Source organism: Mchenga conophoros, linkage group LG4 (assembly GCF_057382185.1).
Source record: "Mchenga conophoros isolate Kocher_MC1m ecotype Shallow Benthic linkage group LG4, M_conophoros_male_GT1.1, whole genome shotgun sequence".
Lineage (NCBI taxonomy): Eukaryota > Metazoa > Chordata > Actinopteri > Cichliformes > Cichlidae > Mchenga > Mchenga conophoros.
Genome location: NC_140529.1, coordinates 33656437 through 33728525, shown reverse-complemented (window position 1 = coordinate 33728525; position 72089 = coordinate 33656437). Strand labels below are relative to the sequence as shown.

Here is a 72089-nt window from a genome sequence, read left to right as displayed (position 1 = left end):
TCCAGTCACTCACAGTAAGACTTTTCTACAGTTATAAATACACTTTTTGCATTCTCTACAATTCTATTTCTTGTTTGGATATAGGCGGTATACTGAATTAAACAATGTGGTGGCTTACTTTATTGCAGGTCAAAATAACTCACAGTAAGTATGTGAAATGTGCTTATGCATGCTTTGAAAAAATGTAACCCATACTGATTAGAGATTTGTCATTCATTTGACATCAGGTCATTTCATTTTCTTAATCCAATATTTTACTTAGGAAGGCTCTTAGTATTATTTAAATATATTCTCTCTGTGGACTCCACTGGGCCAGTGCTACTCTGGAGTAGTCTCTCTTATCTATAAGTGAATCTACATTTAACATTTACAAATACATCCACATACACAAACTTGTCTGAATTTAAGCTCCAAAGTCACTGTTCTTTTGATGACCCTGACCCTTGACCCTTGCCCATAAAGCAATTAGGAGAAGAATGATCTCCCTCCATGTGTCAATAATGCCTTCATTAATGCACATAAAAGACATGACAGCTTTTTTGTGCTTTGTATGTGTTGGCTCTGCTGTTTAATTAAGCGCTGTTTTTATAGAAAACACTCCAAACTGTAAATCATGACAGCATGGCGCTCTGGGAGACATTTGTTCACATTTCTAAGCATTGATTAAACTGTCCCAAAATGTGCTTCTTTCAACTTTACTCTTCCTCCGTTTAACAGATGATAGAGCTGCAACAGATACAGAGCACAAATGAGGAACAGCAGTGTAACACATGTGTGTCTCTCTTTATTTCCATCTCTGTATACACATGTGTAGAAGTGTTTCCGGGTGTGTTTATGTGCAAATGAGACTTTTGTGTAATTTGCTTAGTCAGTACTATCATTGCTACCTCTGTCCAAATTCCATAAACACACGTGCTTTGCACAGGGATACCCACAGCGTTGATGAAATAAACATCCTACACACTAACCATCACCTTTGGTTTCCACTGCAAACACACACATAAAAGATGTTTGACACTGTTGATGTGATGCTTCAGCAACATATGCATGAGTGGGGGCCAGTTCAAGTGGTTCGTGGTACATTTGCTCTCATAGATGTGACAAAGTAAAGCATCATATCTCACACACAGAGAGAGAAGCATAAAAATGGACTTACAAACACGTAGAGCTCCACTGACAGCCATGCTTTACAGTCAGCTAGAGAAAAGAGGGGTATGTCATTCTGGATGGTGTCCAGGTGTGCCTCTCCCTTTTCTGTCATTACAAGCCAGGCCTGTGGGGAGGACGGTTTACTGGGCTCCACTGAGTGATCTGACCCCATGATGAAACTGCTTCAGATCACTGCAAACAGCACACTGCTATAACTCAAATGCAGCCAGATACACCAAAAGTAAAGAACGCATTCATTATTCACATTGTGTTTCAATATAAGGTGTTACACTATGTCCACGTAACAGTGATGACATGTTTATTTCGTTTGCCAGCTTTCTTACTTTGATTGATGAACTCGTTCCTGAACTCTACTTTCCAAAGAGCTGAAGGGACTGGAGCTTGGAGATTGGCTGCATTTTACCCAAGTACTGGTCAATTATAGCTAATAGTTATATAGTTATATGAACCATATGGACCATGCAGACACTTTGGGGAGAGTTTATAGCCTGGGATTACTTGTACATTGCCGGATCAGTCATGTTTTCAGGCGGTCCCTCCTGGGAGACATTTGGTTTTCTTTTTTGACAAATGATGAAACTTGATTTTAAAAAACAAACTAGAGAGAGATGTGACTATTGTAGCAGCTGAACAGCATTTCTGATAATTTATTGGAAGATTAATGCTCCTTAAATGAAATACACATGAACAGTATATCACTGGGAAGTCAACAATAACAATAGCTGAAGACTTCTGATTGAGTTTACTCGTATCCGTGACTCCTTGCCCTCACTTACATCCAGATAGCTTTGCATAGTGCTTTCTGGTCAGACTATTTATCTTTAAACACTACCAGCACTTCAATCAGCCACACCTCAATAAATCTACGCGAGTGAATCTTGCACAGTTGTGACACTATCATGTTGACTAAATCTATGCTGCCATTCCCACTGAAAATCGGCACCTCCTCTTTGGATCACTGCAGCTTATCGCATACTGTTTTGATTTTCCAGAATCAAGTTTCTTCAGTTCCCAACTACCCTTTCTGTAAATCAGTACAAAGATCCAGATGTAATTGTAGTAGTCCATGAAATTGTCAAGCTCAGTTTTCAAGCCCACATATTTGTGGGGTCCAAACAGCCTTTGAACATAAAAGAATTAAATTTCACAGCTGTATGATACTCACACTAAACCTACTGAAGAAGACAATATAATATAGTCATAGCTGTGATATAAGTGATCCCAGAATAAACCAAGTGGGAGCTTCTGGGGTGCTCTGGGCCACTTGGCACCAGCAAACAGCATCCAAAAAAACAAAAACGGCATCTTTAAATCTCTTTGTCTGCCCTTGTATTAAGGTTTGATTATGGTTTTGTCAAAAAGTAGGAGTCATAGTATTAGTATTTCTCTGGATATGCTCTGTCTGGCAGGTGATGGGTCAGAAAACCAAGCAAGGCTGAGAAACCATTAAGCAAGTTTAAGGCTGTAGGTGCCCCATCCCATGCCTATCAGACACGCTGGATGTATAATCCACTCTGATAGCCGGAGGTCCAGTCTAAATCGGTTTTCTCACTCCACCAGCAGATGGGTGAGGTTAGATTGCGTCTGGGTCCCAGGAAACAGTGTAATAACCCACAGACTGAGCAACAACGCCGCCCAGTAAACATAAACACTGCAGCAGGCTGGAGCTGGACATGTCGTCAGGCACTGCAATGAACTGTTGGGCTTTGACTGATAACCTATTGTGCAGTTTTAGAGATGAGTACAGTGTGTAAGCAACGCAACATGTGTCCAGCCTCATATCACTTGTAATTGATTTGCAATGGCTGTGTGAGCTTTCAAGCTTATTGACAGTGAAGGACTACTCCCCCCCCCCCACACACACACACACACACACTCACACACACAACATATGGTTTGTGAAGCCATGCGGCAATACATGCAACTTTTCCCATTTCTAATAAGTCTCTAGTAAGCGACGAGATGTTTCATATGAAGTGCCTCACTTGTTATGTCATTTAAGTCGTTCTCTATTAAATGAGTTTTCTTGCTCTGGTTCACTGTTGAGGGATCTGAAGTTGTGTAAACACACCACAGCCGCGTCTTCTGACATGGGAGAAATTGGAGGGAAGCAGACACGGCTTATGGTAATGTTGAATTCCTGCTTTGGTGACAGCTACATGCATGGTTACCCCTCATCACTCAGAGGGCTGTTCCTGGGTGTGTTTGACAAGATGGCTGCCTCCATTATTCGAAGACTAAACAACAAATGAATTATAAAAAAGTTTCAATTAAAGTTAAATCAAACGAAAGTGAAAATTGTATCTTCAAGCCTCTTTATGTAGGCATCTTTTTTAAATGTGACCACTTTTTTGACAGGAAAAGGCCCTTGAAGTTGCAGTTTAGCTGTATTTAAAGTGTAATTTTTAGGAGACGGGAATGGCTTACTGCATGGGTCATCTCAGAGTATGAAAAGTAACTAGTGTTGTTTTAGTAGAACATGATAGCTCTAAGGCCCTTGCTTAATTTCCTTGGGGGCAGCAATACTTCAAAGCTGCTTATTTGTGTATCTGTGGCTTCATGATAGTTAATGTTTGTAGCCATGATCTCTACCTTTGGGCCTACACATCACTTTTAGCCCCTCTTACTCATCATTTTTCATTATTATCATTACTTGCGTATTTTAGTAGGTGCCATGGGAATAATACCAGTGATTGGTTTATTTTAAAACTAGTCTTTCCATATACGTCTTAAGGCTATGCCATGATTAGAAACAAGCTTTAGTGATGTTGACATGTGGGAAGCATCAACTCTCCAAGTTTTCACTTCCTTCCTCTTTATTTTCTCTACCTTGATGAAGAACCACTGGCTATGTCTATTCTTCAACGTCCTCGCCCATTAAAAAGGTCACTAAGGTCATTACAGGGGCTGCTTGAGGGCCAGAGGCAGACACTGGACCAATGGTCACGTAACAGGATATGGCTTAGAAATGTAAAAAGGAGCTTTACCTGTATTTGTACTTCATCTCTACAAGGAAGCAAAGGCTCAGCGGTAATGGCTTGTTTACACTGTTTGTATAGCACTGATCCTTTGGGTCGTGTAATTGGCTTCCAACACAATCAATCAAGGAATCAATCAGAGCACTGTGGTTAAAGTAAACATATTAATTGTTAGAGATTTCTGCTGTTCTGATGCCCAAAGGGGAAAAAAATATCAGCTTTGAATGAAACAATATGATTTCTCTGGCTGAAGGTAACATTGCTGTCATTAAAGAAGAATTGATAAAGTTAATAAAACAAATAAACATCATTAAAGGCAATATTGCAATGCAGAGAACAATGATTGAGGTTTGTCCTTCATCCATGTAAGGAGGAAATTACAGAATATGATAACCTTGCTCCCAGGGGGACTTTCAGTAGTGAAGTATCTGTTTCAGTAAACTAGAAGGCCATTTCACATGCTCACGTCCTCATGTTTTGAATTTTTCGTCCAGAGATTGCCTCTGTTCTTGGAAAAAGTTTATAAAAGTAGACTAAAATTTAGCTCACATTCTTGGCGAACATTTTGGGAGTTGAAAAGCAGAAGTATTTATTGATTGTAAATGAGAAAACATTGAAAAAAGCTCTTCCCTTCTCTTTGACATGTTCAGTTTCCTGTAGACAGACAGGTCATAGGATACAAACCAACAAATGTAAAGCCAAAAGAAGGAAATAGCTAGAAACTGGATTTTTTTGCCATATTTGTTGCTCATCCTTTGAAAAGCAATGCCGATCTATGAGCGATCCACTAGCTCTCCCTGTAAATACATCCATTTTCATTTGTGGTTTAAAGTGGCAGATCTTTACAAATTGGAGATGAATTACTGTGACATTTAGGCAAATGTCACAGCAATTCACTACAAAGGCCTAAATAACAGTAAACAGAGCAGTGTAAAAAGTTCTTTCTTAATCATGCATTGTTCTGTAAGCTATGTAATGACAGAATGATTGTTTGTTTGCAGTGTTATAACCACCATCCTGTCTCCTTCTCTCCATCCACTGAGGTTTAACTCAGCCAACTCGAACTCCAGAGTGGCCACATAAAAATATTTGTATGCCTCAAATTGCAATCTGCCTCTCAATCCTTGTCACAGTTTTTTGTTTTTAAACGAGTGACAGCTGAGAGTTGAGACTGCAGCTGCCCTGGTGGTCTTTAATCCTCTAATTATACCTTACCTCGTCGTACTGTGCCATTCCTCCAATTGTTAGTGTATTTGCAGCCCAATCACTGTTGCCATAGATGATAACATGTTGTGCAGCAATAAAACAAGCACTTTTCATAATGGAGACACAAGCAGTTTGACCTTACAAGCTGAGCTGAATGTTGCATGGCAGCTCTGCTCAGTCAAAATGCTGTACTTTATAAGGGTTTTTTCTCTCAAGGGTTACACTTATCCCAGCTCCATTGGAGTTGAAAGGACACCTTATAAAGTCAGGCTAAAGATTAAGTAGCTCTTGCTTCATTACAGTGCAGAGACAGACCACTTCAGTCATTAGACAGAGTCCTGCACTACTGTAACCGCACACTGGCTCCGCTCACACACACCTCCTAATGGGTTTCCCAGAGTGGCCCCTGGCTGGCCCAAAATCTTGTAATAAGAGGTTTGGATTTTAAAATAAAACAGACATGCCATACCTGCAGGTGGGCGTATTGTTGTACAGTGCAGCAGAACAACAATACGAATCTCTTAGTAAAGATATAATGAAGTCCAGTGACACTGAACGTGCATGCATGGGAGTATCAGGATGTTTCTCAAATGTTGCCTGTGAGAACTTATTCCTGGTGTCTCTCCAGCAAACCTCTCCTGTTTTTTCACCCCCACATGCATTTTGTTTCACTCCCTTCTTCTTGGATTTCTATATCTCAAACATGTTCAGTTGCAAGGCTAAGAGTTCGATCTGATCTATCCTTTTTTTTTAAACCACAGGGGTAGTGACATGGACAACAGGCCTGTGCCACAGAGAGGGATTAAACCCTGTCATCGCCCTCTCCTCCCCCTTAGTTTAACATACTCTATCACATTGACAGCAGGTCCCAGTCTTCCCAAACTAAAGCCAAACACATGGCAAACTGCAGAGAGACAGACAGGTAACCCCTTTTTGAAATGCAGCACATGTTATTTTGGTTACAAGCTGCAGTGTTCAGCTGTCTGCATCCCTACCTAAATATATTGGATTTTTCTTTATTGGACTCTTTTCTGTGTCTGTGCATGGAAAGCATTGACCTCTCATCAAACTACCTCATAAATTAAAGTGTTCCCTTCAAGATCACAAGCAAACTTGAAGGCCATACCACTGTTCAACAAAGGAATTTATTAAAATCACTTCTATAAAAAAGGCTTAGTCAAAATGTACCACAACAATGCCAAAGGTCTTTTCATGTGACCCATGGCTGCAAACTTTTGAGTTCTGTCCTGAAACTTAGGGTGCCATACTTTCAGATCTCTCATGTGCCACAAGTTTTGTCTGTAATTCTTTCTTTTAATATGTTTTCATAAGGTTCAGTATTAGAGTACAGTAACTGCACCATGGCACCAAGACACTGACATTTACCATGTGTGCACATATATTGATGTGGATCAAAGAGATCTGACGGTACCAAAGAGCTGCATAGAGACTGACTTCCATCTAAAATAATTAAAAGCACAATGAATTTTAAAGGTTTAATTCTTTGGCAATAGATGTTAACATAGCTACAGCTCAGTCCACATCAAAGGTTTACTCTCAAAATAGTTCCTAGTGTTATTTTAGCTAACAAAAAGGATGTTTTTGGAAAGTGTTTTAGTGCTGGCGTCCATTATGGGAAGTTCTCTCTAACAGCTGATTTCTCAATCCCTCTCTTACTTCACCTCAACATTTGGATCGTAAAATTGTTCAGTGATGTTGACCTTGTCTCAGATACAAATTTTCCCAAACTAAATCCAAGAAATACTTGCATTCAAAGAGGCTAAATGACGAAAAAGATGCAGTCAAGTCAAAAAGCTTTGGATCTTAACTGTTGTAACTTTAAATCCTGAGGGAGTAAAGAAAGAAAGAAAGAAAGAAAGAAAGAAAGAAAGAAAGAAAGAAAGAAAGAAAGAAAGAATGGAAGGTTTATTTTGGATAGAGATCCAGCATTATAATGAGCGCAATGTGTTCAATCAGTATTTGAGGCATCATGTCAATAGTTTCAGGATGGAGGGGGGGGGGGGGGATGAGGGGGAGAACAGAGAGAAATATTAATGTGGGAAAGAGTAGAGAGGAAAATAAAAACCAGTGCTACTCATTCATGTCTCCAGCTCTCACCCTACTGTTTAAATGCCACATTGCCTTCAAAAAGCATCCACCCACCGCCTGAGCAAAGGCAATATCAGCTGTAGCCGAGCATAAATGATTATCATGAGAAACTTCTTGGATAAAACATTCCACTGCGAAGCGAGGCAACAACCCCATCCTGTGAAACAGTTTTTAATGAAAGCAAAAGGCCACAAATTTATTCCCCAACCCTTACAATCTGATTCTGCAGGCCAGCGAGCATCTCATACCACCTTTTAAACACTTTTCAGGGTCACAAGAAAAATCGGATCCTGAAGTGAAGGGTCTCCTCTGTGGGGGTGAAGGTATGAATTTGACATGAAGCAGGTTTGGTCCTTAGCTGAGGTTTAACACAGTTGTAACCACTGGCTGCATGTTGGTCTGTCTGCCACGTTTTATAAGGCAATTATATAAACTTAGCATTAAAAGGGAAAACAGTACGCTTTCTGCTCCATGTTGGCTGTCTGGAAATTTCTGTGGCTTTCATAAAGTGGCTAAATGCTGAAATATTTCTCAGAAGAGAGATGCTTCTGACATCATAAAATCCACTACAACATGCATTTTTCATTATTCATGTTGCAGAATAGTTTTTAATATATGTATAACATTTGGTAACACTTTCCCTGATGTATATTTTGTGCTTTGGGCTAAAAACATTTTACCAATCAGCTTTTCTTATCCTCTAATCACATTGCTGACTTTTCAATTATATGTAAATATTTACTCCTAAAAAATGCTTTATACTGTAAATATAGCATTTATAGCCCACCCACCCCCCAACTCCACCCATGAATGAATGAGATAAGCAGAAGAAAATGGACTAATTGATGCATTTTTATCATCTGCTTCTCATTCTCTTCGCTTTTCTATTTACTTCAAATTGTCTGAAAAAAGAATAAATGTTTTTTAAAAAAACAGATAAAAATCAATCATTGTAGTTTTACCAAAAAATGTCTAAACTTAACTTTCATCTTAACATAGAAAAAGCTACACCAAATATCAACATGGATGTCTCAACAAATGACAAAAAAGAAACAGACAGAGAAAACCTAATAGAATAAAAATACAAACATACTCACGATTAATTTATTAAGACAAACACATTTCAAAATAAAGTCATGCTTAATCCAGAAATTAAAAAACAAACTGTACCCCAACCTACAAGTTTCATAACTTTTAATGAGTATATCCAAGCTCTGAGAGAACAGCTTTACTGAATTAATTAGAATTGGTGTCTTTACCTAATTTTTACCAAAGTGCTTTTAACTCAGGACCTACAGTGTCAAATTTCTGTGCTTTTCCTGTCAGGTCTACCATGACCATGCCGTCCAACTTGTGTGGTATACCAACTACATATTTCCTTTGAAAAACAACCAGTGAATATATTCAGTATTACAGATCCAAAGCTGGGCAAAATGTCAAAACCAATTAGCGGTGCATAAATGCATCTGCTGAGAAATAATTGTGATTCAAACCATAAGTCGAAGTAAATGCAAGCTTTAATTGTCTCTATAAATAATACTGCAAAAATACAGCAAAGTGACTGAATATCAAGAGTGCGTGTACATTTTCTTTATGAGAAAGATCAAGCCTGTTAGGAGGCAACAGGTAGCATATATTGACTTTCCTCTCTGACTGCTCTCCTGCTATTGCTGAATTGTAACCGATTCTTGCTTGCTGATACTGACTCTGTTAGGGCAGCGTGCTCCGCTTCTCCTCCCTGCTGGAAGCACTCCTCCTATTGATCTCATTCTTTAAGTGTTACCATAAATTCCCTCCACATTAGTTTAAACTGGATAGCCTTTCGTCCACCCCATGATTCATCCAGACAGTTATCAACAAAGAAAGAAGCATCCTTTATATGCCATCTTCTGAAACTGCTGTTCATCCCTACACTCTTGTGTTCCCCCTCCTCTTACATTACCCTCCATCAGCCACCTCTACTCCTCTCACTTTCCTCTGCTTAAGTGTTATCTTTCCTGGATTCGTGCAATACAAAGAGCCTCTACAGACGATATTGAATTTACCCCTAATATGCTTTTGATCCATTTTATCTGCGTCACTTGCTTGTTAGATGTGTGGCCACTATCTATGTTGTTGATATCTGAGATGCATTCAGTGTACTTAAAATTTTTTTATAATTCTTCAAGAAAAACAGCAGATTTATAGAAAACAAGCTCTGACAGATAAGTTTCCCATGAAACCAAAGTACCCCTCTTGGACAGGCTGTTTAATGGACTACAGATGAGCTTCAGTAATGCACACACATACACAAGCTGGGTGACATTGCAGATACATTTTGCAGTTTACGACCCAGCTTGGATGCCGATGCCTCATATGTGTGGAACAAAAGTCAGTTAAGTTTTTTTTCCTGTTTATCAATTTGCCTTATTGGCCCAAAATCCATGCTATTTAAACAAATACAAAACATAGTTTTAAATTTCTGTTTGACCAACACGAAGAGAAGCAGAGTCAGCAACAAACACCAACGAAACAGAGCAATCCAAATGGTGTCAGATATCATTACTTGCTCCTATTACATATCCGACAATTACCTAGTCCTTTGCCAGTTCTACAGCTTCTCAGATGTCGTTGAATCACAGAGCCCTGGTTTTAATTCCCCAGATCTGCATTTCTGAAAATCTCCTTGAATTATTTGCCCTGAGTGTTCAGCGTTCCTGAAGTGTGAACCACTGGATTCACAAATCATTCCTGGGTGAAGCCATATGTGAGGGTTTAAATGTAAAGACGGCAATAATAATGCTGGTCTGGAGCCAGGTTCTGCAACAGAGGAGCTGTTAAAGGGATTTCTACACTAGGTACCTGAGTGAGGGTTTCAGTAAGTGTTATTCCCAGCAGGTATTTCAGTGCCAAACTCTTGGAAGAAAAATCCTTTTGGTCCACTTTATAAAAAAAATAAAATAATCCGAGGTAATTTTAAGGTCTTCATACAGATGTCATTCTGAGATAACATGCTAGCATGCATCTTATAGATATGTTTGTTATGCATGTGCACTAAAACGCTAAACTTCAGAGCACTAAATTGGATTTGAGAGATCAAAGTAGTAATTTAATCTTAGCTTTTCAAGCACGCTGCAATTTGTGCAGGAAGTTTTGATTAAAAAGCATGCACATCAGTGTGAGGAGTGTTGCCCACCTCCATGGCAGACAGTTAGCTGATTAATACCCCAGAGAAGCCAATAACATTGGCCAGCCCATTAGGCCTTCTGCACTGCTTTTGAAGAAGACAAGTAGTGAGTGGGTTAGAAAGAAAAAGGGGACAGTGTGCTACAATATATCAGCCCCATCCAACACACACATAACAATACAATTAACTCCAATGGTCTCTTGTACATGAATGGTAGTAATGGACTGAAACACTAGTGGGCCTTTTGTATTCTTTCACACCACATAAACCTCATCACCAGTTAAAAAAAGTAAAACAAATACATCTCCAATCCACTTGTATTATATTATATGGAATCTGTTTGCTTTTCGTTCTTTGCTTTGTTTTATGTTATTGGATTTTCAGCTGCTCCCTTTAGGGGTCGCCACTGCCAATCACCTGCCTCCTTCTCACCCTATCAATAACATCCTCTTCTGTCACACCAACGCTCTGCATGTCCCCCTTCACTATATCCATGAATCTTCTCTGTGGTCTTCCCCTTTTCCTCTTGCTTGGCAGCTCTATATTCAGTATCTTTTGTCAAGTATATTCACTATTTCTCCTCTGCACATGTCCAAAGCATCTCAGCCTCTTTAACTTTGTCTCCAAACCGCTTAACCTATTTTCATTATTTCAACTAACATCTTATATACAATAACAGAAATACCAGCAGTAAATCCTCACATTAAAGGTGCTAATATTTATCACTTGACCGGCTAAACTATTAATTTGCTTTTTAGCTTTTATTTTAGCTTGGTTTACGTCAGTCACTGCGATGGTAAATTCTTTTTTTTTTTATTTGAGCTTAAGGTTAAATGGCATTTAAGTTCATGATTATCATAATTTCACTTTTATTTTTAACTGAGTGCTTCCATTGCATTTTTTTAAACTACATTTTAAATACTTGCATTAAAACAGATCACTAAATTGGTAAGGATTACCTTTAAATGTATTAATGTGGGAAGTTTTAAGTAAAATGATATGTGTCTGGAGCTTAATGTTCATTTAAATGATGCTCATTAGAATTTTTGCAGTCTCAAAGATATCCAACAGAGACCTCAAAGACTTTGTTGGTTTTAAGCATTGGCACTGCAAACTAGCCCATTAAACCCCAGGAGGATTCAACCCTGTAATCTCCTAGTCTGGATCCCAAGCCTAGATGACTGGGGAGGGTTGGTTCAGTAAGGGCACAAAATCTTGGCTGAATCAAACAGATGTTTGAATGAGATTTCTACACTGGCTCAGTTGGGACCAGGGTCAACAATGAAAGCCTCCAGTGCAGTTGTCCAGCAGTGTGCCAGTGGAAATTTGTGGAAAGGGTGGGAGGAAGCAAGACAAAAGGAAAGGCAGGAGTTTGGTGGTAAGAGTACGGATTTTAAATATATCTATGGATACAACAAAAGGGATAGAGTTGGCTTATTTAATGGAGAGAAGTGTGATGTGTGCAGAAGACCAGTTGGATGGTTTGAGCATGTGCAGAAGAGGGACAGGGGCTGTATTGGACAAAGGGTTTTTAACATAGAGCTGCCAGGCCCCAGGAGAGAAGAGAAGGACCACAGAGAAGAGTCACTGATGTAGGGAAGGAGGACATGCAGAGGATTTATGTGACAGAGAGGATGCTAGAGGTAGGATGACACGGGGAGGAGATGAGCCACTGTGACGACTCCTGAAGGCAGCAGCCAAAAAAAGAAGACTGCAAACTAATCCATTTCATTAAACTGTTTTTTTTCCTGAAAACATATTTTTCTGGTAGCCTGAAAAATAGAACAAACTACCTCCAAATAAACATTTAACTGTTGGTTCCTGTTTAAAATACCAACATGACAATCATACAGTTTATTAACATGAAGTGTGTAAGAAAGGAGCGTGCCACATGCCAAATGACCTCATGTCTCAAAGCTCCAAGCAGCCACCAGCCCAGTGCTGCTGTGCGACATATCCACCTCATTTGCTACATTAATCCAGTCTTCTGCTGGTGCCTCTGCGTATATGCATCTTTTCCATTATCCGGATGATTTACTTTTCAGGATCAGTGTGCTCGAGATCCACTTGAATATCCTCTGAGGTGGAAGAAAGAGTTTGAGTCGCAATTCCCAAGTGTTGCATGTGAGGGTTTGACATCTACAGTACGGAGTATAAAGAGGAAGCAGATTGACTCATGCTGCACTAATCGAGGGTCACCAGCTTCCTATGATGTGATCCAGGAATTAAATGTCAATGAGTTTTTAATCTATTTGATTCTGCATTGAGGTGTTGCTGGTTAAGGTCGCACTGAGTGTAATGATGTGTTAAGTTCAGCGTAATGAGTTTTTCGTGTGCTGTTCTTGCACTGTTTGTCTTAGAACTGCATTTATTATTGGAAACATTATTTCTGTCTTTATTAATAACGCTGGAATAACTGCTTAATTTGTTAGCTGCCATTCTTGGCATCATGCAAGAGGTCAAGATATAATCACTTCACTTGTTCCATCGAGTAGACTAAACACGCCACCATTTTTATGAGCTTAATCAAGAATATGCGGCACAGAGCCACTCCAACCCCCGTTATGTCTCCGTCAAATGAATTCTTTATATTGACATGATAACACATCTAAGGAGAAGGTTTTTTATAGTATTTTATACACTTAGACTAAATCAAGTTCTTGGTCTTCGTCTGTAAATTGTAGGCTGTTTTATTGAGAAAGACAAGGTTGGTGGTCCATTTGAAACATAAAAGAAAGGTCTGACAGCTACCTCAATCCACCCTGCACGCACACACACACACACACACACACACACACACACACACACACACACACAAGCCCACTTAGAGTCCAGCGTCTGACCCCGTTCACCAGCATCTCCATTAACCAGAACAGTGTGATTTCATTACATGGGGTTTAATTGTGTTCCCTGCATCTCAACATGCTCCAGTAGAAACAGTGGCGTGAGGGCGGCTGGTGGAAACAGAAGAAGAGAATGGCTATAGGGATACAGGGCAGGGAGGATGTCAAAGCTTTTATTCACAAGCTTTTAAAAAGCTCTCTATTCCACACCGCTGCATTTCCCCCTCTGCAGGGCAGAGAGCACATCTGCACTGAGAAAATAACCTCCAGCCTCCGTGCCGCCTCGCAAACAAGCCACAATAACAAGATGCGGATGGGTTTCTGCACTGCAGCCCCAATGAGACACGCTGCATTTTCCAATTTTGTGACAAAGGAGAAAGAGGTGACTGTGTTCATCAACTCATGCCGCTTTGTGCTTTTTATTCTGATGGAGTGAAATTAAAGATAGCTCTATGAATGCGGAAACACTTACCAGGACCACACAAGTACAAGGTTTGAGAAACCGAACGAGTGAAAGTACTTCAAAATAAAGATAAGAAGAGCAAAGGTTCTACAAACTAATTTAAAAAAATAGCTATGGGCTTTATCAGCCTTTCACACAACTTCCTCTAAAACGCTTCATTGTGTCCTGTTTTCTCCTGACAGCTGGTGCCTATTTACAACTACCGTGTAATCACTTTTGGCAGTTTCAAAATAAAAGCAGTGGGAGCAAGACATGGGAGAGACCTCGCGTTTTGCTAGAGAAGGAACAGGCCCCACTGGGAATAAAATTAAGGGATTTCTGGGCTGGTTTGTGGTTGACACCTGACATGGTTCACTTTCTTTTTCCTCCAACTGGAGTTGAAACACCTGCTGTGGCTTTCTGCCGTTTCGTTCCCATGTCAATTCATCCAGACGCCTACCGCTGATTCAGCTATCACAACACAGCACACAGACGGTCAGGTTGTGTCTGCTAATTTAATGTCAAATAAGTTTCACAGGGCAAGACCTTACATCTGTGCGTGCTCACATCTTTGATACCACATATTTACCCAGTGTGGGACTGCTTGTGTGCAGCAGCATGTCTTAAAGCTGAAATACTTCGTCTTGAACTAGTTTTGTGTTTCAACCGCCTTTTTTTTTGACATACCAACATTACTAAGAATATGCACGTAGTATAGACCATGGCTAACTTAAACATTCAAACGGTACCTCGCTAACTTTACCATTTTGCTCCTAGTGGCCAACTGTCATGTTCTTTCTAACCTTTGCAAACATATATAAAAATTGTAGCATTGCTCCAGGTCCCTGTTAAACTCCCTACCTTTGGCACGCTAATTGGTGGCACCTGGAAGCCACTTTGAGACAATGCAGAACTACCACACAAGTTAAATGATCCACCCCTGTAGGAGGAAGAACAAGATGAGAAACAGGTGTGACCAATAAAAAAGCGAGAAGATTTTAAAACAACGGTGTAGGAGACAATATAGAAATAATCAAAGACTTCTTTGCGAAGTGGCAGCAAATAAAGATAATATCTGTATATCCTAACAGAATAACAGAAACTGTTCTTTCAATTAGGCTGCTACAGTAAATACTTCTCCATGCAGCTGTTTGTGGTATCACAAACTGTTCCCTGATCTGCGGTAACAGACGAATCTACCTCCAAACCAGTTGAAAGGCTTGTGGTTAGCCGATGGCTTTGAGTGCACCTAATGCCAACCTAATGTCGTAAATGTTTTCAACCAGATTTTATGATTCGGAAACTATTCCTGTGAAATTACATCCATGCAAGTTCAAAGTCTTTTACCTTTAAAGAGAGATGGCATGGGCTTTTATTGCGCCTAATATGGTGTTAAACTAAGGCAATAATGAAACCATTACAGATGACCATCTATTTTCACATTTCTTTTAAACATCTTATTGCTTGTAACCGTAGATGCATTAAAGACCTCCATGAGTGGAAGGAATCTATCAAACCTTTCCAAAAAATTAAGACATTTGTGGAGAGTTCAGTTTTTGTCAGATGAAAATTATATTTGGTTTTAAAGATAGACAGATCAAAGAGTTTGCTTTCACTTTGTTTCTACAGTAGAGATGTAGTTAAATGAGGAGTAAAGCCCAGTTGCAACATCACAGTGAGAAAAGCTTCTATTCATTTTTCACCTATCCATCTAACTTTTTTATTGAAAATAAAATGTTTCTACTAAAGATCGACACTATTTATGGAAACTGTATCACATCATCACCACTCATATAACAAAGCTGCTGCCCCATTATATAATTCTCACTGTTTAATTTACAAGTGGCTGTGACTTGATGAAAAGTGTCAGCGGATGGATGAAGGTGAAGACGAGCCTGCCAAAGGCTCCATGCAGAGGAGAGCATCTGCTGTCTGTAAGCTGCAAACTCCATCAGCCATAATGACAGCAGTGGACACAGAAACCTTTGAACCGACAATGCTGCACATGATCATAGCGACCACTACATGGAGAAAACTGGTCATAGCATAAATAACATACAACCAACGAGTGACAACAGCGACAGCCGAGATCCTTGACTATGTTTTAATTGAACTGTTTGTTCTGACGTTGGATTTAAATGGATTTAGACTTTGGTTTTAGACAGTTAAAATTTACTGCTTCAAATCCTCAGTGACCTTTTACTGTTTTAAATCGTATGCCTGAAGAATTCTAATTATAGGACCACAGTAATGCAAACAACTAAATGATGCCAAATAGAAAGTGCAGTTTATATAAGTAACATTCTTAACTTTGCTATCACCAAGCTCATTACAGACAGAAATAGAGAACTCTATGGTCTACAGAGGCTTTCATCCAAACCCATTAATGCACTGTTTGCATTTATATGTAATCTCACAACAGAGAAGGCGAGCTATCTAACATCGTGATCTATCTGACTGATGTCTTTAGGCCGGCGTTCATAATGAACATGTCCACTCTCCAGGATGGCCCTGCGGGCAGGAACTCAGGTCTTTGTTTTTGATCTTCCCCAGGCTGTCTGTTGCATTAACTTACTTCTTTCACCAGATGCACTCATAGATGAGTCGCATCATTTTTCATGTTGAGCAGTGGCTCTGTGAGGCTTATTGTCAAATCTGGCCCTCCAGCCCTTGCTGTCCAATGTAATTCTTTAGTACATTAAGCCACCCATCTCCACACAGACACATTTAAAGCCAGACAGTAACATATTGCTGTTATCATGATGTTGTGCATTAGTGGGGCATTATTTTGCCCTTAGCACATAATGTTGCTGTAGTTGGTGTTGAATATATATTAAGTTTAAATGGTTGGCAATATGAGGTGGACGGCTTTTTTAGGATGCTGTTGGAACAAACAAACCCCATGATTAAAATGCTCCTTGTTCCAGTAAGAGTGATCTTCCAGTTTCAAACCATGTCACAGTCTGCAAGTTGGAACTAATACGATCTATGTCAGGCTATATGTCACTGGTTTAATGCATGTCAGAATGTGTGAGCAGCCTTCAAATCAAATAACAGGCTCTGGCAGTAGTGGCACTTCTTTGTTTCTGTGTGCATAAATGCATAAAATGCAGTTGTATTGTGAGAATTTGATTTTTTACCTCTGCCATTTCAGCCTAAATTAAATGTGTTCATGAACGTGTTAACTTTTGCTTGACTTTAATACTATTCTTACCTACATACCATCCAGATTTTAAACTGAATACTCTGCTGATACTGATGTTTGTTGAACCTTACACAGAATTAGTTCATTGTCACCTTGATGACCTTCTTTGAAGTAAATTTCTGTGGCCCACAAAACCTATATTGTTGCAGGTTTGAGAATGTGTGCCAATACCACTAGTGCTATAAAGCTAACAAGTGCTCATTTAGTTACTCTCCTCGTAGCACTTAGTGCAATAATTCTGTTTTAATGACTCTCACTAAGCACAATTTACAGTTTTTCTCAAATGCTAAAACACATGTCACAAACGTTACCACCAGGTCCCCCAATGTCCAAACACAACACCCTTCTCTAAAGCTACATAAACACAACCACACCTTCCCACTGCAAAACTCAAACTCCCACACCAAGAGAGCAGCTCGAAGCTGTCAAAACTGTAAACACTATACACAGCATTACACACTACAGCAAAACAATTGAAAACACAATGCTCAATTTGTGAGAAGGTTCTTTGTTTCATAACTGCCAATGCATATTTTAGAAACTATACAGTAACGGATCGTCGTAGATCTCTGCAGAGGATTAGGCATTTAGATTTGTGAGTTTCATATGAGTAGTATAAATCTATAAAAACATCCTGCATGTACGTACACTACTGTAACACAACTCAATGCAAAAACAGAATCTATCGCACACAACAGTACTCTCGGAAACATGATCAGGGTGTGAAGTCTTTTTTATTGTCTACACGGTCATTTTACAGTATTACACACAGTCACTGTGCGGCATCATGTCGCCGAGCTGCATTGGGCCACATCACCTCATCTACATCACAGGCTATATTGTCCCTTGCTAGGCACCGCGGGAAAAACGCCCTGGAATGGCGAATCCATCCCTGGAAGGCCTCCACTGGGATGTCAGCACAGGCCAGCTCCATTGCCCGTACGAGGTTCTCTCTTGTGTATGGCTGTCTGTCATACACCTTCCATCTCCATGATGAGAAGAACTCCTCTATAGGGTTCAGGAAAGGGGAGTAGGGTGGCAGACAGACGTTTAAAAAGTGGTCACTGTTTGTGGTGAACCACTCTCTGATTTGGTGTGTCTTGTGGAAGCGGACGTTGTCCCAAATGATCACATACATGTGATGTGCTAGCCTAGGATGGTGTTGTTGACGGTCCAGGAGGATGTCTTTTAGCTCCTCTAGGAAGGTGAGGAGACGTTGGGTGTTGTAAGACCCAAGGACAGCATGCCGGTGGACAAGCCCCTCCGTACCCATAGCTGCACAAAGAGTAATATTACCCCCCCCCCCCCCGTTGGCCAGGAACCTCAGTGATGGCTCTCTGGCCAATGATGTTACGGCCTCTTCGCCTTCGTTTCTGGAGGTTGAAGCCAGCCTCATTCAGGAAGAGGTACTCATGGGGTCTGGCCATCGCGTCCAACTGCATTATCCTCTGTGAACATGGGAAAGCGTACAGGTGTTCAGAACGGTCAATCAGGTAGCACAGGTAGTCCAGAAGTAATGTAGGCCACTAAGCAACACAGTATGTCCACTAACTGTACTGTGGACATGGATGTATACGTACTTGCACATACTCGTAACGTTGTCCTATGTGTCGCGCAGAGTTGCGCTCAAAGGGAACCCTGTAGACCTGTTTCATCCTCATCTGTTGGCGCCGGAGAACTCTGTCTATTGTGGACACGCTGACAGCATCAATGTTCTCAAAGTTTACATTATCTGCAATGACTTTGTCTCTGATCTCTCGGAGTCTAATGCAGTTGTTCTCACGGACCATATCTGCAATGAGGGTTTCTTGTGCCGCTGTGAATATGGCAACCCTCCCACCTCTATGTGGCATTCTTTCAGCTCTAAAGAAAGAAACATGTGTTGTCAATTGACTGATTTATATGTAAAACTACATGTAAGGTAACAGACCACTTTCACAGGCCTGTAAAACTGTAGTGTGACAAAGAAAGCAATAGCGTACTATACCTGTTGTGTTGTCTAAATGCCTTGATAATGGTGGCCACGGTGGACCTACTCAGGTTTGGATGTACTCTTCGTCCCGCTTCAGCCATTGTCATGCTATGGACAATGACATGATCAATTACTGTTGCTCGCATATCATCTGTTATGATGGTGCGAGGTTGTCTTCTTCTCCCACCTGGACCTTCTCCTCTCTCTTGTTGGCCTCCTTGTCTTCCTCCTCTACTCCGAACTCCTCTTCTTCTTAGGCCTTCACCTCTTCCTCCTCTGATCTCAACCCCTCTTCCTCTTTGGCCTGCAGCTCTTCTCCTTCCGCACGCTCGAATGCCTTCATCCATTGTGATTGTTTGGCATCTTCACCAAACTATGCTTTCATAGGTGGGGTCACATCATTAGCAACAGGTGTCTTCAATTTTGAGTCGTTGTGTGTAGTGACTGACGCCAAGTGTGTTCCCTGTGTTCACAGATTGGTGACTGTGGCAAGCATTTTGCATCACATGAGCTTTCATTTGAGAATATGTGCAGAGTTGTTTTGCAACATGTGTTTTGGCAAGGAAAAATGTGTTTAGATTTATGAGTACAGAGGGTTGTGTTTTGTGAATTGTGTCTTCATGTGACATGTGTTTATGGTACTGGTATATGGTGGCTACATTTAGTAAATGTGTTTAGACTACTGGTCATTTGGGTTACAGGATTGGCTTTTGTGTTTTAACATTTGAGAAAAACTGTAACTGTACATCCCATGTACTGTGAACAGGACCTCTGGGTATTTTAGCGCTGCACAAGGTAGAGCATCCATTTTCTCCCCACAAAGCCTCAAAACCATTAGTTAGACACAGAAACTCAGTCAGTCCAATAGCTCTGCTTGCCTGCCATCGCTACAAGCATGTCCTGAAAAAGCTCACCAATGAAACAGTTGCTCTGCTCTGTTGTTCTGTATCTGACAGTTCACTATTTGACTAATGCTGCTTGGAGAGAATGTGGAGAGAAGCATGTGAGACCAGTGAAGTAGGCAGGGGAGCAACACTGAAGTCTAATTTAATAAAAATTTAGTAGGAGCATTTCCATAAAGAGAACAAGTGGATCCACGTGGGCTGGCTAATGACAAGCACAGTTGGATCTGCAAATGTACCCAGACCCTCAGCTCTATAGAAAATGATTGTCTGGCCATCTGTTAGTGCTGCTTAGGTTTGAGTTTGCTGGATACGCCTGGATTTGTGTTTTTCCTTTAAGATAGAAAAACACTGGGTCTATTTATAGTGAGTTTGAGGTGACATTTGGTATCAGCATATCTAAGTAATATATTCATCTAGGGCATGGTGTGAGGAATGGAACTGCCCAGGAAAACACATGTCAAACACATCTGTGTTTCTGATATCATTTACTGATAAGTTCACTGACACAAAAGTTTACCAGTTCAGCTCTAAAGTAGATCATGTGATGGCGTCATTCCATTTGGAAACCATTAGCTTTCCATCTGTTACATGGAGTGTATGTGTAAGAGGTCCCACAAAGAGCGACAAACTTTAACAGGGGATTTTAGCCTAACAGATGTTCACCAACTTTATTTATAGATCAACCTGTTCGTGCAAAGTCAGTTATGCTACAGTGGAATGCATTGCACCATGCCGCTTCTTCATTAGCTCTCGTACTGTAACAGCACAAGGCTTGTCTGATCAGACCAGTTAGGGGGTCAGTGACTCTCTGCAGGTTAATATTAGGCAGCGGTTAGTCAGAGGTCTTTAGTTTCACACAGTTTTTCTCAAAAGTGCCCGGAGGGAAACTGAGAATGAGCGGAGCTGTTTGGGGATCTAGTGACGCTTTAGGAAAACATGGTGTAAAAATGAATGGGAGCGCTAACTTCTCCAGACAGATGTGTTGATAAGACCTCGAAAGGAAAGCCCATGACAGGAAAGAGACATCAACAGGGGAAAGAGCAGATGAGACACGTGGTATAATGCTAGGGGAAAAAAACAGTTATTAAAAATATTCTTTATTCTAACTTCTGCTAAGTTGTAGTTGCAGCTCAGTCATATTCTTTTTCAGACTATGCCTTCATCCATCCCTTTAAACTAGCAGCTGTCAGCCCCCCTTGCACTACAGCTCTGATTGATGAACTCTTTTGGGAGTTAACGTGACACACTTTGTGTCAGCTTTCCAGACTGCAGCACTCACACTCTTTATTGTCCTTTTTACCCAATACCTTGAACCATTTTTAACCTTTTTGCCAAATACTGCTTATTGTTACCTGATCTGCCAAAGCCTCGACCTTCTGCCACACAGCAGGTGGTGAGCAGATAAAGATACTTAATTCTTTTGGCCAACGGGTTATAAATATCGCCAATTGTAGAGAAGAAATTCTTTCCATGTCTTGGCAGGCTTGGTAAAGGAGGGGCTGGGACTGTGAGTCCCATTGCCTCTCAACACACCCACATCCTTATGGTGTTGATGAAACTGCAGAGCTCTGATTGATGACTGCACCTTTACTTTAGTGGTCTGGGGTTCATTTACAGTATGTGGGTGTCCTCTCAGTGGAACCTCCAAAGACAAAAGTGTGGGTTTTTTATATGGTGATTTTTTTTCCACCCGGACATTTTTTTTTTTATCTCATCTTTATTTTTTCCCCAGTAATGGATCATGTAGCCTCCCTTTGTTTTAATCACCACTTTACCTCTCACTAAGAAGAGTCAGCAATCAGCGGTTGGGTGGCAGAGGATTTTTGTGGGAAGCTAAAGCTTTTCTTTATGGCATTATGTGGACATGCGGAGTGAGTTGTGAAATCCAGCATTGTGCCAGTATGGCTTTTCGGAACAATAAAAGCCACTGTGGTTTTTGTGTGGATTTTTTTTCTTTTACAGGAGAAGCAGAAGAGGATGGATGGATGGATGGATGGATGGATGGATGGATGGATGGATGGATGGATGGATGGATGAAACTATGACAGTTAGCACTTTGGCCTACATAAGTGACAAAGTAACAAACTTACTATTAACTGATTTTCAGAGCAATTAAGTATACACACCACTGGCTCATGCCCTACAGAATTTGATATATTTGTATTGCGTATATACTTCATTTGATCTACTTTAATAAAAATAACTATATTTTGAAAGCTCAAGCTATTGTGATTTTTATTTCCATTTGTGCGTTTGATGTATTGCATTCTGCAATCATTTAATGTTTACTGCTGTATTAAACGTTCTGTCATACATTCTTGGTAAGCAGCAGGAGGGGCTGTTTTATTCACCAGCTAATCAAAAAGCCACAAATATTGGTAACATGCAGTTTAATTCTTCACATGTGGAGTTGGTCACATGTCATTTATAGCCAACAGAACTGTGTAAATTTTACAACAATTTCAGAAAAAAAAAAAAGAAAATTCATTACATAAATCTGTGAGACCAAAGAAGCAGATGTTTAAAACTGTGACTGAAAAACATGGGAAAGAAAGGGCATTAGTGATCAGTCACTTTAATGAGCACACTTGTTATGAAAGCTGTGCAAACAGTGAGATTTATATTGGGTTTTATTCTGAAAAATATGTATGTTGCTTTAGATTTGATTCAAAGTCAGAGAAAGTGGTCAGAGAGGGGCCACGTACGCAAAAGCTAATCAATCAATATAGACAAACGATTTTACGTGATTAAAGTTAATAGGAAAAACTTTACTGATACGTAAGAATTCGTTTAAGCTTTCTATGCAAATCAGAAAACATCTCTTCTGTGGATCGTTATCTTGTCATGATAAAGGCGTGGCCCATTGTCCTGTGCGATTCACCACAGGTCTCACAAAGCAAGCAGATCCAGGGTGAGGGGTCAGACTATGAGCAAATTAGAATTCCCTGATGATGATGATGATGATGATGATGATGATGATGATGATGATGATGATGATGATGAACAAAGGATCAAGTTACTCTACCAGAAACCTAAAATACCAGGCACTCTGATTTAGTGTGATTTAAAGTGTGATATACGGATCCCTGAGTCCCTGAGCGACTGTGCTGTTGTTCACAGTGAAGGGGTCACTGAGGTCAACTAAGTTCTCTATTATTGCCAACAGTGGGACAAACTGAATAAAAAAAAACACTGCTCTGATGTAAACTGAATGTATGACATATATCCAAACTAACGCCAATGTCAGGGCAGCACAGCGATCAGTGTATTTATGTTGGATAGCTAGTTAGGTAGCACCGTTAGCACCAATGACTGTAGAAAACAGTCATTGGTTAGCACTGTTACCGTTACCTAAATTAGAAGTGGCTACTCCTAATGCGGGATTTCTGGGTCTGTGTTGATTTCCTTATTAATCACAGTGCAAATGTGCTAAACAAAGCTTTAAAGGAAACTTACCCTGGCTACATGTGCTCGGCACTTGTGAATCCAGCAAGGCGGATGGAGGAGAGCGAGGAATGAGACCTCTTCATCTTCTGTTTTCTGATTGGCTGTCCTCCACTCCTGTGCCTTCCACCTCCAAACTCCAAACCCAAGTTCACAAGCAAAAATTTCAAAATATAAGTTCACATTTTTTTCAAATTATTAACTTTTTATTCTGCAACTCTCACATTTTGCAACATATACGATCATAGTGTACATCCTCTGTAGGTTGTCCTGAAGGTTAAAGATTGAAAGACGGTAGCTGAGGCAGTTTGGGAATATAACTAGGGTACCTGATTGGTGCCTTCTCGGTTTGGTGTTTCGGCTATGTCCTCCCAGAAGAAGGCCCAGGGTAGACCCAGGACATGCTGGGGAGCTTACATCTACTGGGCTGGTTTAGGACTGCCTCATTGTCATCCTGGACGAGCTGGAGGTGGTGGCTGGGGAGAGGGAGATCTAAGTGTCTCTACTCAGACTATTGCCTCTGCAACTCGAACATAGCAGAAAATGGATAGATGGAAATCACAAAGGCAGCAATTTACTCAAAGCAAATGTCAGCATTGTTATTGTCAAATACATGCTATGAATATCCAATATATCTGTAAAGCTTTATGAGACTGTGAATCATCAGACTTTTATTCTCTGCATTACACTTTCGTTTTTTCAGCAAGATCTCCTCATACTTGGGAAACAAGGAGCAGGTGCTGTTGGGCTCTTTATTATTTCATTTGTATGGTAATGATCTTCTTTTTGTTGCGCCTGATACTTCCTGTTATGTTCAGAATGCCAATGATTTTGTCATTTTCCTTCCTTATGTTGGTATTTATTAGTTGATTAAAAACCTTTTCATCATTCTTTTTACAAGTGGCTGCAGCTTTTCATCCGCAGTAGTCATAACTTTTGTTTGTTAATGTTAAATGTATTTCTTCCACTAGAATATTCGCACACATTCCTGGCTAATAATGTGACTGCTCATGATATTTTACCCATCCAAACAACTAAGTAATGACACATACTTATCAATATAAGAGACATGTTCTAAAAAAAAAACTACTAAACATTTCAGCATGAGTGGTTCTTTTACATTTTTTACTTCTATATTCTTCTATTTATGATATTGATCTTGTCATTAATTGACTGTAGCACTGTAAGTTCTCTTTATTTTTTAATTAATGACACATAGACAAAGTAAAAATAGTTTCTATGCAGTGTTGTAGAACTTGATTTAGTATGAGGTATAATTTTAGCTTTTTTGTGTTCTCTTTTAATCAACAGGTACATGTGGTGGCATGTCTGTATTTAACTGCTCTCTCCATTCTTCTCTGTGTCAGTTATATGTACCTACTGGGTCCTGCTCTATCAATAAATGAAGTATAAAATTGGATTATTGTTCACACCTCAAAGGCCGCTGAGGACCCTGCTGTTTTTATACCTGCATGAGTTTATTCCCACAGGCCAAATATATGCAGTTTGGATGAACCGAAAGCTCAGAAGGTTTGATTGTCAAAATGTTTGCCTGTGTGTGTCAGCCCTGTGCACAGCACATATTAATCAATGAATGCTGGGATAGGCTCCATAGCACCCCACAACTCTGAAAAGGAGGGATAGAAATAATAAAATGAGAGCCTACAGCCATGTGAGAGGCTGCCCGGTGCTGGTTTTATTTCTAATCTGAGCTCTAAATTATATGTAAGGCTGATGGGAACATGTTTTGTTCTTATCCCAGGGCATTAATACAGCCGGACAATATCCTCATTTGGATGCTAAGTGGTCCCAGTCATTTGTTCTCATCCAAGAGACATTTTATATCCCATCTGGGACATCTATGACTTTGTTTTGCATTGATTTCACTCACTGATTTTTATGTTCACTTTTTCTCACTGCTTGTTTAGGCTAAAGCACCAAAAACTTCTTGGTTAGCTTTAGAAAAAGGTCTGAGATGTCACTGAGGCCAAAAAGGCACCCTGTCCATATCTTCTACATATCAGTAGTTTGGGCAAAGTGGAAATGTTTGATAAAAACGTGCTTAGTAGTAAGTGTTAAATCACACTACTGACCTTTTTATTTATTGATTTATTTATTTATTTAAATTTTTACCAGATGGGGGAAAAGATTAAATGTAAAAAGGCCACCAGCTTGGTTACAAATAATCTTGATGGGGACATAAATGTGCACACCAAATGGCCGGATAATCCATCTAATAGCTCTTGAGACATTTTATTCAGGGTCATAAATATCAGGCTCTTGGTAGCATTAGGATGGAAAAAGAATAGGATTACCAAAGGTTTAAAAATATGCTACTACTCCGTCATGTGGCGGGCTAGTAGGATCAAAACTCAGGGTCGCTGGTTCAACCCCCCAGCTCACCTGGCTCTGTATGTTCACCTGCTGAGGGGAGGTCCAGGCAAGGGGAACTTGGAATGTAAATTTCGAGGTCCATGGCTTCCCCTGCTTCTGTTTCTTTCTAACTGAATTTCCCAGAGGAACCCAACCGAGAGATAAATAAAGTTTCATCTAATCTAAAAATGCCCTAGCAATACGACACTGCCATCACCAGAGACACAAGTATTTATGAGAGAGAAAATATAATATATATGTAATATCTTTAATTTCCATCAGTTGAATACAGTGTATTTTACAGTGTTCACTAGATTGATGAATGTGGGTTAAATGCGGTCGAATGAGAAAAAAATATGCAATTAAATGGACAATAAGAACCAGAAAACCCCAAGTTCTTGCTGATGAATCAGCTTCCTCTCTGTGGTTCCTTTACTGCAAAACAGAAGGAGGCCAAAGGAAGGACTTGATGAGGAAACATGACACAATAAGTGATTAGAAAATATAGGAGTTAGACTCCCATGTTACCATCTGCACAGGAAATTAAATGAGAATGAGGCGTGCCCTTTGGTCCTACCCCATAACTACATTAGACTTCCTTTGATTAACCACCAATGTCATGTTTTACAGAAATTAATCTTTTGAAAAGCAAGATTTGTCATTATTGCTCGTTTGTATGTTTGGGGTTTGTTTGGTTTTTTTTGGAAAAGGGGGGGGGGGGAGGTTGGGCTGGATACTTGGCTTTTCAACTACTATATATTTTATTCAGAGAAAAGCAGAGCAGAGAGAAATGGAAATTCTTTTCACCATGACACAGCGGTGGTTTACTGTGATAGTCTCAGTCCTAACACATGCAGAAGATAATACGTTATCATAAATTTGATTTCCAGGTCCAGTTGCTGTACTGAGGTGTGCTGTGGAGCAGAGCAAGCTGTCTGTTCACTGTCACCTGCACATATTGCCCTGTGCAGATGCAGCAAGATGTGCTGTGAGTACCCAGCATCTCCGACCCTGAGGAGAAATACACCACAGCAGCCCAATCCTTCTTGGCTGCCATCTATCTTTTCTATCTCGCAAAACACCCTTTTCCCCCCTCTCTTATCACGCATTCCTGTATCCTTACAGCTACATAGTCATCACTATGTAGCAGTACAGTTGCTGACTAGCCCGCACAGTTTCTTAGCACACCTACTGTGAAAACACTCGGGGGATCCCAAACATTCATTTTTACGTAGGCACTAGATACTCAGTATTCAAGTGGCATAGTGCTGAAAGCGTCTGAGCACTGCATCTGCAGCCAGAGCTGGGGAAAAAACAACTCTGTGTGCATTGTTGTTGACAGAAATAGAGTCCATTAGAAGGTGTGAATGGAAGAGTAATGAGAAAAACCTGATTGCTGGATTTGGTTAACTTCAATGCCATGTCCTGTAGTCAGTGCTTGTTTTGTTGAGGGAAGTTTTGAAAGCAAAACGTGCATCTTGCAGCATTTCACTGCATGTAATGGATATCAACAGTGTTCTGTAAAGCAGAGTTCAGTGTAATGATCTAAGATTGCTTTACCTCGCCCCTTTTTCTAGGTATCACTGAGAATGGCAAAAGGATGCTGTAATGCCTCTGATCAGCCTCAGTGCCCGGAGGAAGTTTACTCATCAGTGCGGTCGATTGAAGTGTTTGTTTGTTGAAGAGAAACTTCATTTGTACAATGAAATGCTTAAATACATGTTTGTATATATATGAACTGTTTATCCTTTTGTCATACACGGAGTCAAGGACGAAAAGCCAAGATGATTAGAGTGGAAAAATCACTTCTTGTCTTGCAATCAAAGTGAGGAGAAGGTGTGTCACAAAAATTAACCCAGTCTGTGTTTTCCGTCTGCTGGCTATTAGAATTTAAGCCAGAGAATATGAGACCAGGTGTCCCATGCAAGCACAGTCTAGGTCTTCGTGGTATCGGAGAACAGTGGGAAAAACAAACCGTGTCCAAATTTTACCCTAGGCACTTAGAGTTTCATAAATATTTATAAATGTTGTGGTTTTACAGTATGTTCCATTTCGGGGTGTGCCACCTGTGGGTGTCCAGATAAACATATGGTACAGTAATGTTCTGGTGAAGGTAAATACTTTTTAGGAAAAAGACTTTTAGTGCAGATGCATCTGTTGTCAAGTCAAGTTTATTTGTTTTTCTCAGTATCGTATAGAGCATGTCAGTGAATTTTACAAGCTCAGCAATGGCAAAGAAACCCAACCCAACTCAGAATCCTGAAACATTAGAGAGAAAAAATAAACACAGTGTTGTAAATATTGATAGAATTACAAACCCCCCAAAATAACTCATTAAAATGGTGATTCAAGTAGCAGTGGCAAACGTAGAAAGATAAAATAAAATTTAAAAAAATCATATCCAAGTAATATTTAAATGAGTTATTTTAGATAATGTTTTAAAATAGTTACCAAAATAAGAGCCCAAAGGTGTTGCCAAGGGATTTGCTTCTAGGAAGGACTTTGGTATAACGTGTTTCATGCCCCTGAAGACAACATGGTAAATAATCAGTGACAAATCCAGTTCTAAGAAAGCTGCATGAGGTGTAAAATGTAAATTACAACAGAACACAAATGAAACACAGATTTACAATAGAAAATGAAAAATACTAAATGCTTTAACGGAGGCATTTTACTATTTAATTAAAAAAAGGCACAAACACATCTCATAGTCGGGACAGGCAAACAAAATGCTGGAAAAAAAAGTTCTTCGAGAAACATCTAGTGGAAAATTTTGCAGCTACTAAGGTCAGTAGTATAATAAGAGCATCTTAGAAAGGCAGACTTTCTCAGAAGCAAATATAGCCACAGTTCAATAATCTGTCTTCACAATGTGGAACAATTCCACAATAATTTTCTTCATTGTAAAATTGCCAAGAATAGCTCATCTTTATATGTTTGAATATCTCATCATCTACACTGCGTAATAGAATAAAAGATGCAGAGAATCTGGAGAAATCACTGTGCACAGGGGAAAGGCTGAAAATCAATACCGGATGCCCTTGATATTCAGGGCTTCAGGCGACACACAGAAATAGGAATGATTCTGTAACGGAAATCATTGCATGGGCTCAAAGATACATCCAGAAATGTGTCTGTGAACACAGTTCACCGTGCCATCCAGAAATGCAGGTTAAAGGTCTATCAGGTAAAGAGGAAGCTATAAGTGAATATAATCTACAAACCTCCTCTGGACTACAGATTGTTTAAAATGGACCAAGGCAAAGTGGAAAACTGTTCCACTAAACTTTGAAATTCCTTATAGAATAAAATGCACACACCGTCCTCAGGACTAAAGAGGAGAGGGACCGTCCAACTTGAAATTAGCAATCTGTTCAAAAGCATGCATCTCTGATGGTATGAGGGTGCATTAGTGCAAATGCATAACTGGAAAGCAACCATCTAGAAAGCAGCCATTCAGAGCCGCATGTGTAGAGCAGCTAGAATCGTATATTAAACCAAAATGCAACAACATTTCTGTCCCAAAAACCCAACAACTGGTCTCCTCGAGTCCTGGATGTTTAAAAACTTCTCACTGAAAGAAGAGAGGATTTTTTTACAGTGGTAAACATGCCCCTTCACCATTTTTTTCTATCAGTTTAAACATTTGATATGTTATATTGTTATTTCCTGTTTTATATGTTCTATTGTGAAAAATATGGGTTTATGAGGTTTGCATATCATTTCATCTCTTTTTTATTTACATTTTCCTCAGTGTTTGAGGAAGCTTTTTTTTCTGTTATAATAAATAGTTTCTGATCTAAGTGTTGACTGGATCACAAATGGCACCCGCTGTACTTGGAAAAAATACATTGTGAAATATATACATTCTTTTTTTTTCTTTTGCCTGTCCCGTTTGGCTCTTTTGCCATCAGAATTATTGTCTAAAGGCGAAGAAAGATGCCCAACGGATTTACTTTACCAAATGGACCATCCCAGCCTTGCCGTAATGGTCTATTTGATTCACCTTTTATTGTTTATTTTATTTTATTTTCACTTGCTAAATACAGGACAGATTTGACTGGGGAAAAGAAAGGGGAGAAAGAAAGAGGGAAAGAAAAACAGTGGGGAAGAGGGACGGGGATAAAGGGCAAAAAATAAAAACCAACAAAACAAGCAGACAAAAAATACATATTTCAATCACCTGTTGAGAAAGAAAAAAGAGAAAACAAGCAGAAGAAAAAAGAGCAACATAATAAACAACATCACGATGATCTATGGGAATATAACAGTAAATACTAAATATTAAACATTATTGTGCAGCACGTAAGATCGACAGCGCAGAGTGTGCTTTGAGGTAGGAGCCAAAAAGGGTGTCGTTTGTGTGTGTGTGAGCACCCGTGTGTACACCTGTGAGCATGGACGCGCTTGTATTTAAAAGGTTCCTTCATGTAATGATCTGCTAGAGGGTGTGGGGGGGCCACAGCCCCGTCCACCAGGGCATGAAGCAGGTATGGAGGAGATCAAAACTCCAGACATCCAGAGGCCCCCAGAACACAAGAGACCAAGGAAGACCAACAGAGGGGCAGCCACGCCACTGTCCCAGAAAGAGCTGAGGAGAGTCCCAGATGAGGGCTCACTCAGCAGCCGCGGAGCAGAAGCCAGGGGGGTTGCAGTGACGCGCCCGTGAGCTCCGCCGGCAGCCAGCTGTGCCAGAGTGACCGAGCCCCAGGCCGAGAGGCCGAGGGCACCCCACCCCCGAAGTGGCCTGAGCGAGCCCCAGGCTCCAGGCCCTGACAAGCAGCCACCAAGGAGTGAGCCGGTGTGTACCTGGACGCCCATCCCCGGACACACGGGGGTGGGCGCAGGTATATTACAAGTTTGAAATATATTCTTTAAATGTAAAATTTGTTAGCATTCAAAGGAGAGGTTGCCTTTATTATTTACCTGTCTCCTATAAATGTACAACAATAATAATATAATAATAATTGTATTACTTTCATAATTAATGTATTAGTTAATGATGTACGTAATACATTTGAAAGGAAAACAGGTTGTATGAAAGTCATTAGAGGGCATGAAAGGTACACAAATTGAAAGACTTAAGCCAAGGATGTTATGGCAATAAAACATCTTTGAATGTCAATTAATGCAGCATGCACATTGTGTTTCATGCAATTTTTTTTAAACCAGAAAAAACATGAAAAACATATGAAATATGCTTCATTGATTTAATCAGATATGAAGAGCAAATATTGTAATAGATAAACATCGATCCATCCATTCTCTGCCACTTATCCCTTTTTCAGGGTCACGGGGGGGGGGGGGGGGGGGGGGGGGGGGGTAGGAGCCTATCCCAGCTGTCTTAGAACAAGAGGCAGGGTACACCCTGCACAGGTCGCCAGTCTGTCGCAGGGCTAACACACAGACAACCATTTGCACTCACATTCACACCTATGGGTAATTTAGAGTTTCCAATTAACCTATCCCCACTAACTGCATGTCTTAGATAGACAGTTTGAAACGTATTAGAAATGTGCATTCAAACTTTTCTATGTGTAAAAAATAGCCTCCAAATTTAATTGCAATCTTTCATAAGATACAGTTTTTGCTGGTAAAATTAGTCGTACACATTTTCTTTGATGCAATATTTCTTTTGTCAAAAGGTGCCTTTTGTTATTCTCACTGCCCTGTGTTTCCTTCACAAGTGGGTAACCAAGTTCGTAGCATTTCCAGATACGTATTGAATTGTTGCAGTTCACCGAGGCCTATTGTTTTTTGTTTGTGCTGCTAGAATCACCCAATATCTTTCTCACTTTCTGCCCAGTTAACTGTGTGTAACAAAGTATTCTTCCATATCCGACAAGATGAATTGCACCAGGCGTTGAAGGTGCACGCATTACAATGGTGGTCACACACTTTCATTTTTCTCACTCTGAGGCTCAACTTAGGGAAGAAAAATCAAATCTAACTCTGCCCTAAAATTATTCATCTCTATCTTGATATGAAGTGACAGTCAAGTTATGGATGTGGGCAAACTGAATCCCAGTGAGTCTCGCTCTAACGTTCCATTAGTCAACTTTGTTGTCCATGTTACTTTGTAGCAGAGCAGGATTTAAGCAAACCGCATTCGTGCATGAAAATCCAATGAGCTGCTGCATCAGAAATGAGAAAAGACATACTTTAGATTCCTTAGTCACTCCATAAATAAAGTTAACTCTGCGAGCAGCATCATAGATAATCACTTAAGAAGTCATTCATTTGGGTATTACCTATCAATAAAGGAGGACAACTTTACCTTTTCTGTTGTAAAGGTGTAAACAGTAGGGGTCCATACACATATGGAATTGGTTTAAGGATCTGTACGAGGCACACAGTCGTTTAATTTCTGAACAAAGGCAAAAAGTTTTCTTATTTCATCTTTCTTCTTTCCAGATGACATGCATTAGAAACCCCACAGCAACAAGTGCAATGCCATAAATTGAAATAATTCTGACTGCTGAGGGTCTAAAGTGGGGAGTGTTTAACTTTGGGATCCACTAGAGTGAGGTGTTACAGGATGGCGCTCCTACAGCTGGTTGTCATCAAGTCTATTCATTCCCGATTTTCCACCTCCAAGTCAGTCATTTCCAACATTTTCTCTTTTAATTCTTCTGTCTTTATAGTTAAGTGAGTTGGAACAGGGCGGTCTGCTAATTTCTATGTAGGATGCAAGCAAATGGGAGAGGCTGGGTTGGATTGATTTGTTTATTTGTTAACTGTTGCTTGGCTGGATGGTTTCCTTATGTGCCCTACACATGACGCAGAGCTGGTATTCAGGCCTGAAGCCAGCTCTCCCACATAGATTTCACACCCTACAGAGACATATATTAAAACACTGATAAAGCAGAAACAGTAACAGTAACGTAACACAAAAATCTGGTAAAAATGGCCCCGTGTTTCCTTTTCTCTGAAGCTATGCATGCATGCTGTTTGCTCTTATGTCTTGTATGTTTATCTGTCAGGTGTTTTAGCATAGGAGTGCAGAGTTCAACCTCTGGGATCCTGTTGGAAGACCTTCACAGATTTACTCATTCCTCCACTTTGTGAAAATAAACCCACTGCTCTCTAAAAATATCCTCCTTCATAATGTCAGCTCACATTGTTTGCAGATGTAGATTGACCGACTGAAGCAACAGTCCAAAACGTTTCCAAGCAGATGTGTTTCAGTGTTTGATGACTTTTGATTTCACTCCAACCTGCTCTGCTGTAGTGAGGAACTGAGTCAGAGGTGTGACATGTAGCAGTCAATGTTTAAAAAACATGAAAGCCACATTTTGGCTTGAATCGTGTTTTTTCTCTCTCAGAGGAAGTGGCGATTGTTGCCACTAGTGTTGAGCCATTTTCAAATGAGAAAGGAAAAACAAGAACTGAAGGTGAAATGGAATAAAATTGAATCTCTGTCATTATCCATCCATCCATTTTCATCATTTCATCAAATGTGTTAACCTCTTTAAGTGACACTTTATCCATAACACAGCCATGACTGTGTCTCACTGTATAGACCACAGTCCTCTGTCCAAAGTGAGAGGCAAATTTTACCACTCAGGAGCCATGTTGGAAATTCCTCCAGGTGGTAAATTTAAGGTTTACAATGCCAAGACATTTCTCACATCCTTTTTAACATAAATCAGAGTGCAACAAAAACATGGCCATCTTGTCCCCTACTCACAATTAAGGACTAGCTCCATGGTGAAATTTGTAGTCCAAGCCAGATATTTTGGATAGAGCATGCCATGGTGGGCACGACCAAAACAATAGAAAAAAAAAATCTTACCTTCCACCATAGAGATAAAAAGAAAAACTCCCAGACATAAACATTAGAGAAGGTTGCTAAAACAACCTCACAGCTACCAGCACTACATTTTAAACATGTAAGTAGATGGTAATCTAGCTCTTCTAGCCTCAACGACACTACAATGACAGACAGCATAGGCTGGTGTGGAGTCTGGAAACAGACAGAGCTAATCCAGTCGTATCAGGTCCTAATTTAAAGCTGGCACCTCCGGTCACCAACCTATGGTCATCTGCCACATAGAGCTTACATAACTGAAAGCATAGAACAAAATGAACACCACTCCTCAGGCAGGGAGGAGGGAAAACAATAACACAGAATACAAAATCATGTCTGGGTCATAACACTTTTATTTCAGTGGTCACCTGAACATTAAACACCTCATGAGTCGAATCATCAGTCAAATCTCATTAAGTTCTCTTTACAAGTTTGATGTTGGCCCAAAAGCTTTTTTGTGCAACAGGTTCTTCTTCTAAAAAACACACTCACAGTCTCACAAAAGGATGGATTTATTTAGCGCCTAATTCCAAGTATTGACATGATCGGTGTGACTGGTTCTTTTTATGCTTGCCTGCTGCAGCACATGTGAAAGTACTGTGAACCTCAACTTTGCACTCATGTCAGTCCAATAGTGCGACTGGTTCATAATATCAGGGTTTGGCTGAAATTCCCCGAAGTTTCAGACAACCACATTTTCAGACGTTAAGAAAGTCTCATGTCTTTTGGCTTTATTAAGAAATTTCCTGCATATTTATTGAAATGCCCACATTAAATTTTTGCCTTTGGTCATCATTAAATCTTTTAGATAATGACAAAGATCTGTTTTATATATGTTCCTTATGACTGGACTTTTCTATTTTTAACACATGACATATTTAAAATAACTATATTATTATATTTCTTTCGGTTTCTTTGAGAAAAAAATCAATTTTTCTTTCTCATCTGTTTTTGTGCCATGAATCCATCAGATATGATTAATCGCCATGCACATTTTAGCCCATTAAGTGCTGATGGAGTGTGTAAGCCCTGTTAGCAAAAATCTGATGAATTTATCTAAGTGTATAAATAAGTGTCTATGTGAATGAATAAAGCTATAACCTGCTGATTTAAATTTACAAATAAAGCATTCATCAACAAACGAGAGCCAAGCTGAGACATTCTTCTTGTAGGTGCTTGTTTCTTTTTTAAATTAGTCACACAGACGAGTTTCAGTTGTATCGCCTCGAGCATGTTCGCACATTTGCTTCAAGTTGGCGTATCTCTTTCATTTCATCTCTTTATGGGCTTTTTTGTCATTTCAGCTGAGTTGGAGTCCTGATTAATCTTGATAGAAGGAAAAACTTCTGTTGATTAGTGTTTCCATGTAAATGTTCCCAGCTGATCAAATTAAAATTTATCTGTCAACCCCATCTTGCTCTGCTTTGTTGCATTCAGTAGAAACTAGTGAAGGGGGGAGCTGTACAAAAACATTTCATCACTTTCCTGTTGTATTCCTTTAGTTCATTTTTTTAACTGTTGTGCTATTTCACAAAAATTGAACCAGAACAGACGTTAGTACCGTTCTTGATCATTTTCTTGCTATTATGTCATTTCGTTGTTGATGAAGGATTTATCGCTGAGGATTCGTCTCTGACACGTAGCAGGAACAAAAATTCCATCTGGAATCCAAAACGTTTAAGTGGTGATAAGACTGTAGAGAACCGCACTCTGGGTCCAGTAGACCTTCACATATGGTCTTGTTTTAAACTGTGGTTTGGCTGTGAGTCCAGCACGCCATTCTTTCTGGTTTAAGCATTTTATTTTCATTTGCTTGAGGTCATTTTCACAATGTTTTTGGGTGTTTTTGAAAAGGGGGGAAAAAAACAACAAAAATTGCCTATCATCAAAACTAGGAGGGTGGGAAATGTTAAAATGTTGATAGCTCTGTGAGATTATGACACCTGTGTGTTCTGTTTTGGAAATATTTTAAATAATCTTTTATGATTTTCCCAATGACAAAAAGCTTGCTGAGATTTTTCCCACCCTCTTTAGATTATGTGTCAAGCTGCATTAAAGGTGTCGATTTTGGAGGTGGGGCTTCTCTCTTGGTTGGCACCCTCTTGACCCAAAGCAATGTAAAACTGGCTTCACTGTGGACAGTGATGCTGGTGCTCCAGCAGTTTCCAGTTCACGAGAGCTTTGAGTCTCCGTGGCTCCTGGCTTGGTCCAGAACATCCTAACTGATTTCCTCCCATCTGAGCATGACAGTTGGGTCTTCTTCCAGGCTTTAGCACAGGGGTAGGCAACTCCAGGCCTCGATTGCCGGTTTCCTGCAGGTTTTAGATCGCACCCTGGGTTAACACACCTGAATCAAATGATTAGTTCATTACCAGGCCTCTGGAGAACTTCAAGAAATGCTGAGGAGTCATTTAGCCCTTTAAATCAGCTGTGATGGATCATGGACACATCTAAAACCTCCAGGACACCGGCACTCGAGGCTTGGAGTTGCCTACCCCTGCTTTAGCAAATACTTGCAAAGACACATGCAAATACTTAACATTGTTTGAATTAATGAAATTGGAATCTTCAGTTGTTTAAAAAGTCTTCCCAGCTTAAGTAAATCTACAATTCTCCTTCAGTTCTTTGGACCCATTGGTCTGAGTATTGGTCCTGAGTATTCTTTTCATGCCAGCAAACTTTTGACCCCCTTGTGAATTAGAGAAAACTCTAAATAAATTTAAACTTGTGCATCCGGTTCTTATTGGATTTTAAATTAAATATGTCTCCTCTAAAATCATTACCCTCTGACAAAGAACAGTTCAAAGAAATCTTTAAAAGCCCCAAATTACCATGACGGTCATGCCCATGATGACTGTTTGTAAACTTCTAACCACAATTGTGTTTTCTCCTCATGCTGACCACAAGTATACAGTAGCTGGCCTGGCTGTGTCTGCAGCTAACAAATCAGTCTACGAGTGCTTCTAAATTTAATCGATTACAGCATGATGTTGTATGGACTGAAAATATACGAACATTTATACTGTACTGCTCTTCTAGTCTTACTTAGCTCAATAAGTCCCTTGGGCTACAAATCACATACATTCATGCAGCACATTATAATATGCAGTTTAAGTGATTTTTTTTAACCCTTTATTAATCTAACCAGCAAGTTTGGACTGTGGGGGGATGGAAACCCACATAGACACATCTAAACTTCGCACAGAAGTACCCCAACGTAGCATCACTCAAAACCTTCTTGCCATCAAGGAACAGTGCTAACCACTACACTGCTATTCCACGTACTCCTGGTTTTCACGGATTTTGATATGAAACCAAGAAAATACAAGCCATGCATAAAAAAACACTTTAAATGGGCAAAGGAAAGAGGAAATCATTTCAGGATATTAAAGTAAATGATGTACATGTCATGCAGTCAGTTATGAAACTTAAACTGAAGGATGATTTCAGAGAGTGGATTCATTAGCATAAATCCTTAATGAACTGCTTCAAGTTTATTAAAAACCTGCAAGCTGCAGTGTTTTTGGGGGGGTGGACCTCAAAGTCTACCGATTCAAACGTCACTGGAAATGGAAATGTACAACGAAAACAGCCTAAAAATATCTCCGAGCCTGAAATGATCTGCAATTCATAAACTATTAAGACGCAGCGTTCTACCAGACAATAAAAGCATTTGCAAGCAGGCAATAATATATGCCAAACCGGATTATTAAGTCCATACTTTCACCCATCTACAACTGTTGCATAATTTTTCATGTTTTTAAGGTGATGACAAAAAGTTATTACACTGAAATTAAATGTGGCAATTGTTCATTTTATTTTAATATCTTAATGCTTAAACACTGAAGCTTTATTAGTTTTCCTCCTTGTATTCTTTGAGCTACTCTAAGCTAATCAACAGCTGGCACAGGTTTCATATTTGCAAAACACATCGCTTTTTAGCAAGCAGGTTTGCCAAGATCTCAAGCTCTTCCTTTAACCAATAATATTAACACCATATTTATCAATTCGTGTGAATAGAATCAATCTCAGTGTAGCTACAAAGACAGAGTAGACAAATAATGCAATGACATCTGTTTATTTTAATATGGATGTCCATTACACTTGCACATATTTTTGTTTTTATACATTTTCTAGGGTATTTTTCTGTATTGTATCAACGCTAAGAAATTCACATTTACATAATGCATTTTACATTAGTAGGTTACTGCAGATGACATTCAGCTTTACTGGGACCAAGTCCTGATCTATCTGTATCAAGTAATAATATCACAGAGTATCACAGTGAACCTCCCCATAGACTTCATTTTACTGTAGATTACATATCTTGTTGCCTCTGTGATGGAGGTTTGTGATAAAACTTACTGTACATGCAAAAAATCAGTACCGTAGAGCTGATTTCTATTGACAAATAGTATGTGTGCGCTTAAGAGTAGAAGTCCTGGGTGGCATGTTTATGCAATGCTACATGACCCTGTTAGTTGCCAGTATTTATAGCATGTTAACATATAGTATGTGTTCACTGGCAACCTATTTGTACTGTAAGTCTCTTTACACTGGTGCCAAGTTTATACAGTTTGCTTGCGTCTCCAAGGTTCATCTATAGTGCTGACTTCGATTTACTAGAAACCTTCATTTGCTCTGAAAATATTTTTAAAAATACACAAAAAACACAAAATAAGTGGAAAACTGCAAAAGAAAACTAGCCATACATCTGAACTCAAAGATACTGGACACTGTACACAGGCACTTGAACTGTGGTACACTCTTTGAGTGCATTCATATTATGTCTAATAAGTGCTACAAAATAACATCAGTTAGAAAAAATACGGATTCCAAAAGTGTAATATTGTTCATTCATACAAACAAACAGGAAAATGTAAAGACAAAAAAGAAAAATCAATTTACAACAAAAACTTAGGGCTACTCAAACCTTATCCTTGAATTGGTCTTGCATATATTTCTGTTTATATTCAGGTTGTAGATTCCTACAGTGTGTCTCACTTTACAAGCTGTTAGAGTAACACAGAATAAGTCAGTTCAGGGTATATGAGTTCAATGGTGGAGGGCTGATTGGGCCTCAGGGGGATGCAGTCGTGGAGTAAGGGCTTTTTTTTTTTACTTTCCTGTTAAGTCAACACTCTGGTCGCTCATACTGTAGCAGAGTCTGCTTTAATGTCACTGCCAGAGCTAGGATCGGGATGACTCATACCGGCTCTTACAATAGAGGAGTGAATCATACACTGTCTGTATGTGTGTGTGGTCACATGTCCGCACCGCATCAGCTGAGGAGGTGTGAGCAAAGGACAGCAGAGTTTTATTTGCTTCCATTCATTATGCTGCAGTGATTCATGGATCACAAGTGAAGAGAAAGTTTAATTGTCTTGAGCTGTTGGTGACCAGGTGATTGATGCATGTGGGATATAATGACTCACTTTCTCTGTCTTCTTCTCACTGTGTGACATTTCCTATCTGGTGGTCATTAAATTCGACAAGTTCGGCTAACAAGTAAACACATCCACTTGTCCATAGGTAATGGTATAACAAATAATCCCCGTTTAAAAGCCATGTGTCATCTCTTACATGTGAGGTTTCGTATGAAGCTAGGTGAAGTGATGTGTTTATTAGGGAACTTGGTACAGGTAGGTGAATTTTGTACCTTTGACCAGAGCTAACCATTTCCCCCGTTTTGTAGTATTAATTCTAAGCTAAGCTAACCGGCCTCAGAGAGCATCATATTGAATGTTCAGATCTGACATTAGCAACAATCTTCTCATCAAAATATTCGTGGAAAAAGCAATCAAACTATTCTTTTAAATGATTCTGTTTCTAGATCCTGAATCTATATCAACCCGTGTCTTTCTAGCTACTTTACTTGTCTACTTAGCAGGTCTATTACACAACTTACAGATGATTCACACTAATTTTCTGAAGATCTCTTTATCATTTTATCCACACCACATTAAGAGGGACCCTGAGATGATACGTGCCCCTGAAGGAATGAATGCTAAAGCAATGCAGGTGAGCTCAGCTACAATCTTTTGCAAGGTATCTATGTCAATTGCTTTTACAGCTACGTTAGGCAACAGGAAGGGGGCAGCATAAAAGTGGTCCTCCATGATAAAAGGTGTCACCCAGCTTTAGATGTGAGCCTGGACTAAGTGCTTTTATATCACCAGCCAATGTAGTAAATGTCAGCAGCCTCAGAGTGGGATAAAGGATTTGTAATGTGGCGTTGAGGCTTCAGCGAGGGCGTAGTCACCCCTCTGTTGTCCACAGCATTAATCCCAATGAGAGTGGAGCAGAGGGTAAATGAAGCTGAAACCCTGAGGTAATTACTACCTGCCTGTCAGGATGTCTCTCTAATGGGTCCCGTGTTGATGTGAGTGCCAGCGGCAAAGCATTAGCACCTCCACACTGTTTATCAGACTCAGACAAAGCTGCATGAAAGACTGCAAGAGTGAGAATGTGAAGATGTAGTTGCTTGTGCAGATTATGAAATGAAAGTGTGCCTCTGAGGGTTGTCCCAATTTTCCACTCAGTAAGCGTAAATTGTTATAGATGGGATTCCTTGTTGCTGATTTTGTGTCCCAGATTCATTTAAACATCAGTTTAATGAGCACTGATGACGTAGTTTGTTGCTCATTAGACGGCTTCCCCTTCCCATCAGGCATGTTAACTCATTGCAATGAGTCAGCAGAGCTCCACAATGCAGAGACGTTCCCTCTCATGTTGCACATCCAGGCTCCACGGAGGAGTGTGGAGGACCACTGCTGAATCAGCCATGTAGCTCAAGCCACAAAATTAAAGTACCGCACCATAAACAGAAGATATACATTTGCGTATGTTGAATTAAAAGCGTGAAATTACCGAAACACAATCCTTTTTAGGTGCCGTAACGGAGGTTAGTTTGTGAGAGAAAGTCAGGAAGAAGCATCTCACTGAGGCAAAAACAAAACAAAACAGTTAACCTCTTTTTCCAAATATGAGTCACTCGCATCAGTCGGCGTAGCCAATCTCAAACAATGACGCAGACTTTTTATAAGACAACATGACATGAAACGCATCTGTGGTTAAATGATACAAGAGAAAGAAATTTCAGAAGAAGTTGGGAGTGACTCACGGCTCCCCTGTTGCTTTTCGTATCGCTGATGACAGTGGGGGTCTAATAGAGTGAATCTCGTGGAGAGAGGCAGAGGATTATCCAAGAGTGGGACGCCACAGAGCAAGATGTGAGACGGACAAGCTCCCTTTGTCTCTTCGATGCTCATGAAAAAAGAGGGAATATAATGAAGTGTCTTTCTACCTATTTACCTATCAGGCATAGATGTTTCATTGCAAGTGATCATAAAATTTAAAGGTAAATGAAAAGCTTTGAGATGGATAGGAGGTTCTAAACTGGCAGCTAGTGAGAATTATGTCATGTCATACTGGAATAGTCAGGTAATACAAGATGCACTGGCAAATATCTACCTATCTGTGTAACACGGGTTCAGATTTTGGTTGATATTGCCAAAGAGATTGTGTCCAGGCACACTGTATGTGCATGGAGGAAGAGTCAGCGTGTGGCCCAAAGGTGCTGGGAGGTCCTTATCAGTCGAAATGTCGCTCTGTGGCAGCTTCAGATATAAATCAGAGTAAGTTTTTACATTCTGTGGCCGCCTGTCTTCCTTTTGGTCCACTGTTTAAGTCCCCACTGTCTTCTCCTTGTCTTGGGCCTCCGTCTCCTCAGACTTCAGGGGGAGGCGAGTCAGGCTGGGGACCCCCATCCACCCTAACCACTGCAGAAAAAGATAAGATATATGTCAGGCTGTGAAAAGAAGACACTGGTGGGGTTTTTTTAGTTGTAGAGCTCTTCTTTTATTATCTTGAAATTTCACTCATACCAACACTGTTTCTTGTGTCTCGCACTGGAAAGATCCTTGTTCTATTTTCTTCAAAAAGTTTCTTAATCACGAGGAAATGTTTCTAATCACCCGAATGTTATAACTATCCATTCACCAAAAAATAAACTACTTACTATAAGTCATGTAAAACCTCTAAAACTCTGGATAATCACACACTACCCTGTAGAGGGCCCTATGGTGTCATCCACTCATTCAAGCTTGTTAAACTGGATCATTAGCTCCATGAGGATGGGAAACAAAGCTGATTGAGGGAAACCATGGAAACACCTTGGGAATGAAGACTTGTGAAAGTGAACTACAGTACAACACAGTTTGAAGAAGGGACTACCTATAGTGTCACTCTCCTCCTACAAAATCCTTTTCCAAACATCATACTGCACTAAGAGCACTAAGATCGCTACACCCAGTTTTTCTGCTTCCTTTCTCCATCTACTCTGATTATGTCCAGCGGCAGTCCAAAGCACTCGTCTCTTCCTTCTGCTTAAACAGACACTCTACAGGCATCCTCAGTGACACAGAGCAGAAAGACTCTGACACTGGCCAGTGCCCAGCCATCTGTATCACGCACAAGTTCATGCACACAGACACACAGTGGCTTGCACCTGCACTTCTGCTTCAGTCCAACTGTTTCTGAACTGGCAATGCACCTCATTTCAGAGGCAGCATTGATAATAATAGCCACATGGCTGTTTTATAAAGTCCGACCTCATTCCGAGAATCAATACAAACTGTCTTTCACTGAACCAGTTCAATCAGGTCTACTCTGAAACGTGAACTCCCCATCAGAGCGAAGCCTTGTTACAGACTCTTTTTTTTCCCAATCAGAACATTCAGGGAATCCTGATTGGATCCAAAGCCACTGTTAAGCTTTGAAATTTGCCAATTGTGATTGTGATTTGTGGTTTCATGATTGTCACAAGAACTCAAAGGAAAAGTTTAAGAGTCAGTGTTTTACTATGTTCACATATATATCTGTTTTTCTTTTGATAGTTTACTATCAAATAGCACTACTTATATTCATTTCAGAACTCATTTTATTCCATTTAAATCCATTTTCATTTTTAGAGCACTTAAAAGGATACTACATATTTTTGTGTTTACTTGATTAACTAAACCCTGCATGAACACAGTCTTTTCTTCCTAAATTATAAACCTATTTGCTAAATTTGCCTGGTCCCTCTTTTTTGTATTTTTATTTGTCATCAGGCATTTGTGATAGCATGTACCAAGCTGATGAATCTCCATAGTCTTTTTTTTTATATCAATTATCTGCTTATGCACTTGTGTCATGGGGCAAGATATTTGTACCCCAATTGTGCATTTGCACAATGCCAACAACAGCACATGGTGGGAGCAATAGAGTGAACTCGTTTGCCAAAATACAACCTTGAACCTTAAGCTAGACTCTGATCATAATTTAGATTTTTATAGTTGTTTTTTTTTTTTTATGTATCTGACTTTGTAAAGAATCACTGGTTTACAGAGCAGCAAGTCTTGCACCAGATGCCTGTTCTCTACACTGGAAGCCCCAGCTGGTGGTTGTCCCCAGAGGCTAATTCAAAAAACTAGTCACCAGGTTCCCAGCACTTCAGAAATTTGCTTCTACATCCTGGGATAAAAAGGGAAGCTGAATATTAGTCAGGACATTAGAGGGTGAATATTTAATTTAGTTGTGAACTTATTTCCGAGACCTAATTGCTCCTTGATTGTGGATTTGACAAAAACAGATGAAATAATAAGACTCTGGCTTTGGGGGAAAAAACAGCCTAAATCCTTGTTGATACCATCAAGTGTGTTGATTTGTTAAACCAACATCTTCAGGGTAATCAAACCACTTAACCAATTATTAAAGTAGTTTAGAATAATTTAATCAGTTAGTCGACTCATTGCAGCTCTACTGTGCACCAAATACATACTTATTTCACGCGGGGTGTCTGCTGCCTACTTCTATGCTCATTATTCAGATAACAACAGCAGTGAGAATACTTCCACCCAGAGAAGTTTTTGCAAACTTGCTAATGTGGGAGGATGACAACCAGTTATGAGTCATCCCTCTTGTACTGCAGAAATTGCATTAGTGATTTGTAACATGACTCAGCTGCATTATTACTGTAACTTTCAGCTGTATAATGTTACAGAGTAAAGAATGTACTGCTGAGATTCTGCAGGTACCGTGGGCTCTCAAACGCAATCCCACATGTAAACCCCATGATGGAGGTGGACTGTAGTGATGCAATAAAGACTGTCGTCCCTCTGCGTTTTCAGCAAACCTTCTGTCAGTGGCTTTCATAGGAAGATTAAGCAGCATAAATCTGGGACTGTACATTTGCTACAGTGTTATTTTAGGTCAGTTTTGACATTAAAATTTCTAACCTTTCATCATCAGGTCTTTTGTTTTTTCCAATGACTCTGACAATCCTTTAAATATTTTTTGACTGACACCTGCTTTGACTCAGTTTGTTGGGCAATGAGGTCTCGTTTAAATTTTAAACACATACAATCTGCACAATTCATAGGGGGAAGCAGGCAGTAAGCGAGGGAGAGTTCAGGGAGGGGTGCTGCACAGATGAGATGGTTCTTTTCAATTCAGATGAGCAGACAGAAATGAGGCTGAGGACCCTTCATCTTGGAGGTCTCACCCCTCACCAGTGAATCATGCAGGGAATACCCTCATTGAGTGTGTCAGTCAAAGCGAGGGGACATTTTCAGTGCTCGGTTTCTGGTTTTAAAAGCCTCTTTGACTTGTTTTGACTGAAGCTGTTCCCATTACTTTAGCTACCAGTTAACTATGGTTCAGTGGAAACAGGAAACCCCCTGCGATTATCATGGATTTATGGCGCATATTCTCACTCCTTTGCTTTTTTTACAGTCCCAGTTGGTTGTGTAAGAGCACACAACCCCCTGCACAAGCACATTTGCTGCCTTTTTAATGGCTTCCGCACCGACAGACGGTGGTAATGCCAATTAGCACGTGCTAAACACTGATACTACATCAGATTTGGAGCCCAGGCCTGGATCCCATCTCGTAACACCTGCTAATGAGCCAGTCCGTTAAAGAGGTGACAGTGTTAAGCAGGCAGTCATCCTCTCAATGAACCAATGCCAAACTTTGCCTCCAAAAGAAATTCCTTTCTTTTCTTTGACATACAGCGGGCTTCACATTTGTTGAGTGGAAGAATGAAAAGAGGTACTCAAACAAAACACAAGAACAAAATGAGCTTTTTCCAGGCCTCATTAGAATGTAATGGGTATCCTAGACCAGACACAGTGGTTCGGATTGTAGAAGCAAGGATTTGTCAGTTGTTTGTCTTCGCATACTATTATCCTTATTATAACAATTTCTTAATCTTTACACAATATGCTTTGGAAGGGAAAAATAAAACCCTGAGAAAGAACAGGACAAGCGAGAACAACTGAAAACAAGATCACGAGTGAACTTAAGACCTCTTCAGTAGAGGAAAAAACTCAGTCTTATATGTATAAATCAAATAAAAAAGCTGGTTTCATTTTGTAAGTGCTATTTGAGAATTGAAGGACGATGGATGGCTCAGTGTTGTGCAGAGGCCACTTCACATTCCTGGAGCACTTACTTTTATCCTCCAAGGCTCTTTTTTTCCAGACATTCAGTGACAATTCTCACCGAGCCTCATTCTTCGCGTTTATATATTCAGTGCTATGCAGCGAATGAAATCACCTGATCTTATATTGATTTAAAAGGAGAATTAGATGGTCATAAAAGACTGGTATAATTTGAGATAACTGGGCTCAAATATAGTAATAATTCAATGTTTGCATTTATATTTCTTGTACTGGTTAAGGGATGATACTGGCATTTTGGGGGGGGGTAGCTATTGTGATCAAATCCCTCTAACATATTGATCCTGTAAAACATTGTCTTTACATCCAAAGCTTGATAATGAATTTGCTAAAAAGTACTGCTGTTCCCAACAATCCAAAACACATTTCAACATACACATTAATGCTGCTTTAACATATATAAATCTGCAAGTTAGTCCCCAAAATGCACAGATTTTTCCTGATCCAGTAACATTCCCTACAATCTAAAGTTCCCAGCTAATTTTGAAAATGTCACAGCTCTTTATTTAAAACAAACAAAAAATTTTAACAATATTTATGCCTTTAGTAGGAAGCACAGAAATTCTGGCTTGCAGACAAAAATGGCAAAGCACTAGAAAAAAAATGTATACTCGGAGTTATCTTAATATATCTATATTAACAGTAATGGCAGATATCTCAGACAAACAAAAACACACACACAAAAAAGTTCATCTCTGCGTTTCTCCATCTTAATGCACTGCATTACAAGAAGTAAATTAAGGACATGGTAAATTGCTTTATAATAGATTAGTAAAGTGCATAATGTTGGTTCTAAGCCAGACATCATTTATTGAGTTCATCTTCCAAACAAACCTTTTAGATGTTGTCTGGCTTTCATGTCTGCATTGCACAATCTGTCCTAAAGACCTACACCAGAAACACTTCCCAAGTCCCCAGAGACAAATATATGGAGGAGTAGTGGTAAAGTCAAATACAGATCATACATATACAGTTACATACCCAGTCTATACATTCCTCCAATGTACTGACTGAGATGGAATCTGTGTCAAAATTCTGTCAACACTGAAATTTTTCACCTTGTTTTGACGGCAGGTTTCCTACAGAGCCGTAGTCTGTGCATTCCTTGAGTCTAATGCATCGTGAATACCTGTAAGACTTGGCCTCACCTACCTGCCTTTGGCAGCTAAATGTAGATTTTAGTCCCGCTGTTAGGTGATATACTGCTTTTGATCTCAATCCCGCAGAAATGTGTCTTCCCTCTGAGAGAAAAGCTTGCACAATGCTCAAAAAACACCACTACACACATTGATAAAATCTCAGTAGAATATCTTGATTTAATCGAGGTAGACTTTCCTTGGCACCGAAAGTAATACCACGTGAAGGAAAAATGTATTTAGTCTGGGATGAGTCTAAGTTTCTGTGATGAGAGGCCAGGTTTTCATGGAGCGAAGCACCTTAGCTCCCATCAGGCTTATCATTTTATTAGAACACGGTCACGCAATTTCCACTTTATGCTTTCATGGAACTGGGAAATTGATTTGCAATAAGCAAGAGAGGACAGAAAGATGAAAGATAAAGCATTTTGGATATTTAAATACCCATTTATCAAACGGAAAGACTGAAAAGCTGGGATTAGGGTTTGAGCCTACCTATCTGTTCCTGTGTATGAGAGTGCGAAGGCTGAGGCTGGACTTCAGCCTGGGCCTGCTGCTGTTGCTGCTGCTGCTGCTGCTCCTGCAGACTCTGACTGTCCACTGAGATCCCGCTGTCACTGTGCAACTTCTCTCCTTCCGGCGTCACCATCTGGTTGTTTGTAGCTCCACGGTTATTAGCTGCCTGTTTGTTCTGTTTGCAGCTATTCCACCTGTGGAAAAGTAGCACATCAGATAAGATCCAGTGCGATAAAGATACAGTCATGGTTTTAAACTAAAACAAATCTTCTTTCATTAAAGTATTACTTTTCTTTGGCTTTTTTTAAGCATTTCTAAAACCAGAAACACAAAAACAAAACTATTGAATGTACAAAATTATAAGTGATGATTCAGTTGCAATGATGAAAGTTGCAACAACATTACTTATTATGCTGAAAGAACTACGACAATGCTAGAACCCTAAAAATATCACCCGAAGATCCCAGCTGCTCTGCCCACTTTACTGGATATATTAGCTAAACACATTTAGTATTTAAGATCATTCTAAATCAAAAACCTTAAAATGACAAATTAGTAAACTATATTTCATATTTTACATCATCCTCAGAATTAATGGACTAACTAGCTCCACAGTCCTATACAAAAAGAATATTTCCATTTCCATCTATTTCTGTTTCTTATTTGTGAATTACACAAAGATTTTGCCACAAACATTTAGTGTGATCGACATTATAAAGTCCAGATGGAGACAGCATTTTAAATCAGTTCGTTGCAATGCATTAGTTAGCTAACTAGCTACAGCTTCTAACACCTTATAGATATCCATTCACAGCTGTCGCTTCCACTTTCAAATTCAACAGCCAGCTGCTAGAATGGAGTAACTTTCACTTGTATTTCTTCAGAAAATGCTATGGGTCATCATTATCACTGTAAACTGCATAGTTATATTTTGTACTAGAATCTTAGAAAGCAGAATTATAATCAGTGTTATGAATACAACTACAAGAAAAAGAAACACTAAATAAAATAAATATACAAACTACTATAAAAAAGAAATACAACAAAGTGTTCTTCTTGTAGAAGATAAAGTAATGTGAATCAGTAATTTAAATATTCATGAGGTATTTAGTGGTACAGTACAGTAAACACCTCTTCTTATAAAATACTGGGTGTTAAAGAAATTCATGTAATTTACAGTCTGTCTATGCATGTCAACAAGTACATGAGGTTATTAACCAGATGTGTGCGTGACTGTGCTGATAAATCTGGCACTCAAATTTCCTCTGGTCGGCACTTTTCAAACAATCAATGCCCTTAATGAGCTTGTTTACTTGCTTCAAATGTGTTATAGCCTGGGTTTGTATCTGTCTGTCTGAGTGCTTGCATGTGTGGTTGCACGTCCTAACTAACGTGTGTGTGTGTGCGTGTGTGTGTGTGTGTGCGCGCGTGTGTGTGTGTGTGAGAGAGAGAGAGCAAATGAGAGACAGCTCTCTGAAGTATTAAGAACTGAGTTGGGGGTTTTTTTGTTATGGTGTGTTTTAGCACAAATGGCTTAAAGCCTCTTCAACCACAACTGGAATTAATATTCGACCAGCCACCTTACTACTACTTTTCAACCAGATGTTGCCTGGGGCAGATGTCGCTCCAAGCAACATCCAGACCACCATCGTTGTTCACTCATTCTACACCAGGCAATATTTTTGAATAAGTTGTAAAACCCAAATGAGCCAATATCCTTGACCATAGAGTTGCTTTTAATTATTTCTCTTCACAAACTGACCTCCTAAAGATGAGATAAGCGGCAAGACCCACCACCATGGCAGCCAGGATAGAGCAGTAGATAGGTATGAGGTTTTCATTGAGGCCGTGACCGAGGAAGCGAGGAGAACCAGCGCTGGACGTAGTCGTTTCTCCTCCTGGCAGTGGGCTGTAGGAGGCATCAGGAAGGAAGGGATCAGGGAGGGAGGATGAAGATATATCCAAATCGGAGGTAGGAATGACATCGGTAGGTAAACTAGGATCTATAAGGAAGAAAACAGAGAGACAGGAGCATTTATGAGACAGGAAACATGTTATTTAAACTGCTTATATACAGCTATAGAAATAGAGCACAATTAAATTCTGTCCACATTGCAGGCGAAAAAAAATATTTATTTCTGTCTCTGACTGTGTACTGCATGGAAGCTCCAAATTACCATGGCATTCATGTCCGTGATGAATGTAGGTAAACTTTTCACTAGAACTGCCCTTTTGTTTTAAGTTGGTTCCACTGCATCATTGCTGACAGGATTTTCAGAAGTTAACATGATGCACTCTGAGCTCACTATTTTGAGGAGGCTGTGCCAGTGCCAGCATGGAGACTTTTACCAGCTTTCTGTACAGCGTTCACCATTTTAGTTTCACAGCAACACCACTTGTTGTTGCTATATATAGTTTATCATAAACCAAAGCACTGGAAAATTTTGCCCTGCTTGTAATGTTAAGGGGAGTACTGTATGAAAACTTCTGGGAAAATCTTTTTATTCATCCATTACTGTCTAAAAAAGGAAAAATCCAAACATTACAAAAATAGAGATAAGTTCTCTGAGAACCAAGAAGTCATAGAAGTATATAGTATAATATACATATAAACTTTATTCACTTCCTGTGTATAAATCAACACCTTAATGTATTAATTTCATTGTATATTCCCGTGCATATACCATAATCAAACAAGTCACCAAGTCCCCAAGCAGATGTCTGGCGTGCTGCACTCATGTAGCAGCTGTTTCTGATAGACAGATGGGTTCTTCCTGAGTTGCTCTGTGCAGAAAGAAGGAATGCTCTTTAACTAAGGGGGTAAATATCCACCACCCACTACACACTCAGCTTTCCCCACACCAAGTTTGGGCCTTACATGCCAGGTCTCCCCTCGCCACATCTCCATCTGTGTGATCTTTGCGCACTGCACAACATTGAGGCCATATGGTTTCTAGCTGAACAAAGTCTGGGGTTTTAGCGAGGTCATCATATTGAGTTTAGCCTTTGTTGAGGCCAGAGAAGCGAGAAGAGCACTGTGCTACTGGACGGGTCTGGTTTCTATCATAGCTATGTCTGTAAAGAAGTAATTTTCATAAATTGTCCTATTTCCTCTTTCGTTGTGAGCTCCATTAATTATTTCAATGTAATTTTCCATTTTGCAGCAGCTCCATGGCATTGCTTCTTCTGAAAAAACAATGCATCCATCATATCTCTCCAACGCTCCTGTCATATTATGCATTTGTTTTGAAAAGTTCTGCAAGTTACAAAGCAGCGATTCTGTTAGATGACAGAAAAGCTCTGCAGAGAAGGTTACAGATTATGCCTTCTGTCAAAGTGTGGTCGAGCAGGCCAAGTAAGAGGTCTGTCCAGGCAAATCTAAGACCCCTCTGAGCACAACAGCAGAGTGGGGACGGAGTTGTGCAGCCTGGTTCAGATCTGAGCCAGTAATTCCCACCAGAACCTCAGGCTGTGCCTCATTAGCTTTGTCTTGCACTTGCAGGATTAACCCTGTGGAGACTCCTGGGGTTTCCTTCATGGCCAAACACCGGGACACTCAATCCGAAATACTTTCGGTGTCCCCTCTTTACAGATGTTATGATTTTTTTAGGGCTGCTATCTGGTTTCCACGTATTATATTTCTGTGTTCTAAGCTTTTATCAATAAGTACAATATAACCTTTAAACATGGTGTATTTAAAATCAGATATAACATCCTTTTTAAATAATAATTATATATAAAGAATTCAATTAAAATTTAAATAGAATTTATTCTGAAACTCGGTTAGCGGGAGCCTTCAGAAACACGTCCTACTCCATTGCTGGCTCGCTAGCGCCCCCTAAATAGAATTTATTCTAATGGCATAGTTATATTTAACCTAAAAAGAAAAAAAAACTCCAACAGGTGACCGTCAGTCAGCTGGTACTCTGTTTCACACGTCTTTGGCAAATCACTCATTTGAAGGCTCCACCAAAAAACTAGGGTCAACTTTCCTGCTAACACATCTACAAGCTACTTTGCAGCCCACCTCCCCTCTAGCTCGTACTTTAAATGCATGGTTCGAATGTATCAGTGTCATGTCATTTATATTCTGTATTATATGAATGTTGGATATTGAGTAAGGGAACAATCTTCCAGACAAGACTAGTAATGGAAGGAAAACCACACCACATGATTGCTGTGACCGCTGATGTTAACAACACGAAAAAGATATTCAGTGGACCATGACAGCCAATAGCTGTCCTATTTCTTCTGATATAGCAAATACTCAGGTTTCTTCATGGTGATTTGTTGCATATATTACATACAGATGATTCTTTTAATAGTTCATTTGCATCTTGATGGGCAATTTGTCTGGACTTTTTTTCTGTTTGTCATTAAGAGTCCACGTTGGTCTGTCTTTCTGCATGACTGTGGCGGGGCAGTTCTGTCGTAAGGGTATTGGGTTGCTGAAAAAGCAGAAAAAATATTTCGTGGGACAGAAAAACAGAGCACAACAGAGCCATACTTAGAAACAGAAATAATGCGGAGACCTATTTAAAGCGGCACTATTGATTGGGATCTATCTAAAAGGAGGGAGTGGAACATGGGTGTTTGTATTACATGCATTTCTTGACCTTTCCTGGGATGTAGTCAGGTTTCCTAAGCTCTGCCATACATCATCCGGCTAATGCAGGGATGGCTAATGGTATTAGCAATGCAACCTGAGCTCACAAATAGAGCACATTTTGAATGGAAGGTGTGAAAGTGTGCAGATGGTCTAGGCTTATATACAGTTTGTCAAATAAGTTGCAATCCCTACACGTTTGTCTTCACACTGGCTTTTAAATCATGTCACTCTTCTGTAAGTACGCTTTGGTGCAATCAGTGCTCCCTATATGCAGATGTATGCTTACAGTACGAGTCTCACCTAGGATTTGCTGTAAATCGTTTATCTCTTTCCGAGCCAAGACGACAGCTCTCCTGGGAGCATCCTTTGCATAACTCTGACTCAACACATAAAGTACAGTGTGCTACATCTTTATTGTGACTCCTTCATGCTCTCATTTCTATAGGTTGAAGAAAAAAAAACTCTGGCTGTAGACCAAAGGACAAATATAAGCCTGCAGAGGCTGCATACACTAACTGGAACAGAGCAGGAGCTTAAAGGCAGCAGTGGAACTTTAACAATTTAATTTTCGGAGCAGAGGGTTTAAAACAATCGTGACGCTAAATAAAACTAACCCTGGATTTTATGAGCGTGGGCCTGTGTGTTCAGGGAGATGTGTTTATTAGTGGGGTGTGGACCAAAAGGGGAGAAAAAAAAAGATTGAATTTTTATGAGCCATTGAGGTCTTTATGGTGAAGTTAACCCCAGGGTCTTGAGCAGTGGTTGATGTCTTGACTGCTGCCAGTTCAGGGTGGAGATGAGCAACTATCAGGCGCAGAACACGCACAATGACCTCTTTATCAGCCACCAAACACTCTCCCTCTGTCTCAGCTCAGCTTCTATCTCAATTGCCTGCCGTGCACACATCTATCATACGCACACGTACTACGAACTATTCAAGTGAGCGCTCTGTCTTCTGTGGGGGGGGGGTTAATAGGAAGAGTAGAGGGGAGGATAGACAGAGAGGCAGAGTGTTAGGAGAGACGGAGGAGGGGGTACAGATGAACAGAGGAGCTGCTGTAAAGTGCTCTGATTAGCAGGAGTAATTATACTGCAGCAGTGGAGGCACTGAATGCACACTGGCCAACTTCCACCACTCCGCTTACCGAGCCACTTGAGGGCCACTGTGGGAAGAGATAGAAAGAGGGGGAGGAGAGAAGGTGATGAGCGTGGGGTAAAAAAGAGCAAAGAAGTCTGCTTTATCTGTGTTTTTAATCTTTCACTCCGCTTCTCTTGGAAAAGCTGTCAAACAGATGCTCAGCATTTCACGTTTAATGCAAACCTGCTCAACTGGAGGCCGGACAACACCTTTTGGAAAAGCTATCTCAAGGCCAACAGGATCAAAGGTCTTCGATAAAAATGTGGCGGTGTTTACAGCTTCAGATCAAAAAGGTTCACGCATGTGCAGCGTCTTTAATGAAAAACGTAGGAATAAAATCACACTTGGCAGGGGAAGAGTGTGCGCGCGTCATGTTAGCCTGCTATCAGTTGTATTGATTCGGGATGCTCATATAAAACATTTGTGTGTCTGAAGTTGGAGACGACTAAGCTTGCGTGTGTGTGTGTGTGTGTGTGTGTGTGTGTGTGTGTGTGTGTGTGTGTGTGTGTGTGTGTGTGCATACTGTAGTCAAGTGTGGGTGCTCATAGAGGTCACTCAGCGAAACCTGAGCACAAGTAGAAGAAATCCCTGGACTGATATCGACCCCTCTGCATAGAATACCAGCACAGCACATATGCGGCAGCCCTCTCTTTCTCTTTCTGACTCTGTCATTGTATCATGTAATTGACACTTGGTGACAGCTGGATATGAAGATCTGGGAACTTTAAAATGCTTTAATCACATCTTATTTACTGTATAAAAATAAGGCAGCGGGATAAGAATAAAATATAAAAATTCCTCCTGTAAAAATTGCCAGTAAGGCACTTTCTCCTTTGTCATACCAAGCTTACTGTATGCACAGTATCAAAGACCACCATGTAAGGTCATCAAGCATCATCATGACCGCATGTGACTGCAGCCATTACCCGCAGGCCCACTGGTGCTATTATTTTTCAAACAGTCACATATCATGCCATCTCCAGTCCCCACCGTTACTGCTGCTGCAGTACCATCACTCAGGACAAGGCGGGTCACAGTTGATCTGCTTGGGTGGGCGCTAAATGGGCAGCAAAAGGCTGCATTGTGGCCTACGGGACAGCAGATATTTTTGGACAGGCCAGGCTAATGGTAGGCATTACTTTGAAATTCCAAGTGGAAGTAGATTATATGCCTGGACCATATATATTTTTGAGATGAGCCAATGCATTATTCAGGCAACTAAAACTAAAGTCAAAATTTTAATTTTTTAAAAATTGTAGTTTTTAGCTAATTAATTAGTTTTGAAAATAGCAATTAATCTGTCTGATTTCTTTATCATTTTATCATGGTGGCAAACAATATAAAAAATAGACCATAATTTGAATGGTGTAAAAAATTATCTTACTGATCAATTAATAATAAAATGCTAAATGTGGCGCTCATATAAAAGTTGTTATGTATGTTTAGAGTCATTATTCCTGCTTTTTTTCCCTCCAGTTCATTTCTCCATTGTCTTTTTTGCCATTAGAATCTATTATAAGAAGCTTCAAGTCATCCTCTCTACTACAACATGGGCTTGACAAATTTCTGAGGCTCATTAACTTGGTATATCCACCTGCCACCACCAGTGTTTGAGGCCATGAAATCTCAACCCTCTCAACGTTTAAAAGGGGATTATTACAGCTCCTTGCTGAATACCAAAATTTATACATAAACATTTTTCAATACATTGATAATGTGCACAAGAGATTAGTAGGCCTTTAGCCAGTGTTCCATCTATTATGATCATTCTTTGAAGCATTTATTCAAAATTGCCTCACTGGTTCAAGCATGCTTTCCCATAAGATAATGCAGAAGAACATTTTTTCATACAGGAAATCGAGAGCAATACCAGCGAAGACATTTTACCCCATAGATTTGAACTTTGCGGCCCCCTGATGAGGTCAATTTCACGCCTTGTCTAACCCAAGCGAATTTATAGCTTCCTTTGGTACAAGGAGCTTGACTTAGCTCTGACATTCTGAGCTTCTGTTTTGTGGTCGAGACGATTATTCATTGTCCCTTTGTTGACACTGCAGCAAACTTTGACCTTTTAATGCTAAAACTTTGAGCATCCTGCTGTTTAAAAATCAGACCAGGGATGACCTCTGACCACGTTTGTTCCCACACATGTGGAAGTTACCCCTGCTGATTTGTGCAAAATGTGACTGAGACATATATGATGCTGTTTTAAAATTACTTGTAGCTACTGTGCAGTTTTAGTGTGGAGCTTCTAACTTTTTAAACGGACTTTTACCCCTGATATGTTTGGCATAGAAACCATCTTGGTTCGTTTTTACCTTGGTTTCGTTCAAAGGTGAAAAAATATCCTTTAAAAAAAATTCAACTATATGAAACCAACGTGAGTGTGCAGAGCGTGCAGTGCAGACTTACTGTAGCAGACAGTGTCACTGGTTGGCGTGCAATTAGCTTGTTGTGTTTCGTTTTCATCACAGATGGTGCAGGGCAGGCAGGGTTCGAGGGAGTTTTCCTCGTCAGAGAAGGTTTCGTCGACACATTCCTCACACACCGTATCGTGATCGTGATCACAGTGGGAGTACACGCCCTGTCCCAAAGGGCATACCGTACACTGCTCACAACGGCCAGTTACAGTGTTGAAGAAATAGTTATAGTTACAAATGCATTTGGCATCGTTGGAGTCGGTGCATGGCGTCTCCATCCGCATCAACCCGGTGCACTGAGTGCATGTCTTGCACTCCTCTGTATGACTGTAGTTCTCAGAGAAGGTCTCGCCTACACATTAGAGGAAAGGTTTGAAAGGAATGGAGATGAGTAAAAAAATAAAAGAGATTAGAAGATGAAGAGAGAAGGAAATGTGAGGAGATAAACAGGGAGAAAAACAGTGAGTATAATGACATTAATCATGTTTACTGCACATTCATTAAAAGGAAGGACACATTGATCCACTGGGCTCTTTAGTGATTTGTGCTTCGGGACAAGAAAGGTGCTCTTGTTGGGGAGCGAGTCAAAAGCCTGCTGTGCTCATTATGATATTGATCCCAGAGTGTTTGTGCTGCGCTGAGTAAACTGCTTTAATCTCAGTCATACACGGGGAGTGAAATGCAGGTGCATCCACATCCTTCCACTGAAAGCCTGTCTTTAAAAGTCATCATCACTGACTTAAGTAAATTAAGATACTTTTGTTACCTGGTCATGATATAAACTGATCTAAAAGCACAAATAGAATTTTTAATTGCCATATCATAATTGAATATATCATAACATAATGTAAGGCTGCAGTCGTATGTTTAAAACTTGACCTCCTGTTTCTTTTCCTTGCTGATCTTCCTTGATTTCAAGGATAACACCATGAGGTGAGGGAGAAATACAGATATGGAATTTGAATTGCGCTACAGTCAAAAACTGTTCTATTTGAACTACCCAGTAATGTATCGCAAAAGGCGCATTGAGTTCTTACCAAGTTGCTTCAGACAGATAAAGACAACCCAGAGAAAATAACACTTTATTACCAAGGTTGGATTTTTTTTAATGTAAATTGGCAAACACTTCCAGGAGTTACATTAATGATCCAATGTAACTCCCGCCTTTATTTAAGCTTTTTGTAACTGAAGTAAGACTAAATAATAACCATCATCACAAATGCTGATAATAGGCATAAACGTCTAACTGCAAGGTACCAAACAACATAAGAAGCAGATACTGTTCAGTAGGATAGCTTGATCTGCCTGAAGTAAGAGTGTGTAAACTGGCGGACTGAGTAGTAGCATCATCTATATAAAACACATGTTATTTCTGGTTTGTGTCATATGTTTGCTAAACCTTCACAGGGTATGTGTGTGTGTGCAAAAAACCTTGAGTTTAAGGCACATTTCACTGTATAAGTTTTTGTTGTGAGTTGTGTGCAAAGGGAGAAAAAAACATATCAGACCACAGTAGTGTTATCAGAGAAATGAGGTAAAAGCTGTGGTGACTTATTACTGGCTGCCTTTGAATTACTCCAAGCTCTTCAGATTTGTTCTTCTGTGCTATTTGGAGTCGGGAGGATTTGGGAGAGTTCATGACTGAGGAAATGATGACCTCAAATTAGCTTATTCTTACACTGAGAGTTCCTCGGGGCACAAAGTAATCTATTAATATTGCATTTTCATATAGACTTATTTTCAGATATAATTGGATGCCTGCTGAATTATGCATACAATGTGAAAGCGAGAGTGTTTGTGTGCCCTATGAGTGTGCTTTAGCAGTTGAATGAGTTGAGAGTATAGTAGAAAGGCCGACAGGGGTGGGGGGCGACACTAAAGCTCACATTCATTACAGAGGCAGTGTCACTGTTTTTCAAATACCTTTTTGTGTGTGTGTGTGTGTGTGTGTGTGTGTGTGTGTGTGTGTGTGTGTGTGTGTGTGTGTGTGTGTGTATAATATAAGAGCGGTCACCTTGAGAGAGCTGCAAAAACACCACAAAGACTGTTGTGTTGTACACAACATTCAATGGGTACAAAGCTGTTTGGAATAAAGGTTTCACAACATGAGATTTTGCGACAAGAATGCAGCTTTATAAACTGCTTAATTAACACCAGACATTGCTCGTTTTACTATGAATTTCACAAAAATGGAGCACGTAGCAAGTTTACACTCTTCAAAATCTCCTCGCCATCTCCGTGCTGTTTGTCTTGAAGGGAAATAAATCATTGGGAATGGCAGAACTATAAATAAAGCCACATGCCTGTGTGGATGTCTGGGACTTGCAGAGCTCTTATCTGCATATCCATATGCTTCGGAATATGTGTTTTTCACAGGAATTGCTTAGCGGGTGTCGTGTTGAGAAACAACATATTGTCAGTGTGAAAAACCCTGCAGCAATGTCCCAGCGCTTGCTTTTACGTTGTAAGCGGCTCCGGCAAGTAAACACTGGCACCAATTGAAGCTCTAAACACCTTGTAAACAGCAGCGCTGCTAAGAGGCCGACTATGAGACCTGTCACATTATACAAGCAGACTGAGCGGAGCAGATGGAAGTAATGATATAGACACAGGTAGAATGATCAACAAGCTCTGCGCGAGCAGTCGCTTGATTCGCTCGAATGATTCTCTAGATTGTTTGACGCAGCACAACTATAAGCAGTCTGTGAGGGTGGTCCCAAACCCCCCCAAAAAGAACATATTCTAGTGTTGAGGAAGGGCTGGTGTACAAGTAGGAGGAGAAAGGGTCATGGGAAATGAGGCAAGCAGGGATGTATGTGCGTTCAGTTTCCTTTTAGACAGCATCAAATCCTGTGCTTTTTCTTTAAGGGTGAGTCTGTCATCACCCTTTGCTCTTATTACTGTTTGCAGGCAGAAGTGATACAGGAGGGTGACACTAACTGAATGATCCAGACACAGACAAACACCAGACCTCCAAAGTAAATAATCATTTGAATTTGTGAGGTTGAAACCTTTGTTTTGATTTCAGTCAGGCTCAACCAGTAAACCTCCCCTCCTCATTCATTTCAATTATCCCGCTGCGAACAGGCTTCCTCGCTAATTTTAACTCGCATGCATGAGTCCCCTTTGCAGTTCTTGTGCGTAAACATGCCTAAATGTGACCATATGCAGCGAGTGTTCAGCAGGAACTGTCAGAAGAGATGTGTGTGGGCGTGTCTGCGGTGCATGCGTCAGCGCTTTCATGTGGAAAGAAGAAAGGAAGAAAGTTAAAGGCCATCAGGTGAGAGTGCATTCTTTAATCAAATATGGCCTTCTTTCTAATTGTCCCCAGCTGAGATCTGATGAGCACACATCAGCGTTTAGTGTCACCGTGTTTGGCTATAAAGGTGGTTGCGGGTAAAGGGAAATGTGGTCGTGAATGGGGGCGCGATGCACTTAAATTGTGCCACTTCAGCCCAGGAGGACCACCCCCCTCATCTAACGCTGATGTGTTTCAGCCCCATTAGTGTCATCAATAATGTAGTTCTCGATGGCATTGAGGCTATTTGATGATGTTCACAATCAGCACTTTAGGTGTGACCATGAGCAATGCTGGACATTTCCTACCCTTCACAGAAAGTACCGTGTTTCTGCTTAGACGCTACCCAAAACGCTGACCCTCTGCTGACTGAGGATAAATTATCAACATTTGGAAAGTTGCGTAACGGCTTTATTTGGCTTTTTGAACACAAATCGTTTCTGTCTGTAATTATCACCCTGCTTCTTTGGACCACTTCCGCTTCCCCGAGATTTAAAACAGGTGTTTCAAACATAGAGGGAATATTATTAACCAGAGCTATTAAAAGGAAGACCAAATTAGGCAAAATATAATTTAGCAATCAATGTCCGCTCTTGCATCCCGTACTAATGTCACTTTTTTTAGGGTGTTATGTAGGGAACTATCTTCATCTGATACATCTGCTACAGCCAGAGAAGACCTGCCAGGAGAAAATCTCCATTTTCCCTTTCTTTATCCAAAGTTAAAAGAAACTTGATGCTCTGCTTCAGCCGTCCCCAGACATTCCATGATTTGAATTTTCCTTTAATTTCCAGTGAGTCCCAGTCCAGTTGGCCAGCAGGGCTCTTCCACATTGACTCCTGGGGTTTTGCCCCACATATTGCATTCAAGCACCTTTGAATGGCTTACTAAGTGAGGCAAGTCTGGTTGTCTTATCTCCCATGACAGCAGTGAAAGTGAAGGAGACTGATAAATATTTTATTGCTGCTGATGCTGGCACTCGTCCCGAGCTGGGACCGGGGAGACCATTGGTAGGTGGAGGAGTAGAAGTGGGATACAGGAAGTGGGATATTAAAGGGGGTCGAGGTGAATACAGATTTGCCCTTATTTACCGTGAAACAGGAAATGGATGTGTTGGATTTTACTTCTCAATTATTCATATCTGCACTTTAGAAAATGTATTTATAGCATTCGTTTTTCGAGTAAGGTCGCTGTTTTAGCCTCTAACCTTTGCTTGTATATAAACGCCACTCAGCCTTATTTTAGCGACTGTGCTCCTGGGGGGTTTCAGGTGCATTAATATTTAAATTGCTGAAACAAAAACAATGCAGAAAAGTATAAAAATGCATTTGCACCGGAAATTGAATTTAACCTCCTGGGTATTTGAGGTTAATTGTTGAGTGTTTATCAGTGGTGAATACTGTTCCTGTATTGCAAAGCAAGATAATTGTTCGCTGTTAGAGGCACAATAGGCTTTTCAATATGGTTTAATTAGCTGGATCAAATTGGTAAAGATGCACTGATGTAACAGTATGCATGATAAATGAGCAGATCGTGCCCTTTGGTGCCTGGCTCTCTAATACCATTTTATCCGCTAATACAGACGATGAGTCATAGCAACAGGAAGGGGGAGGGGGGAGGGGGGCGGCATGCTGGCTGAGAAAAGTGAGAACAGGAGATGAAGGGAGACACGACAAGAATTGGTGTAGAGGAGTTGGGGATGAGGGAGAGAATGAAACAACGTCTATTCAGAAATACAGTCAAGAGAGCCAGCCCACATTATAGGAAAGTAGAGCTGTGGTTTAGCATCTACACATCATCTGCCACTGTTTGCTGTAGCAATATGAAAAGGAATATGGTGTGCAAGACGACGTCAAAGCAGTGATAAAGTCCAGACGCCCATGAAATAGCAGCGCGCTTATCCTCAGACTCCAGACACCACTTAGTCATTCCAAGTTATCAGATGCGTTTTTCAATGTTAACTAATATTTATAATATTAATTCTTAATCTGGATTTTCAACAGCGCTGATGGAAAATCATAAAAATTTTCACTTTTACTTTTGCACATCAGCCCATTTTTGTCAAATTCATGCCTCTTCCTTTGCTTTGACACAGTAGGTTTATATGAAATTGACTCATTGTATCTTACCCGGGGTTTTTTCAGCCTGTGGCACTGTTTTGCTCTACATGTAGAAAACTGGCTCCCTGTTCTTGCACCAACAACTGCAGCTCTTGAGATACCCAAGGCAAAAAACTTCAAAGGATTGAAATTAGACCGACTTGAGATGCTTAAATAACATAATGTGGCTCAGAGATTTGCAATTTGTTATGCAAACAAATTCACAAGTCCAAGACTTGAATTCTCTGTGGATAAAAAGTATTCCTGCCAGTCCGTAATCATTCCTCCACAATTTAATCATCTCCCTCGTAATGGCATCCAGTTGATATTTTGGAGGGTTCTGTTTAGCACATGGGAAGATTTTGATGTTAAAAGACTTTTGCTCAGCACTTCTTGTTTATGAAAGGATTTTTCAGCACATGTTGCCATAATGGATTCACGCCACAAGTCAGTGTTAAACAGTTCTGCAGCTTTTGTTGAACTACGCAGTGACACTCGAGACCTTTACTTTGCATGCTGACAGAGCTACAGAACAAGAGAACTGCTACGACAAAATGCAAAAATCTTATTTTCTTCTTTGTGTTGTTGCGAAGTTGGAACCATTCCCAACTCTGGGAAAGCATAGAGCAAGTCCCTAATGGTTTACAGCCTCAGCTGAGCTTTAAATGAACACATTTGGACCCACTTACAAGCATCAAACTGATGAACTCCTGCATTATTTGGGGGTAACTTGATAGAGACAGATCATACAGTTTATACAAATTGGTCAATAACAGTATTTCTGGCTTTGAAAATCTTTGTTTTTAGTTTGGATCTTGAGACCCCCAAATATGAATGGCATGTGTAAATAAAGATGATGCAATTGTTAAAAGTTTTTGTTGATCACATGTGTCTATGTTGGTAATCACATTCAGTTTTGCAGCTGTGCGTGAGTTTATATGTGTATATACTGTGTTTGATTTGTTTCTGGATTTATTTTAATCCTCTTACATTGGCCTTACAAGAAGTAGAGTCAGGTTTTTTGCATCCTAAAGTTCTATAATGCAAAGATTTAAGAGTTGGTTGCTTAATGCCCGTGATAAAAAAAAAAAACATGTTCGACCTGCTTTATTAGAACCACTCTGCACTTATATGAAAACTCTTTGTGTGGTTTGTGGTTGTATTTTGGTTGCGGTAAGACTCATTGTTGTTGAGCTTTGTTTAGGCGGAAAGTTTCAGGGCGACAAATAGGAAAGGCAACACAAAATTCCGTAAATATCACAAAATGGTTTCAAAAGTGTTATCTTTTAATACAATATTTTGAAATTTGCTTGGTTTATGCATTGTTGCCTATTGATCAGTAAAAAAAAATGTGTTTTCCTAGTGGAAATGAAAAAAATCTATTTTTACAGTTAGGAAAAAAAATGCTTTTGGCTCATGTAAATGAGAAAAAAAATCCCCTTGGCTCTTGTGTGTTTTGCATCCATAAATAATAGCAAGCCATTGGTAGAGCGTTTGCACAGTATTTAATCAAGTTGAAAGCTGTAAATGTTAACAAAGTGTTAATTAGTGGATATGCAGCCTCACTCTCCACACATCTATTCTAGGATTTAACCTAAAGCAAAAAACAAACATTTCACCAAATAATGATATATTAACCAACATCAGAGAAACTTGCTTTGTAACTTTGATTTGATTACTCTATTCATTTTTAATTGCATGCACAATAATAACAGTAATACAATACTCACTGTCCAAACACTGAGTGCAGACGGTCTGAGTAACGCCGCATTTCTTCAACACTCCCTCTCCAGGTGGACACTCAATGCAGCATTCTCCATTCCTGGTGAACTGGCGAGATTCGCAGGAGAGAAGCACAGCCCGCTCCGTCTTGGAGGCCAGCACCGCTGCCACCTGGCACACCGGGACACCGGCACAGTAAATCGGAGAGCAAACTTTCACACATAGACAAACGTGCTGCGCAGGACCGCTGTGGCGTGCATGGCAAAGCAAATTGATGAAAATTACTGCCAGGTGTCCAACCTGTTCCTTAACTCTAACTGCCATTGGGATTCATCATAAATCATGTTGTCTCCGCCTACATTAGACACACTTTAAACAAGGCAGTCGTCTAAACTGTCCTAATAGCTCCCCTAAAGGCACATCAGCTCTAATAGTAAACTTATGACATGCTCCAGCCAGGGCAGTAAGCATAAAATCATGGGTGCACGACATTATACACATGCCTGTCCTAATTACTGTCTAAAGGTGAAAGTTGTTGTGAATGTCAGCCTCTGCTTCCGATCTCCTCTGGCACATGCGCACAAGCACTTGTATTTCTACACTTGTGAGGACTTTATAAATTGTAAAAGTGCATTTCCTCTCACTAACCTCCCTCAACCATAACATGAATGTGTAAATCCATCCTTTACTCAAATTGGTCTACATGATGGAGGTTCATTTTTTTATTAAGTTTGAAGGTGAAAGTTTACACTGTGGAGACTTTTAACAATAAATGGGAGATAGGCCCCAGATTAAAAAAAAAAAAAGTTCACTCGTGTGAGTCAGCAGCTGAGGTCATGAATTAATTCTAAAGTCTTGTTTCTTTGCATATTTAAGCACCACATTTAATCATGTGGTCTCTGCACTCTAAATGCTTTTTATGGTGTTTCTTTCATGAATGCACAAATTTTTTGTCACTAATATCCTGTCTGGTAATGCCCCATCCTCCCCCATTATCACCTCCTCTGTGTTTCATTTCCCTCAGTCCTCTCTGATATAAATTCCATGCAGCTTTACTCGCAAAAGAACTGAGGCTTGTTCCGCTGGTGTGTGTACAACAATGCAAAATGAAAGGAATTCATACCCAGACGTTGGAGAACAAAGAAAAGCGTTATACTGAGTCACTTTCATGTCCTGTGGCTTTTATTATGTAACGAGCAAAAGCTCATTTCCACTTAATTCACATTTGCTGAGACATCAATTCAGTCTTTTTTCTGTCTTTCTCTCTGTCATCCTTCCTTGCCCCCCCCCCCCCCCCCCTCCTTCTCTACTGTCCCTGCTTTCATTCAGAAACAGATGTACTGAGCAGCTAGCACCGCTCTCTCTCTTTCTCTCATTCCCACTTCTCTTGCTCAATATTTCCCCCTATCTGTCACTCCACTTTTTGCTCTCAAGGTGCATTCCTCTTCCTAATCATTTTTCCTGACTTTACAGCCTGTTATCTCAACGTTTTTGCACAAATTTCTGCATCTGTGAGAGTAAATTATCAGACTTTGAGTCTGCAAAAATGAAACTTGGGTGGATCCCAAAACCATAAAAGACATTCCTTCTTACAGGGGATGGATTCATGTCTCTAACTGCTCTCCCCTTCCTTTTACGTCTCACAGGAATTTCACTCAGCTAAAACACAGATTAATGACAAATACAGTGAAATGGGCAGCAGGAATATGCATACACATATTAATAAAAATGTACAGTGACGCAGCTATGATATGCTTGGTTTGCTCCCACTTCAATTTCATGGTCAATTTGAGAGTTTATTTCTAAATTTAATTCTACCAAAGTGCATCCGACCGTCACCACTCTTTAAACCAGCTGTCATAACAGAGTGTCCACTCACATCCAGGGCTGTTCACATGATGACTGAGCCACACAGCCCAATAAGACCAGCTGCTGTGCACTTAACAGAGTGCTGGGAGGATGTGACCTCTGCTTCTGGCTTTATTACCACCATCTCCTATAATCAACCTTTTTCCTATAATCAGTACTTTAATTTTAAGAATGATATGATTTTAAGCAAAAACAAAAAAATCCACATTTTTGCATGAACATTCAAGCATCTTTCTCTGGTTTTCATTTAACACCCCAAATATGGCCAAAATACCCTAAAGAGTAAACATTTTGACAAAACATTATTATAAACTCATTACAGGTATTAAACTCTAGGTCAAAGCATCCACCAGAAGCTTCTGGTGGATGCATGTGACCCAGGGTGAAGAAGATATCGAAGATATTTTCCATAAACATAATTCCAGCAGTGCTTCTGAACTTTTTCTCCCATGCGTGAAAACCAAAAGGGAGGTACAAGTGCGCATTTAGGGGAACGTGTGTGCGTGCTTGCGTGCGTGCGTGCGTGCGTGTGTGGGTGGGTGGGTTGGTGGGTGCGCGCACAGCTGAACATCAACTGGTCTGTCCACAAAGTCATAATCAAATGAGTTGACATGTAGCTACATGCAGCACCCGCGTGTCACGTTTAACCAGATAAACGACTTACTGCTTGCCTCACAACAGCAATAAAATACATATTTACAAAGATATGACAGAAATTTCTCAAAACGGATTATAAATGCCACACAATGGTCAAGAAAAAGTCACCACGAAAGTCCCAACAGGAGCAGCAACAGCACAGATTTGCAAAGTGGGAAACAATTTCAGCTTCAGATGGCATGTTACTGAGGGAATCATTATTGAGACGTCACAGTGAAAGGAAATCCCTGAAAAAATGAAAAAGTGAAATGAAAAAGTCCATCGGGTCACTGAAACTCCATTTAAAGAATGACAGCATTAAAGAAGCAGGGTACTGCTGCAGTCACTTACTGCACAGACTACTTACCAAAGAGCATGAAATGACCAGCGATAAGGTAGAAGTCATCCTGATTCGTCAGCCGGAGTCACATAAAAGAGGTGTTGTGCAGAGAAAGCAGAGCTATGTGTATGAGGAGAGCCGCTCAGCAGAAGTGCTCATTTTAATTCCAGCGGCACGGATTTTATCAATGAGTCCGCACCATCGCGCGTCTGTCCGGGACCTCTGGACCGGAGTCAGTTGCAAGTGTAGGTGCACCTCCTCAGCAGCGCCACTACTTACACACTAACGCACCAGCACACAGAGTGAAGACGAGGCGGAGGAGGAGGTGCAGGAGACCGTCCTGTCCGGAGTACTGCAAGTGCACTGCGGAGGAGGCAGGCGAAAAGAGGAGAGGGCCACGTCCACCCTCCACTTTATTACTCCTGATGCTCCTGCAGTGCAACCTGCTCCTCTCCCTCTCTCTCACACACACACGCACTCTCTCTCTCTCTCTCGTTTTAGTCTCACGTGAGGTCTCACTAGCTGAAAAATATCAAATAATGAAAATGATTCATATTTATTATTAAAGACCGACATGAATGTTTTGCACATTCAGTAATAATCCCCACACACGTCTTTGTTGTTAATGCTATATACTCAAAAGTATGTGGACACATCTGTCTACATTCTTTTGGCCCCACAGTAACACTTTCATGCCACTTTTATCCTGCCTTTGATCTTGATTTTAATATCATCGCGCACGTTACTAAAATTAATTATACTGTATCTTTATATCTTATACGAAAGACTCAAGTGAGAGGTTTGGGGAAACCCTCTTTCTAACACCTGGGCTAAGTCGATCACCGAGTATCAGCCAGTTTACGAGTAATGACAATTACTCGTGAGTGTCTGCATATTTATGCTAATGTAGCGTTTGGTTCTTCAATTAATCGTGTTTTTTGTGGTGGAGTAGCTGCTGGTGTGCCAAAGACTTCGCTGTAGCTTATGGCATTGTTGAGCTGGATTGCATTATGCTAAAGTGTGTTTCTAATGTTTCTAAAGGTGAAGGAAGGAGGCACGATATTGGAAACAGAAAGAAAGAGCACCACGGATTCCAGTAGTCTCCAAACTTACCTCTAAAATTAGGTCAACAGAAAAACAAGTCCACAAAATCACTGCAGCTATTCCTTCTTTTATATTTAATAGTGGTTTTAGTTTACTACTTTATCTTTTTATTGTCATTATTATTTTGAATGTGTTGTGAATCTTTTGCAAAAAAAAAAAAAAAGTATAGTCCTATGATGGACTTCAAGGTGCATTGTCGCCATGCACCACAAGAGGGCGACTCAGCTGAGCCACAGATCAGCAGCAGCTCAGTCTTGTGTGATGATCTTGAGCTTAAGACTGAAAGATGAGGTTTTTCTTCTTCCCACTTCACAGCGAGAAGTGCACTGTGAAAAGGATTGATTTTCACTGAATTCTGGTTTTGTGTGTTGCTGATGCTACGGCACAATTTAGTGCTGTGCGTACTTGAAGAGGAGCCTCCTGAAAGGGGTTTAGACTATAAATGTGTTTTTGATGTCTAGTCCTGAATTTTATCTACCAAGCTGAAAAGTCTCTTTAAATCATGACTCATTTTCTAGTGCATTATTTGGCAGTTTCACACTTTGACTGCATTTTGAAATAGTGCATTTTGAAACACTTGTTTGGAAACCTGCCAGACACGTTGAGGTTTATTGAAGTTTAGATCACATTAGTCCCATTAAGTGCCATCTGCTTCATCTTTTTTTTTTTTGTCAAGATCATACAAAATTTGGCGAGACCACTCCAAAACCACTAATGCACGTCTAAGGATTGTAATTGTGTTTGATGCCCATTGAGGTACTTAGCCTTTACATTTAAGGAAAACCAGTGTTGATGGATATTGATCCAAGAAAACGTGGCAACGAACCAGTTGGAGTCACCAAAAATTGGACAGCTTTATCTGCTTCAAACCTCTCCCAACCTTTTCTTCTACAATCTCCCTGACACTAGCATTTCTACATTTTTCACACTGATCATCAGCTCAGGGGACACAGAGGCTGATGTCCCTGAAACAGCAGCAGCAGCCACAAGGCGATTCAGTTACACTGTTGAGATCCGAATGCTCTTCGTTATTGATCTCGGGACACATCAATTTTCCCACTTCCTATATCCTCCTTTAAGATCACCCCTGTATCATCTCTATCTAACCCCCTTCTCACGACTTTGACAGCGCTCTTCTCCATCAATACTAGCATCTTTGATATTGCATTCCTATGATGATCGTGCTTGAGCCAGGATTTACAACCTATAATCACTACAGTGTCAGTAGAGCCACTATAGAAGTGCAAGTAATTACCACGGGTCCTGCCATTCCTGCACATGTTAAATAAATGTTAATAATTAGCTTGTTTCAACCTTGTTGTTGATGCTGTCATCACTGTTCTAACAGTGTAACATAGATGTTCTACAACACGCAGAGGAAACAGCCATAAATAGAAAAATGCCCTCTGAATGTGAACTCTATTAGTGCTGTAACTGATATATGTTTACAAGGCCTTTGGTAGGATACATTCTTTTTGCATGTATCACGTTTCAGTCTTATTGCTGGTCGGCAAAAGGAAACATTATGTCAGCCGGCAAGGTCACAATTATAATATAATCTTGATGAAGAGGGCTTGCTGCATGGTAAAAGGCGTTAGTTGAGGGCAGCAACACTTGACATTCCTGGCAACACAGTGTTATTTATTTATGTATCTAATTGTATGTAATTTATTTATCTCTTCTTCTTTTAGTCAAAACCAGACCAAGGGAAACTTAATTTAACTGCACAATAAGCACAAATTATACTACAGTGAGCATTTAAACATCGCAAATAGCAGTTTAAGACTCCCTTCATCCTCGCATCAAATGACCTATTTACTACAAATTGGAAGAGCAGATAGTATCTGCATCTGGTGATCAAAAATGACTCATCTCAATTTTTGACCATATAATTTTGATGTTTTTGTAACCCAGCTGGAGGCCAAATTAACCATGTTTTATCAAAACAAATCCAGTTATTAAGACAATAATGAGCAAAGTGTATGTCCTTCCTCTTATGCACGTTCATACCTTCCTATTGGTTTTTACCTATGTGAGAAAAACTTTGGCTTGTCGCAACCAGTCTTGATACCTTTTAGAGTATCTTTTAGTGCATTGAGAATTAATGCTGCTTAAATATGTGAGTAGTAGTAAAGTTCATTTGTACTGAAGAGGAAAACTGGACAAAAGCAGAGGGAGAGAGAGAGAGAGAGAGAGAGAGAGATTGTAGGATAGAAAATTTTCAATTTCAGTGGACCCAGCAAGCACCAAGTTACGAGTCAAAGAACAGAATTTTCTGTCTTTCACAGACAAAGGATGTCACTTGGTCTTCAAGTAGTGACTATAAAAACATTCCAATGATGACACTGTGCTCACATATAATCATGAAGTCCACCCACGCTTTACATATTTTCCGTTTTATGCAATTTAAAAGAGTGCAGTGGTTGGGTGTAGTTTTGGCCTCAGCCACAAGAGAGGTGGAGCACTCATCCTGTATTGCTGACACACAAGTGGACAAGCGAAGCTGGTCCTGGACTGTGAACTGTGCTGGAAAGAAACTTTGAGTTAATGAGCAGAAGCTTTATGATGTGCAGTGTGTGCAAATAAAGTCAGGTGTTTGCGTAGCATTGACAAAAGCCACAAACGCATAACCAAGTTTGGGTTTTTTGGACAATTCTTTTCACTGCGAGCTGTGCAAAGTGATTTATTAAGTTAGCTCCTCTCCTAATTGGGTTAGTGATTAATGACTTCCACTACTGAACAGGATGAACCTCATTTTCTCCATCTCGTATTTTCATAGGGTTTCATCTTGTCTGAATCCCTGTGTGAAAGAAAACGGCGGAGTTCGCTGAGCATTACTATAACTGAATGCTGAACAAGACAAAACCGTACCCAACTCTCACTGAAAGCACCAACCGTCACAGTCACACCTTAACTGTGAATAACTTTTGGCCGTTCTACGACTTACAGTTTTTTCTGATTGCTTAAGCACGTTTTTTGTAACTATTGGCTAATTTTGCAAAACTCTTCACACAAATAAGAAAACCTGTCACCCAATCATCAAAACATTGTAGTTCTCTTGCAAAAGCAAACACAGCTGGATTAACTCTTCACACCTTTGTAAAAATGGTGTTTCCGTATCAAACAGTACACACAAGCCATCATCTACTAAGCACACAATGCGCCAACTGCACACTGATGGTATGAATACAAAACACATCTGGCTTTTGCTTTCTCTGTGCACAAGGTAGGCTATGTCAGTTTGAGCTCATACTTCTGTCATAGATCCATAAGCATAGAGGGATCCAAACTTCAAGTACTGGGCCCTATTTCAGGAAGCCGGTTTAGAAAACTCAGAGTGAAAAACGATACTCAGGGTTGAGTAACCCCGAACTGTCCAACTCGGAATATTCGGTTTCAGAAAGGCTGATAACAAGTAGTTCAGTCAACGCGGAGTTGCTTTAACCCCAAGTTACAGTTTTTTCTGAATGCTTAAACCCTAACTGTGATTCCTGTAGCACAATCTCTAAAACTATTCAGACTTATAGCAAAACCACTCACTGAGTTTGCAAAACTAAAAGCACAAAAACTGCTTTGCTCTCAGTTTGCAATTTTGTAACACACACTTTGCAAAACTGTAGGCACAATTCACTGCACAACACTCAATTACCAAATTTCCAACACACTCCTAGCAAAAGTATACACATGTGTGGCTATCATTAACACTAATTTTCCAACTGTCTGGCACACTTTCACATGTGAAAACTTTTTTAGATAATTAGTTCACTTTGCAATCAGCCTAAGCACTATAATCCAGGTAAGCTGTGTGTGCGGAGTACAATGGAGGGAGCAGAAAGAGTGAGAAGTAGAGGAGGCCGAGGAAGAGGACGTGGAGGTGAAGAAGTAGGATGAAGAGGACGACAAGGACAAGGAGGAGCAAGAGGAAGACGAGGAGGGGGGAGAGGAAGATGAGGAGGGGGAGAGGAAGATGAGGAGGGGGGAGAGGAAGGGTAGGAAGAGTAAGAAATGGAATTGCTGATGACATCAGAGCTACAATAGTGGACCATGTAATCAACCGTGGAATGACCCTGAGGGTAGCTGGCCAACGGGTCCAGCCTAACTCGAGCCGCTACACTGTAGCAAGTACCATAAGGACATCTTGAAATGAGAATCGGTTAGTACAGTCACTTCGCACAAAGATTTGTAGCACTGCCATATGCCAATGAGAAACACACCAATACCATTGATGTAAAAATACTGAAATTGTTACTTTACAGAATTGCTAGATGACCAGATGCTGGGGCAGAGGAAGCATGTTCACTGCAGACCAAGTAACCCATATAGTCATTATGGCGATTGCAAATAATCCTATACTTGGAAATAAACACTTGTGTTTGTTTTGATGTGTTTGAATAAACACCAGTACTTGAAGTTTGGATCCCTCTATGCTTATGGATCTATGACAGAAGTATGAGCTCAAACTGACATAGCCTACCTTGTGCACAGAGAAAGCAAAAGCCAGATGTGTTTTGTATTCATACCATCAGTGTGCAGTTGGCGCATTGTGTGCTTAGTAGATGATGGCTTGTGTGTACTGTTTGATACGGAAACACCATTTTTATGAAGGTGTGAAGAGTTAATCCAGCTGTGTTCGCTTTTGCAAGAGAACTACAATGTTTTGATTATTGGGTGACAGGTTTTCTTATTTGTGTGAAGAGTTTTGCAAAATTAGCCAATAGTTACAAAAAATGTGCTTAAGCAATCAGAAAAAACTGTAAACGCGCGCACGAGGATACATAAAGCCCTGATTAGTGGAGCACAGATTAAGCGAGTCACCATGGAGACGGAGGGAAAGAAGGCGCGGTCAATGTATTTCACAGCGCTTGAGGCCGAAATTCTGATGGCAGCATATGCCGATAACATGCAAATTTTGCGGAAAAAAAGTAACACAGCCTCAGCTGCAAAAGAAAGGGAGCATGCATGGCAAAACAAAGCCGACAGAGTCAATGCGTGAGTGTTAATTTAAACATTGATCTAGGGATTTCCACCCATTCAACACGTTATTTTATTATATTTTATTTTATTTTTTATTTCATACATTTTATTTTGTGATGTGATTTGAGCGCAGGTGCAACCCAACAGGCCCCAAACGTGCCTGGCAGCAAGTAAAAATGAAATATAAAAATATAGTCCAAACAGGTAAGGTGTAATTGTATTATGAGCCATAGTGCTTGGTCTGTTTGTCCCATGTAAATCAATTGCAGTTAGAGGCTACATTAATTTTCTTTCTGTAAGCACTAATTGGAATTATCTGAGCACATTACAAGTACATATTTTGTTAAAAGTCCGCTTGTTCACTGTAGCTGTTTTATACTACGTTACCCATGATGCACCTCGGTATCTGTACTTCCGGTTGGGAACGTGTTCAGCGCAGCGCTGCACAGATGAGAGGTGTGTCGGAGGAGTAACGTATTAACGTGCATTCGGTGTGAGTTAATACTGCGTGCGTGCTTACCATGTGAGTATTGTAAGATGAGAGTGAGGCTTGTTGACTTTATCTGTGTAATTTGCTATCGCTAAGAGGCTAGTCTCGTTGCTATCGCTAAGAGGCTAGTCCCATTGCTATCGCTAAGATGCGTTTTGTTTGGCCTACTACAGGCAGCCTTGTGTTCAGCCCATATTTCATTCCATATACGACTTACTGTCAAGCATTGTGGTAGGTGGATGTAACTATTTACTATGTTTATTCTCTGAATCGTTGCAATCTGCAGAGGTCTGGTTTGCCAATGTATATACAAGCCAGAAATTCATTTATGGTCTTAGGGTGCCATCTAGTGGCCATGAGGTTATGGCAGATTGTATAACATTACGCTGGAAACCCACAGTACTGTATAAGGGGTACACTGCTATCCATAGTGGTTAATACAAATGTTTGTTCTTTCTGTTTACAGATGACCACACACACACACACATACCCATATACACACTCACACCCCCGTTACCTGCATGTGGATACTGTAATGCCTCCCTACCAACGCTGTACATCCTGTTGATGTCATCTGCCACCTCTTTAGTAAAGTTATTTGAACTACATCA

The 72089-nt window shown here is 40.2% G+C and overlaps 1 protein-coding gene and 1 pseudogene across 1 annotated transcript; both read right to left on the bottom strand.

Moving 5' to 3' along the window:
• Positions 1–18060: 18060 nt before the first annotated feature.
• On the bottom strand, positions 18061–18978 carry LOC146576575 (uncharacterized; annotated as a pseudogene).
• An 18706-nt stretch (positions 18979–37684) lies between these two features.
• ngfra (nerve growth factor receptor a (TNFR superfamily, member 16)) lies at positions 37685–65317 on the bottom strand. The gene is made up of 6 exons (XM_085271955.1): positions 64938–65317; positions 62074–62236; positions 54939–55298; positions 48542–48782; positions 46759–46973; positions 37685–41404 (listed from the first exon to the last, which is right to left on the bottom strand). Exons 1-6 carry the CDS (start codon positions 64974–64976, stop codon positions 41352–41354), a joined length of 1071 nt encoding a protein of 356 aa, XP_085128081.1. The 5' UTR covers positions 64977–65317; the 3' UTR covers positions 37685–41351.
• Between the last annotated feature and the right edge of the window lie 6772 nt (positions 65318–72089).

What these genes read in the sequence shown, in the direction of transcription:
- ngfra (XM_085271955.1), bottom strand. Translation starts at nt 64,976, where the DNA reads ATGACTTCTACCTTATCGCTGGTCATTTCATGCTCTTTG. An exon ending in CTGCACTCAGTGTTTGGACA is followed by an intron (nt 55,299 to 62,073) that starts GTGAGTATTGTA and finishes TCTAATGTGTAG; the next exon opens with GCGAGACCTTCTCTGAGAAC. An exon ending in GCTTATCTCATCTTTAGGAG is followed by an intron (nt 46,974 to 48,541) that starts GTCAGTTTGTGA and finishes ACTTTTCCACAG; the next exon opens with GTGGAATAGCTGCAAACAGA.